At 34.6% G+C, this 72,089-nt stretch overlaps 2 protein-coding genes, 1 non-coding gene and 1 pseudogene across 4 annotated transcripts; 3 read left to right on the top strand and 1 right to left on the bottom strand.

Moving 5' to 3' along the window:
- Positions 1–35,074: 35,074 nt before the first annotated feature.
- LOC131073159 (beta-glucuronosyltransferase GlcAT14A) lies at positions 35,075–43,443 on the top strand. 2 transcript variants are annotated; one of them, XM_058009555.2, is made up of 5 exons: positions 35,075–35,210; positions 35,533–36,731; positions 37,657–37,732; positions 37,856–37,971; positions 42,470–43,443. In XM_058009555.2, exons 2-5 carry the CDS (start codon positions 36,143–36,145, stop codon positions 42,976–42,978), a joined length of 1,290 nt encoding a protein of 429 aa, XP_057865538.2. In that variant the 5' UTR covers positions 35,075–35,210; positions 35,533–36,142; the 3' UTR covers positions 42,979–43,443. The 2 variants fall into 2 exon arrangements, with proteins under 2 accessions (XP_057865538.2, XP_057865537.2); XM_058009554.2 differs by lacking the exon at positions 35,075–35,210 and having other exon boundaries at positions 35,217–36,731.
- Positions 43,444–45,378: 1,935 nt separating this feature from the next.
- TRNAT-UGU (transfer RNA threonine (anticodon UGU)) lies at positions 45,379–45,451 on the bottom strand. Its single transcript has one exon. It is a non-coding gene; the product is annotated as a tRNA-Thr (tRNA).
- A 2,447-nt stretch (positions 45,452–47,898) lies between these two features.
- Positions 47,899–49,242, top strand: LOC131874481 (DNA-directed RNA polymerase subunit beta'-like; annotated as a pseudogene).
- Positions 49,242–49,964, top strand: LOC131857396 (DNA-directed RNA polymerase subunit beta''-like). The gene has a single exon (XM_059209923.1). It carries the CDS (start codon positions 49,329–49,331, stop codon positions 49,962–49,964), a length of 636 nt encoding a protein of 211 aa, XP_059065906.1. The 5' UTR covers positions 49,242–49,328.
- The last annotated feature ends 22,125 nt before the right edge of the window (positions 49,965–72,089 follow it).

Here is a 72,089-nt window from a genome sequence, read left to right as displayed (position 1 = left end):
CCCTTCTGCAAAATACCCCACACCTCTTCGTTTTGTTTCCACTCTTTGCAGCTACTTGGCTCATATCGTCTCCTATTTCCGCCCATGATGTCGCTTCTCACAGCCAAATTTTGAAACTTGCAAAGCTAGTTAAACAAAGAGCTTTTCAGAGCTAAAATAATTACCCAGCAAGCATGGGAGTTGATGGCATTGATGTTATAATGAGTGATTTTCTCATTATAGAAATAACTCAAAGTGCTCACATCAGTACTTTTCATTATTACCCTATCAATCAAGAGTCTTTGGGGTACTTCTATATCGCTCATCACTTATGATTTGTCTGACATCTTCGGGGAGTCCGCTCTCACTCATCCATGTGGTAATTGTCTCACTTTTAACCGCCACATTGGCAGCTCAATCAGCAGAATAGTTGGCCTCCCGATAGATATGGGAGATATGGCATTTTTTAAAGGTTCTAATAATATCAATAGCAGAAGTGATAATGTTGTGAATGGACCATGAAGGTTTTGAGGTCCCATTGAGGCACTTTATTATATTATTTGAGTCCCCTTCTATCCATAGATAGGGGCAATTCCATTTTTTGGCTAGGATTATGCCTTGAAGAGATGCCATAGCTTCAGCTTTATGGTTAGTTTGGGTTCCAATAGGGACAGGAATCATCTCTCTGCAAATTCCTCTATGATCTCTAATAATAGCTCCACAACCTGAAGGACCTAGGTTACCTTTGGCTGCACCATCAAAATTGATTTTGAGCCAGCCTTGGGGAGGGGTTTGCCAATTAGCTTCAAGCCTTTTATTGTAGCTGAGATTAGGACCATTGGTGATCTTCATATTCCAAGCCCTTAAGATATTTGACTCCAGGGAGTTATTTGAGTAACAAGGACCCTCCATGATTCCCATATTTTCCTGGATAGCCCTTTGAATTTTCTAGAATATAGTATCTTGATTTAGGGAAACATCCCTGAAGATTCGGTTGTTTCTTTCTTTCCAAAGACCCCACAAGATGTGAGGAAGAGAGAGCTGCCACATACATCTCAAAAAAGAGTTAGTCCATTGAATATTCCAGGAGGAGAACAAATCTCTGATGTTACTCGGAAACACCCAAGCTAAACTAAAGCTCTTGAGGAAATTTTCCCAAACTGAGGTTGAGAAGGAACAGTGGAGGGCAAGGTGGTCCACAGACTCTTCCTCTTGAAAGCACAACACACACTTGTTAGGAAGGGCAAAACCTCTGCCTTTTAGGTTGTCAACGGTAAGGATCTTGTTTTGGAGGATAGTCCAGAAGAAAAAATTGATTTTGGGGGTGAGACCTTTTATCCATGCTTTAGACTAGAAAGGATTTATAAGAGGGGGGGGGGGAGGACACAGTTAAAGTACCTTTGGGATCATGTTTCCAATTCAGGGAGTCCTCTTCATTATTCAACCATATAGTAGACAGATGGGTCTTAAGTTTAGAAAGGCTAGGGTGGATACAATCAATGTTCTGCCAATTGTTCCCATCCCAGTATTCTACCACTAAGGAGCCAAAAGAGCCAATACAGGAAGGGGCATGGGAGGCCCATTCATGGAAGTCCATTAGGGGTTTATCAAAAAGCCAGGGATCCTCCCAGAATCTAACTTTTTTGCCATTTCCAAGTTTCCATATCACTCCTTTAGCAATCACATCTTTACATTTAGAAACATGGTTCCAAATATGGGATCCATCTATACTGAGATCCGAATTAAGAAAAGAAGAAAGAGAAGAAGACAGAAGAGAGTACTTACTTCTCCAAATTTTGCACCATTCAGAATTAGAATGAAACCATCTTCAAGCTTGTTTGGACAAGAGAGCTTCATTTAAAGTACGAATCCTCCTAAGACCCAGACCACCTTTGCTTTTCAGCCTACAGACCTGGTCCCAAGCCACCAAGGACATTCTTTTCTTTTCCTCAACCCTAGACCATAGGAATCTTCTTTGAATTTTCTCAATTGCTTCAGCATACTTGACTGGAATTCTGAAGAGACTAAGAGCATAAATAGGAATACTTTGAAGAGTAGCCTTAAGGAGTTGGAGCTTACCAACTTGACTTAAGAGGGCCCCTTTCCAACCAGCAAGTTTCTTATGAAATTTGTCAACTAGAGAACTCCAAAAGGAGTCAGGAGGGGCAATCCCCTTGGGGAGTCCAAGGTAGGTAGCCGGAAGGTCAGCAATCTTACACTCCAGAATTCTGTTGATCCTCTGTTGTCTTCTCTCTGGAGTATTAATGAAAAAGACTTCACTTTTAGCCCAGTTGATAAGCTGCCCCGTAGCAGAGGCAAATTTACACAGGGTACTCGTCAATACTTTAGCTTCTGAGATACTTGATTCCCCCATAATAATAGTGTCATCAACAAACTGCTGGTGGGAACAAATAAGGTCAGTAGAAGAAGGTTGGAGGCCCTTAAAGGATCCTTGTTGCACCAATTTTTCCATGGTCCGACCAAAGCATTCTGCCAAAATTATGAAAAGGATGGGGGAGATAGGATCTCCTTGCCTAAGACCTCTCGAGGCTTGGAAAAAAGTAGAAGGAGAACCATTGACAAGAACAACAAAAGACGCAGAGGTAGTTAGTTGGGAGAAAAGATCCACAACTCTAGAGGAAAACCCAAAAGAAGTGAGAACTTTCTGAAGAAGAGACCAGTCAACCCTTTCATAGGCTTTGGAGAGGTCAAGCTTAAGGATGAAACCCTACTTCTTAGCTCTAACAAGAGAGTGAATGTTCTCATGAACTGTAATAATGGAGTCAAGAATTTGTCTTCCAAGAACAAACCCATTTTGTTGGTGTTTAATTAAGGCGGGAAGGATAGACAAAACTCTAGTAGTAAGGACCTTAGAAATAATCTTCTAAAAGGAGTTGCAGAGGCTAATAGGTCTGAATTTGTCCAAAGAGTCAGCTCCTTGAGTCTTGGGGATAAGAGCAATAAAAGTACCATTGATTTCTTTCAAGAGTTTTCTAGCCCCAAAGAATTCCTTAACCCCATTGGCAACATCAGTACCAATAATATCCCAAAAATCTTGAAAAAAGAACATTGGGAATCCATCAAGTCCAGGTGCTTTGTTACCATCAAAGGAGAAAACAACATTTTTAATTTCTGAGATAGTGGGAATGGAAGAGAGGGAGGCATTATTATGAGCATCAATGAGACAAGGAATGTTCTGAAGAAAAGAGGATTGGGCTTTAGCATCCAGACTGTAATCCCTCTTTAGGAGGTCCAGGAAATACCTCTTAGCTTCATTCCTTATTTCATCCTCCTTGACCAACTCCCCACTTTCCACAACTAGCTTGTTCATTCTATTGACTGCTTTATGCTTGATAGTTGACATATGGAAGAATCTTGTATTCCTGTCCCCTTCCTTGAGCCAAATGCATCTCGATCTCTGCTTCCAGAACATTTCGTCTTTGGCAATAATATCATGGTATTTTTTAAGGATCTCGTTTTCATCAGCAATAGACACAATACTGAAACCATCCTTCTGGATCTGGTCCTGTATTTCTTTAAGGTTTTCCTGAATTTTACTCTTAGCCTCAAATATATTCCCAAAACTGGTTTTATTCCAGAGTCGAATGTTGTCCTTCACACTTTTGAGCTTCTTAACAACTTTGAACATAGTCGTTCCCTCAACTTGGATACTCCACCATTTCTAAATATTTCTTTTGATGTCGGGGTGAAGGGTCCACATTTTTTCAAATCTAAAGGGAAAGTTTCTCCTTCTATTGATCAAGTCAGCAATGAAGGTGATAGGAAAACGATCGGATCCAACCTGAATGTGGGCAGACAGAGAACAAAAGTATTGACTATACCAGTCATCAGAAATGAGAGTTCTGTCAAGACGCACTTGGATAAGGTCATTACTAGTTCATCTATTGGTCCAAGTGTAATTGTAACCCTGTATCTCCAAGTCATTAAGAGCTTGGAAGTAAATGTTATATCAAGATAAATGAGGATATAGGAAAGTTTGATACAAGATGTGATGAATGAATCTTCTTGGGATATTCGACTAAGAGAAAGGCTACCGGTTCTTTAATAAGAGACTGAAGAAGATAGTTGAGAGTGCAAATGTAAAGGTAGATGAATGTCTTGGAAAGAAGATTAGAGAATGCATATATGATTTTGATGATGAAGATATTCCTAAGCCTGTGTAGACTGAGATCTTGAAGCAGATTGATCCAGTGGAGTCAGGTAATCAGGATCTTGTTGTTGTCGGTGAAGAAGTACAAGAGCCTGAAAATCAGAATAATCAAAAGACTCTAAGGTATGTGAGGTTGAATCATTCAGAAAATCATATTATTGTTGATAAGAATAAAGGTGTGATTACTGGGAGGAGGATTGTTGTTGAAGAGATATGCTTGATTCTGAAGATTGAACCTAAAGATATTGCAGAAGCATGTAAGGATGAAATTTGGTTAAAAGCAATGGAAGAGGAGCTGAATCAGATTGAGAATAATGACACTTGGGAGCTTGTTCTGAGATCTAAAGACAATAGTGTGATTGGTACTAAATGGGTGTTCCAGAATAAATTGAATGAAGTTGGTGAAGTGGTCAGAAATAAAGCAAGATTGGTATGTAAAGGGTGTTCTCAGATGGAAGGTATTGACTATGAAGAAACTTTTGCTCCTATAGCTAGAATTGAAGATGTTAGATTGTTGCTTGCATATGTTGCTTACGAAAACTTTAAGGTGTATCAGATGGATGTCAAGTCAGCCTTTTTGAATGGTGATCCTAAAGAGGAAGTCTACATTGAGCAAACAGATGGATTTTAAATATCAGATGAAGGAGGCATGGTATGCAAATTGAAGAAAGCTTTGTCTGGACTGAAGCAAGCCCCTAGAGTGTGGTATGTAAGATTGGATAAGTATTTGTTGAGGTTGGGATTTTGTAAAGGTACCACTAATAGTAATTTGTACTTCAAAGTTGAGAATGATAACATTTTGATTGTTGAAGTTTTTGTTCATAGTATCATTTTTGGCGGTGATGATGATTTGAGTATAAAGTTTGCTGATGATATGCAAAAGGAAATTGAGATGTATATGATAGGTGAGATGAAAATATTCTTAGGATTGCAAATTACTCATACCGGTAAAGGTATTTTCATTTCTCAATCTAAGTATGTGAAAGAATTGTTGAAGAATTTTTAATTAACCGATTCTAAGCCCGTCATAATTTCTATGGTGACTGAATGCAAGTTGTCTAAGAATAATGAATCTCGGAAAGTTAATCAAACTTTGTATAGATCTATGGTTGGTGGATTATTGTACTTAACTCGGACTAGACCAGATATTATGCATGTTGTTTGTCTTTGTACTAGATTTCAATCAAATCCTAAAGAGACTCATGTTACTGCTATGAAGGGGATTTTCGGATACTTGAAGGGGACTGTTGACTATGGTTTATGTATCCAAAGAATGATGATTTATTGCTATGTGCCTACACTGATGTTGACTGGGCTGGTGATGTTGATGACCGAAAGAGAACTATTGGTGGAGCATTGTTTTTGGGAAAGAATTTGATTTCATGGTCCAATAAGAAACAAGACGTTATATCCTTGTCTACTGTTGAAGTTGAATACATTGTTGTTGCTAGAAATTATACTTAGGTAGTTTGGATGATGCAAATGTTGAAGGATATTAGGGTGATTTATGATGAGCCTACTTTTATATATTGTGACAATTCAAGTGCTATCAATGTTTCAAAGAATCTGGTGCTGCATTCTAAAACAAAGCATGTGTTTATAAAATATAATTTCTTGAGGGAGAAGGTTAGTGATGAGGAAGTCAGATTGGAATATGTATCTACAAAGGATCATATTGCAGATATTTTCACTAAACCTTTGCCTGCAAATAAATTTGTCTATTTGAGAGACAAGTTAGGGGTCTTTTCCCCTCCTATTGAGAACTAGATGCATGGAGTTGCATCAATCTGATGGATTTCAGAGCCTTATCTTTTTATCTGAGTTGATGAGTTGGTGTTGCTACTCAGCTGGAGTAGTCAGTGTGTGATTTTGATGTTCAGTTGTGGGTTTATCCTAATGGGGAGATTTTCCTTCTTAGAAGATGAGTTTTGGGAGAGAGAGAGCATAATTTGTATTCTATTTTTGGCATTGTTGTCAAAGGGGGAGAGAGTCACGTGAAAAACTACTTTATCTTTGGAGATTTGTGTGCATGATCTTAGGGGGAGTTTGTTGTAGATTGTTGGTATTTATTTATTTCCTTTGCAATGGTTGTTTTTCACATTCATATGTTGCCATCAACTCTAAAGGGGGAGATTGTTGGATATTATGCTACTAGGATATGTTGTTGTCATTGATGTCAATGTATTCTTGTGTTGTTGTGAGTTGTTTGGTGTTTTGGTGATTACATTGAGCTGATATGGATGTTTTATCTGTTTGGAATGTTGGAATAATTAATTTCTTATTGGTTTCGATGATCTAGAAGATTGCTTGATCATATTATTTCATCTAGTTTATAGTTCAGTCTTTATGTTTTGTGGCTGGTAGAGTTTGGTCTTTGATCTAGTGAGCTCTGATATGATCATATCTTTGGTTGCGGATTTGGGAGAATGTTTTGGATGTTCATGTGTATCTTTAGTTTAGATGGTTCGTGATTTGGTGCTTCACAAGCTATCTTTATAGTCTGAATTATTGTTGTTGAGTGTTCCTATGAGTTAGGATGTTGATCGATGAAGATTTGCATAAGTGGTGTTGGTGCAGCTATTACGAATGGTTCTAATGTGCTTGTTGGTGTTTCCTGATCATGTCCTATTTGTCTTGGTGGTCCACATTGATTCTTGTGCGCGTTCTTGGTGATTTTGTTGATCCGGTGATATTCTTCGTGGTATGCAGTGTTCTTGGTGGTGTAGCGTGTTGTTGTTGATCTTGGCAAGATTTTCAATGGTGATGCATGTTTGGAGATTTTATTTAGGTCCATGTTATGTCATTTATATCATTATATTGGTCTGATGGTTCGCATATGTATCACGTGATGTAATTTTGTAATTGTGAGTTGAGGGTTTGCTCGACCTTGTAGTCAAGGTTGATGAATTGTATAAATAGGTGGTATAGTCATGTAATTTGGGTGTTGATGTTGTGTTTGCATTATCAGAGAGTGGTATATGTGGTGCATAAGTGAATTTATCATTCAATGTTGTGTATTGAGGAAAGATTATTATAGGGCAGACAAATGTGCTTAAGTGGAACTGTCATCAAGCATAAGGAGATGCTATATTTCTAGTTCATGTAATCCAAATTGTAGTTTGAATCTTATTGTAAGGTAGTGAGCCTTCCCTAAGGGTTGGAGCCTTCTAGGTCATCTTATTTTGAGTAGTGAGCTCTAGGTAGTGTGCCTGAATGCATGTGCATTCCCCATTGTAATATTTACACATACTACTACAAAGTATCATCTTATTGTGGGTAGGTTCCCACTGTGGTTTTTTCCTTAACCAGGTTTTCCATGTCAAATATTGGTGTTATGTTTGTTGCTTCTATTGTGTTTATCTTTATTATTGTTGTAGTTATTTAAATTTGATATTGTGCTTAAATTGTTGCACCTGGTGAACAATGATTCACCCCCCTGTTTAAATTGTTTTCCTTCTTGATTGTTGCTAACAAGTTGCAAAATTAAGGTAAAACAATGGGTAATTGAAGTAAATTGATGAAAGTAGAATGCTACGATATCCAATAGAGCTACCAACAAGAATATAGGAAAAAGAAGAGAATTTGAAACTATTGTAAAAAGTTCAGGCTGATTTTTCGAGACTGGGCAATACAGATTCACCCTAGTCCTCTGAATTTCACTACATCAAAAGCTAAACCTATTCATCATTATCAACTTTGTTGAAATCCATGATTACAACTTATGAGTCAATTCCCCACACATAGAAAGAGAGGAGAAATATTGTGGATAGGGGTTTTCCTTAGGTCAAACCTTGGTTTAGGAATTAAACTTGAATTGAATAATGTAAATACTGAAATAAATGCTAGGAGATATACCTTAGATTTGCAATAGGCTATAGGAGGATTGATGATGCAATGCTCTTTAAATGTAATAAAAAATGTTTAATTTAATGGCATGGCAAACAAATGAACATAAAAAACCTAATCAAATACACATTCTTGCATCAAGATTGATGTAACTTTTCTCCATAATGCTTGAAGGATAAAATGTTGCCTTGAATCTATGAAAATGCTTGATGATGAATTCTTGGATGTGCAAGTGCTAGGGTATGGAGTCTTAGATCTAAAATGAATTGATAGGATGCCTTTATATAGCGTTCCCTAGGTAAATTTACAATTAGGCTGACCTCAAATGGTGAAGTGTAGCCACGGGGACCAAATTCCATCGGGTAGGGGGAGTGCCTATCCAATTTCAAATTGGGTCACCTAGGTAAATTTACAATTAGGCTGACCTCCAATGGTCAAGTGTAGCCACGGGGACCAAATTGCATTGGGGAGGGGGAGTGCCTATCCAATTTCAGATTGGGTCCACTTTAAGGGGGAGGAATGCATTTTGGGGTGCCTTGGTCTAGGACAAAATATCTCCACACCCTAGTCCTCCAAAAATAGGACCAAGAGATGGGAAATCAGGAACATGCAACCTCACGATGGGAGACCACCTAACAATGTCAACAGGTGACATCAAGGTTGGATCAAAATGGAGCCAAAATAGGCCTAGGGGGAATAAAAATGGGACACACTAAAGTAGGAACACAAACATGAGGCAGCGATTACAATTTATGATACTACAATCATTATCTACCCACATACATAAAATCAAAACAACAAATATCATATAATAAAACATTGTAACTATTGTACAATTACAATTACGATTATCATAACAATTATGTCAACAATTAAAAAAATAAAAAATAAAATTATTATTACTAGATACCACAACAAAAAAAATTATAATAAGTTTAGCCCCAATCTTTTCATATCTTATTCATTTGATTTTTTATTTCAAATCCTATTCCCAATATTTTTACCACAAATGCAACTTCAGCTACACTTAGAACCATCTACCTATCAAACTTATAATCAATTAATCAATCAAATAGACAAAATCATCACAATTCTCAATTTGACAAACTCAAATTTGATTGCACCTCTACATGATTCACTATTAAATTTAAAATAAGCTACTCAGTGAATGCTTTTTTTAACGATAATCTCAACTTCAATTCTACCTAGTATAAATCAAAATTGGCAAAACATGTCAATGCTAACTATTATAATCTTCACCGACCAATTACAATTAAATAAATTTCAATTATATTAGTATATTACTCTCAAAGTATTACTCTCCTACCTCTAAATAACGATGTCATGCTAGTTCTTCTATCAATTAGACAACTACATCTTTACCTACCTTTGTATCAACAACAACTACTTTCATTTAAATATTATAAAGACAAGTACTTCTAACACTTGTCAATAATTATATTCAATAAAAAACATAAATTAATATTTTTTCAAGAAAAATTAATTTTTTAATAAAATAAACTTGCAAATATTATAATTACACATATTTTTGAAGTAAATTGCCATCAATTTAATGGACTTAAAATTATAAAAATTTGAATATTGATTACATCTGTAATGCAAATCATAAAAAAATTGACCTCACTTTCATAAAAATTTCAATTGTTTTATAGCTATTATTTTATATCTTTCATGTTATGGGAATCAAATACGACAAGGAGCATGCATGTGCTCTAGCAAATTTCTAATTCAAGCCCTCTATGGGTTAAATTTTTTATTTCATCTTGGGCACATTAAAACCCTTATTCACTTTAATATTTTCTCTTTTTTAATTTTTAAGAAGTGCTTCCATTGGACCTATCTAGTAACATTGATTTAATTTTAATTTTATATTTTAAAAGAATATATTTTTAGGAAAATTATGGGCAAGGGGTCCACTCCCATATAATTATAATCCAAAAATAATATAACTTACATGACCCAAATAGGTGTCCATTAGAAATAAATATTCTTCATACTCCCCTTTTCTTTGATGATCTTAGCGTCATTTGCATTGCTTTTAATGGAGTTTTCTTTCTTTTTACCTTTGTTCATTCCTACTCAATCCTAGAAGAGGAAGCCATTTCAAAACTTTATTCCCTTTTCAACATTTCATCACAACCAATGGCAATAGGAGATCCAATGGGCACTATAGAGGAGACAAGATTGCATGATTGTATGTTTGTATTCTTCTTTGAAATTTGAGTTATACTTTTGTTACCTTCATCAGATTCTTTCTTTGGCTCAAGCTTTGGAACTTGTGGGCCATGTGGAGGGGGCGCGTTGCTATCATGAAGTGCATTTGGATCAAAAACAAGTTTCAAATTGAAAGGGACTTGACATAGCTGTGGGATTCAAGCCCATTCCACCAAGTAGGTTGTGCCCGAACATGAGAATGCTTCTTGCTACAATGTTCTATTGAGAAACAGATGTGCTATGATCCTTCAAATTTTTCATCGTCAAAAGTTAAACCTATTCATCTCTGTGAACTTTATCGATCCTCTCAAGTATAGCTCCACACTTGTTTCCTACACATAAAAAAAAAGGGAAAGATGTTGAGAATAGGGGTTCTCCTAAATCAAACCCTAGTTTAGGAATTAACCTTGAATGAAATAATGCAAATACTGAAATAAATGTTGAATAGGTATACCTCAAATATACAATTGTTGATGACAATGCAGTGCTCTTTGAATGTAATCACAAATGTTGTATGTAATGGCATGAAAAACACATGAACATGATAACGCCTAATCTCACACACATTCTTGCACAAGGTTGATATAATTTTTCTCCACAATTCTTGAATGATGAATATACAACCTTGAAGATCTCTAAAAAATGCTTAATGATGAATACTTCATAGATGCATGAATGCTCTCATTGATGTTCTTCTACTGCTTCTAGGTTAAAATGATTTGATATGATGTCTTTATACATGGTTCCCTTGGTAATTGACCAATGAGGCTGACCTCGAACAATCATGTGTAGCCATGGGGATCAATTTACGATGAGGAGATATAACACTTGCCCCAATTTAAATTTGGGCCCCATTGAGAGGGACCATGGCATTTTAGGGTTCCATGATATAGACTAGGGAATTCCACACCCTGGTCCCTTTGTTGAATGGTTGAATGGTTCGAAATATTGAGAGGGGGGTGTATTAGTATTCCCACAACAATAAAATAACTTTCCATGGATTTTAATCTTATCAGTTAATCTCATCAATGTGAATCAGCAAATGCAGAATAAATGAAAAAACATAATCATGAGATAGACACCAAAGCTTTATACGTGGAAAAACCAAATGGGAAAAACCATAGAGAGGGTTAACTCTCAAGATAATATAACTAGTTATATGGTATTTACAAAAGGGTGGCTCACTGCCTAATTACAACACAACTTACTATCAGAATTCTCATTGCAATAGAAATAAGAGAACTAAGGAATATTGTATCTCTAAATAAATAAGGCCAGTTCCAACATAGGCTCAGATATCAAACAACAACAACTTACAACAGATCCGGTGAGGGATCACTGCAACACTTTCTCCAACCTGACACCACAACTGCTTACAATAGATTTGGTAAGGGATTATTGCAACAATGTCCTCAATATGTCAAACCAACTGCGTGCAAAAGATTCAGTGAGGGATTATTGCAACTCTATAACTGCACTCGCGCTTTCCACACTTTTCTCTTACACACAAATCCCACATCATACTCTATTACTCACATACATTCACTCTCTTCTCTTGTAATACTCACACACACACTTCATATGTACATCCACATACATACATACATACATACATACATACATACATACATACATAATATATATATATATACATATACATATACATATACAGGTTGACCAAGAAAAAAAGTTTAAACAATAATGCATTTCTTGAATTAGCACGCTACTCAAACATGCCTTGACCAAAACACGGTAACCAAGTCATCCTTCATAGATCTTCTACACGCTTTCACTTCAATTAAAGCAACACACACTTCAATTACCAGAGCAAAACAAAGGTCTGGCGGACCCATAGACAAAAAATCCAAGCATAACGATTCCCATCTTCAAGATACAAATGCCATAGATTTTGAAGCATAGGATACATAGATCATATTGCAATATAAATATCCAGATAGAAATTTAACTGTCACAAACACCTAATACAAAAAGAGAAACTCAACCATTACTAGAAAAACCATAGGTTCCAGAGGAAGGGGTATTCCAAAAATTCCTCCTGTAAACCATACATGCCTCACTTCTCAATATCACATACATACCTATCTTCCATTGTTGCTCAACATTACATACATACCTATCTTCCACTACTACTCAACATGCTACATCTAGTACTAGCTGGATCACGGGATTTGACATCAATGACACCATTCACACAAATCTAACAATCTCCCCCTTTGTCATTGATGGCAAAACATCAAAAAAAAAAAAAAAAGATCTAAAAAAGAAAAACATGTCCACATATATATTTGCATATATCTCCCTCTTACTCATATCACTCATATTTCTCCATTTCTTCATTTCTCCTCCTTTGACATCAAGGATAAAGAGTGCCTTCAATCAACAAAAAATTAAATTAAAACCGTGTCTCAACAAAAAGGAATTCTTAACTTCTCTTCTTTTGAAAAATCTGCTCGTATTTCTCTTTGAGTTCTAGAAGGCGAACCTTCTAGGAATGCACTGCCAGTTTGATACTCACAGATAAGCTTGTGGTTTCAACTAACAGATCAATGGCATGAGATAAGTTGCCTAGAATGGACAAATTATATTCATATTCAACTGCATCTTTAAGAAGTCTTGAAAAATGTTCCAATTTAGCCTCAACAATTTCTTTCACCTTCCAGAAGATACTCACAATGTCTTCTTTCTGTCTTTGGAGTGATAACAACTCAACTTGCAAAGAATCTACTACCATCTTTATCACTCAAAAAATCAAATGTTTTCCTAATAGAATTTAATTCAGATTCAATTGATTCAACTTTCTCCTTGAAATTTTCCATAGCAGCCACCCATTGGAGACAATACCTATATACTCTGATGGCACTATCAATATAGTCCTTCATTTCACGCATGCATATCTTGACAAAGTTCTTTGAGCATCATTGCATCTTTCCAACATATTATGTATATTATCTGCTTTTGTCTCTGAAACATCTTCTCCTTGCTTTGCAATAGTCAACTTTTCTTCAACCATAGGAGATTCTTGATCATCTAATTCAATAACATCCTTCTATTTTTGGTCTGTCTCCTTCTTCTCAGCTTCCAGAGAACCAAAAAATACAGTATCCTTCTTCTCTTTTTGAAGGAAATACTCTCCTTAGTAGAACCGATAAAAAGGGATATTGGGTTAATACACCAAACCTCCTGAAATGTCTTAAAGTAACTCTCACACGCTTCATCTTTCTTTTCTAGACAATTCAAATATCAATAAATTTGCTTAGCAATTGGAACTTGTGATTTCCACAACACATTTTCCTTCAACGATAGAGATCTCAGAAGATACATTGCTAATCATATAAGCAAAGATCCAAACCAAAAGGGGTAGCCTTCATTCTTTATCATTTTAATATTCTCTAGCAATTGACTCCTTAGTAATTCACACAAATTGAAAACTGCATCTTCCATAAAAAGCTTATGTGCAACAAATACAACAATAGCTGAGGTAGAACCTTCCCTATTTCTAAAGTAGGTTTTGTAAAAGTTTTCGTACACAACATAACTTTCCATAGGATTCATAATTATGTCAATCAACAACACTCTTTGATCTCCCGTCACTCTGGTTAGGGTTTCAACTTCCTTGTTCTTCATAGTCTTCTTTATCGAAATAATTCATTTGTCGCATAAGACAATAATTACTGAAATGATGTCTTTAGAGATTAGATAGGGTTTTTCCAACATGATGCAATCATTTTATACTCAACTCGGGACAAGCTTGATCAAGCCTTCATTATCAAACCAGGTAAATTCACTCCAAAGATCCAATCCTTTCTACCCTAACTCTTTAACTTTTTGTAATTCTACATCATTCAAATTGCTTTCCATCTTCCTAATCTTTTCACTATCAAATTCATCCAATTGTAACTTTTCAAGATATTGAAATTCTTCACTATTTGATCCCTCGATGATCATATTGGATTTCATGATGTGAACTCTTGCTCTGCTTCTACTCTTCAACTGCTTTTCCACTCCTTAGACTCTTTTCTTCACATAATATAAAAAGTAATCTCAAAGTTCTATATTTATCTTACCAATTACTTCCAGGGTTTACCTGCCAAAATGAGTGTCTTGTTAATGACATCAACATCTTCATCAAATTACTGGATTGCATATCCAACATAGTCATGCCGAACCCACAACATAAACTACTTCAAAGAGGGGGACCAAAAGATTTTCCTTGAGAGCTCTCCCTGAGCTAAAGCAACAAGATCAGTTACCAGAGGAAGAGGTGCTTGCACCAGATTCCGGTACACTAGGTTTGCTTGCATATTCACCTCCTTCTTTCTCCATACCATGACTTCCTTTTTCTTCGATTCACAAGTCTTGACCACATTCTTCTCCATAGATTTCTCCATAGCAACCATATTTTTGCACTTACTAGCATAATGTCTGGATTGTTTGCACTTATAGAATTTGATGTTCCTTTGTACTTAATTCATTGAATGTATTCTAGATCTACACTAGTTAGCTTTATGACCATAACTGTTGTATACAAGAGAATAGCCCTAAAAATTCGTATTCATCTTATTTATTCCAACCGGATAAAGATTTTGACTCATAACATGATTTCTATAGTAGTTTGCTTTATGACCAAACTTCTTGCAATTGTAACATTGAGTATTTAGCTTCTTCATGCCTCTACATTTTGTAGCCTTATGACCAAAATTATTGCATTGAAAAAAATAACCATTAAATGATGGGTACCTTTGTGCATTCAGTTGATGAATTAGTGATCTTCTTGTAGTAGATCTTTGATTTCGGATTTTTCTTGCATCTTCAGGTTTCTTCTCTACTTCTACCTTAACTTCCTTGCCTTCGTCTTTGTTTTTTCTGATTTGAGCATTCACTAGACTAAAATCCTATTCCACTCTTCTCTTCATGAGGTTTTTGCATGTTAATCATGTCATCCAGAAGTTTGCTGCTTTCTTGAACTTTAGTTGCTGCCTTCAACTTCTTTACTTCTTGTTCTATCTTCTCACATTCTTCAGTGTTTAACTTAATTTAATCTTTCAAAGTTTCTTCCACTTTATTATTTTCCTCAATTTTCAGCATCAAATCTTTAACAATTTCATTCATCTGCTTTAACTGATTATTAACTGCTTTATGTCTCAACTTGAACTTTCAGATCTATTCATAAAGTTTCACTACACATTCATTCACTACCTTCTCATTTTCTTTCAATTCTTCATTATCTGATTCCACACTTTTTCAAAATTTCAAGGGTTGTCTTCAATTCTTCATCTAGATGACATTCTTTGATCACACTCATCGGTGTCATGCTTCAACCAACAAGGATCTCCCTCAAGTGGTTAAGCTAGCAAACAAGGGACCAAGCTCTGATACCAATTGTTGAATTGTTGAATGGTCTGAAATACTGAGAGGGGGGGTGAATCAGTATTCCCACAACAATAAAAAAAACTTTCCACAAATTTTAACCTTAGCAATTAATCTCATCAATATGCTTTCATGTAGTATTTCATTACTTATATTAAATGTGATTTTATGGATTACTGACATGGATTGACACATTTACTTTATATGTGCGATGCGTTATTTGTATGTTTTGTGTTTGCAAGTGTATAGGATGCGAGGGGATGATTTTACTTCACTCACTCTGGTGAGACAGGGAACATCACGATTCTCCTTCATTGGTGTGTGTGACGTGTCTGGTTATATATTTGTCTATATGCACGTGTGGTTCGTTGATGCAGGACATTGTAGGTACAAGTACCAGGTAGGTACGTGGTATCAATTCCACCTGGTTTCACAGGTCTGGGCATGCCTTATTTGTCTGATGGGAGTGGAGGAGATAGTTGTTGGACCTTAATTTGATCTGCAGTTACACTCATGTGAGTGTTGTCAGTCGGTTGTCTTTCTCGGTTGACCGGTATGCGAGTCATAGTGCTTTGGTATTTTCGTTTTGTGAGTTGTCATTTGATCATTCCTCATTTTGTGTGCTTTTGATTATTTGAATAGTTATTAAAATTGAGTGAATGATGTTATTTGTGTTGGCATAATTAGTTATTTAATATGCCCTTGAGTTTATTGATTTAATTAAATAAATGGAGTTGCTAAATTTAAATGGTTAAATTGCATGTTAAATTGTGAATATAGTTGTATTAATTTATTGGAAAAAGAAATAAGTAAATGTTTTGCTATTTAAATTTTAAATGCTAATGTTGAGTTAAAGTCTCATGGGAAAAGAAAATGAAAATAAAAATAAAAGCATGTCCATTTACCTTTTTATTTAACTTTTAGATTTTATTTTGTTTGAAAAGGGATTGTGGCATGGAAAAGGGAATTAGATTTCTTTTACTTTTTAAAATAGTTTATTCTTATTGGTTGGAAAAACTTTTTAACCTAAAAGTTTAGGTTGAAATATTTTTGGCTATATTGCCTGGGAGTTCACGGGAAGAGGGGAGACTTTTTTTTAATACAAAAATTTGGAAATCCACTTGGGATGAAGAATCTGGATTTGAAATTGGTATGAAGGGTTGAAGCTCTTCCACAAATTTGCTTCCTAGATTACTTTGCAGGTTGGGTAGTTTTCTTCTTGTATTGCAATAAAAATTAGAATGTTTGAGTTTTCCCTGTGTGTTTGGTTAAAATTGTTAAATCTTGTTGGAGATTCTTGTTGAAAGTTTGATTTGGAAAAATAGAGTAGTTGCTATTTAATTTAATTGAATTCCAAATCAATATGTTGTATGTTGAAAATAATTGTTCCAAATCTTGTTGGTTGTGTACTTCTGTGTGTTTCTAGTTCTTTGTATTAATTAGTTTTGATTATTTTCTCTATTTGTGTGAATAAGGAATAGAGTTTGTTTTCTGAGTGTTTGCAAGTTTTCTGAGTGTTTGCAAGTTTTTAATTGTTCGAAATTAGGGGGTTATGTTGGCAAAATTTTATCAATTTTGCCCTCTTTGTATGATGCAAAAATTCTTCTTGTGTGTGAAGAAATGTAGGAATTGATTTAATCCCCTCTATTTCTGTTTATTTCTCATTAAATTTGCCCAAGATATTTGATTTGGGTCTTGTTTACTTCTTTTAGTTTTCAGAAAATCTTGTTTGGGGGAAAAATTTTAAAAGAAAAGAAAATATGTTGTTCTCTATTTTAGTTGCAGAGATTTAAAAAAAAATAATCTATTTTATTAAAGTTTAAAAATAAAATATTTTTAAGGGATGCGTGGCGGGGAGCTTGGCTCGACCCAACCACGCACCCCAACAGCGGTGGGCCCTGTGGACCCACCATAGGTTTATTTTTTATTTTTTATTATTATTATTAAGTTTTTATTTTTTTAAAAAAAATTTATTATTAAAATAATAATAATAATATAATATTTGTTAATTATTAATTGTTAATAATAATTATTATATATATTTATATATATTAATTTTTATTAATATATTAATAGTTTAATGATATGGTTTAATTTATAAATTAAATGATGCCTTTAGAGTAAATGTATTATTTATTTTGGGGTGTTTGTTCATTTAATTATTATGACTTTTGTTGGTTCAAATTTAAAAGAGGTAAATTAATTATTTATGATTAGTTAGATTTCTAGTCATATTAGTTCAATGATGACTTGAATTTCTCGTAATCTTCATGGTGATGTTTTATTTAATTTAATCGATGAAATTGTAAGTGTTTATGATGTTGATATTCTCAAAGATTGTCTGAGTTGAGACTTAGTGAATTTAACTTTTCTTGCAAGGGGATTATTTTGTTGTTATTTCTCGTATATGTTTAGTCATCCTGTTGTGGCATATTTTATACCTCTTGATCAGGTGATGTATTATGACCTTGTTGTCTTAACAATGTTGTGCCTATTCCTTAAGGTTAACCAAGGGTTAGTAAGTCCATGTTTTTAGTCACCTGTATTTTGATAGTGGTGTTATGGCTATCCATTTCGCCATAGGGTCCTTGTAGAGTGACCATGTTTGTTTAGTGTCCTATGAGAGAGTGGCTTTCGAGTGGGGGCCGCACCAAAGTGGTTGGCAGGATAATCCCTTAAAAGTCAGATAATAAGTGATAACCTGATAATTGATTAAGGGGTGGGTAGTTTATAACATTAAATAAGATATTGTACCCCATGCATGGTTGAGTGCTTGTATAGACTTAAGATGTAGTGGGAAGGCCTGGAATGGCAAACCGACCACCTTATCTTCACGAAGGGTTGGTAGGGTTCACATGAGACTTAGATGGAACCGGGGGTTCGGGAAAGGTTACTAGGATAACCCAGGATGGGGGTTGGGACCTATGGAGGCCTACCTAGGGTAACCATCATAAGCTATGTGATGACACTCTCTCTTTAGGGTCACTTGTGTATTGTGATGTCAAGTTCACCTGGAGTATTGTGGAGTCATATTGTACTATCGTCCATGTCTTGATTATGCTTGCTTGAGGGTCTTCTGCTATCTCCTAGTACGGTGGGGTGATTCCGTTTTGGGATCACATAGTCGGGTGGTAGTGCCACTTCCCATCAGATGTTCTTGATCATGCCTTCATGCGAGGATTGGCTTCATAGGTGTTCCCGTGGTTCATGATTCATGCATCATCTCATTTTGGAGATTATTGTACTTTTGAGACCTATGTGGTCATTTGTATCTATGAATTTATGTAACCTTGTAATTGGTAATGATGTAAGTTGTTCATGTATTATTGGGAGCCATGTATTTTATGAACAATGTAATCTTAAGTTTTGGATGTTATTTATCAGTTATCCTTATGATTTGTGCAAATGCTAAGAGAAAATCATATTGTAATTCTTTAAATCTTTTAATGATGAAATCTGTTATTTGTATATGGTTTATTATGTTCAATGAGTAATTGATGGTTAATTGGATTAATCTTAATTATGGAATTTAACCTTTCATTTAATTCTTCGTTGGTAAACATTTAGGAATTCTTGTGTTAGTCTTCCACTTGTGTTATTATGTGCAATGTAGTAATTAAAGCACTTAATGTGATTATACTTTAAAAAAAAAAAATTATTTCACCCTTAGTTGCTTAGTTGTTTGGTTTTCCTTTGGGGTTCCTGGCGAGGCATTACATTTTTATACGTTGAAAAACCAAATGGGAAAAAATATGGAGAGGGTTAATTCTCAAGATAATATAACTAGTTATATGGTGTTTACAAAAGGGTGGCTCACTATTGGATTATAACACAATTTATTGTCAAAATACTCACTGCAATAGAAATAAATGATATAGGAAAATTGCATCTCCAACTGCACAAGGCTAGTTCCAATATAAGCTCATATATCAAAACAACAACAACTTACAATAAATTCAATGAGGGATCACTTCTCTGTCAATCCAACTGCTTCCAAGTAGATTGGGTAAGGGATTACTACAACTCTGTAACTTCACTCACACTTTCCACACTTCACTCTTTCACACACATCCCACATCACACTCTATTACTCACATGCATTCGCTCTCTTTTCTTGTACTACTCACACACACACTTCATACACACATCCACACACACACAAATAAATATATATATATATATATATATGTATGCATGTATGTATATATACATATATATATACATGCATGTATATATGTACATACATATACATGTATACATACATACATATACATACACATATGTATGTATGTATATATGTATATATATATGTGTGTGTGAGTGTGTGTGTGTGTGCGCGTGTGCGTATATTATACACATATATACACATATACATAGATATATATACATATATATGTGTGTGTATATATACATGTATATATGTATATATACATGTATATGTATATATATGTGTGTGTGTGTGTGTGTGTGTGTGTATGTATATATATGTATATATGTGTGTGTGTGTGTATATGTATATATATGTATATATATATATGTGTGTGTGTGTGTGTGTGTGTGTGTGTGTGTGTGTGTGTGTGGATATGTATATATATGTGTATATATGTGTGTGTGTGTACCGGTAAGAACATATAACCACATAATATGTTAGCCAAGTACAAAAAGTTTATACAATAATGCATTGCTTGAATCAACATGCTACTCAAACATGCCTCAACCAAAACACGATAACCAAGTCAGCCTTCACAAATCTTCTACATGCTTTCACTTTAATTATCAGAACACATGCTTTAATTACTGAAGCAAAACAAAGGTCTCCCGGACCCAGAGACACAAACCCCAAGCATAATGAATCCCATCTTAAAGATATGAATGCCACATATTCTAGGGCATATGATTCATAGATCATATTGCAATACAAACATCTGGATAACAATTCAATTGTCATAACTAATATCAACACTTGATATAAAATGAGAAACTCAACCATGACTAGAAAAACCATAGATTCTAGAGGAAGGGGTCTTCCAAAAATTGCTCTTGTAAACCATACATGTCTCGCTGCTCAATATCACATACATACCTATCTTCCATTGCTTCTCAAAATCACCTACATACGTATCTTCCACTGCTTCTCAACATGCTACATATGGTCCTAGCCGGATCACAGGGTTTGACGTTAATGGCAACATTCACACAAATCTAACAATCTCTCCCTTTGTCATTGATGAAAAAACATCAAAAAGAAAAAAAATATTAAAAACAAAAACATTTCTGCATATATCCCCCCCTTACTCATATCACTCATATTTCTCCATTTCTCCATTTCTTCATTTCTCCTCCTTTGACATCAAGGACAAAGGATGCCTTCAATCAACAAAAAAAATATAGAAACCGTGTATCAACCAAAAGGAATTCTTAAATGTTCTTCTTCTAAAAAATCCACTTGTATTTCTCTTTGAGTTCCAGAAGGAGAACCTTTTGCTAGTTTGATATTCACAGATAAGCTTCTGGTTTCAACTAATAGATCAATGGCATGAGATAAGTTTTCTGGAATGAACAATTTCTATTCATATTCAACTACGTATTTAAGAAGTCTTGAAAAATGTTACAATTTAGCCTCAACAATTTCTTTCACCTTCCAGAAGATACTCACAATGTCTTCTTTTTATCTTTGGAGTGATAAAAACTTGGCTTGCAAAGAGTCTACTACCATCTGTATCACTCAGAAAATCAAATGTTTTTCCAATAGAATTTAATTCGGATTTAATTGATTCAATTTTCTCCTTGAAATTTTCCATAGAAGCCAACCATTGGAGATAATACCTGTATACTTTGCTGGTACTATCAATACACTCCTTCATTTCACGTATGCATTCTGACAAAGTTCTCTGAGTATCATTGCATCTTTCCAACATATTTTGTATATTATCTACTTCTATCTCTGAAACATCTTCTCCTTGCTTTGCAACATTCAACTTTTCTTCAGCCATAGGAGATTCTTGATCATCTAATTCAATAACATGCTTTTGTTTTTGGTCTTTCTTCCTCTTCTCAGGTTCCAGAAAACTAGAAAACACATTATCCTTCAGCTTTCTCTTTCCGGAGGCGAGACTCTCCTTAGCATAACTAGTAACAATGGATATTGGGCTAATTGACCAAACCTCCTTAAATGTCTTAAATTAACTCTCACATGCTTCATCTTTCTTTTCCAGACAATTCAAATATCAATATTTGATTAGCAACCAGAATTTGTGATTTCCACAACACGTTTTCCTTCAACAATAGAGATCTCAGAAAATACATTGCTAAACATATAAGCAAAGATCCAAACTAGAAGGGGTACCCTTCATTCTTTGTCACTTTAATATTCTCTAACAACTGAATCCTTAGTAATTTACACAAATCGAAAACTGCATCTTCCATAACAAGCTTATGTGCAACAAATAAAGCAATAGTTGAGGTAGAACCTTCCCTATTTCTGAAGTAGATTTTGTAAGATATTATGTGCGCAACATACCTTACCATAGGATTAACAATTGTGTCAATCAACAACACTCTTTGATCTCTGATCACTCTAGTTAAGGTTTCAACTTCCTTGTTCTTCACAGTCTTCTTTACTAGAACAATTCCTTTGTCACATAAGCGAGTAATTACTGAAATGGTGTCTTTAGAGATCATATAGGGTTTGTCCAACATGATGCAATCATTCTGTACTCGACTTAGGACAAGCTTGATCAATCCTTCATTATCAAACTAGGGAAATTCACTCCAAAGATCCAGTCCTTTCTGCCCTAACTCTTTAACTTTTTGTAATTCTACATCATTCAAATTGCTTTCCATCTTCTTAATCTTTTCACTATCAAATTCATCCAATTGTACCTTTTCCAAATATTGAAATTCTTTGTTGTTCGATTGCTCAATGATGACCTTGGATTCCATGATGTGAACTCATCCTCTGCTTCTACTCTTCAACTACTTTTTCGCTCCTCTCTTTTCTTCGCATAATGTAGAAAATGATATCAAAGTTCTATATTTATCTTGCCAATTACTTCTAGGGTTTACCTGCCAAAAATAGCATCTCATTAATGACACCAACATTTGGTATCATAATGCATATCCAACATAGTCATGTTGAACCCACAACATGAACTACTTTGGAGAGAGGGACCAAAATATTTTCCTTGAGAGATCCCCTTGAGCCAAAGCAACAAGCTCTGTTACCAGAGGAAGAGGTGCCTACATTGGATTCTAGTACATCAAGTTTGTGTGCATTATTCACGTCCTTCTTTCTCCATATCATGAATTCCTTTTTCTTTGATTCACAAGTCTTGACCACATTCTTCTCCATAGACTTCTCCATAACAACCACATAATGTCTGGATTGTTTGCACTTATAGTGTTTGATGTTCCGTTGCACTAAATTCATTGAATGTATTCTAGATATGCACTAATTAGCTTTATGACCATAACCGTTGCATAGATGAGAACAACCATGAAAATTCATATGCATCTTATTCATTCCAATCGGATAAAGATTCTAACTCATAACATGATTTCTACAGTAGTTTGATTTATGACCAAACTTCTTGCAATTGTAACATTGAGTATTTTATTTCTTCACGCCTCTACATTTTGTAGCCTTATAACAAAAAATATTGCATTAAAAACAATAACCATTAAATGATGGGTACCTTTGTGCATTCGATTGAAGAATCGACGGTCTTCTTACAGTAGATCTCTGATTCTGGAATTTGCTTGCATCTTCAGGTTTCTTCTCTACTTCTACCTTAACTTCCTTGCCTTTGTCTTTGTTTTCTGAATTTTGAGCATTCACCGATCTAAAATCCTAGTCCAGTCTTCTCTTCATGAGGTTTCAACATGCTAATAAAGTCATCCAGAAGTTTGTTGCTTTCATGAACTTTCGATTCTACCTTCAACTTCTTCACTTCTTGTTCCAACTTCTCACATTCTTTAGTCTTTACCTTGATTGAATATTTCAAAGTTTCTTCCACTTTGTTATTTTCCTCAATTTTTAGCATCAGATCTTTAATCATCTACTTTAACTAATTATTAATTTATTTATGTCTCAACTTGAACTTTTAGATCTGTTCACACAGTTTCACTACACATTCATTTGCTACCTTCACAATTTCTTTCAATTCTTCATTCTTTGATTTCACACTTTCCAGATCTTCAAGAGTTGTCTTCAATTATTCATCCAGATGATATTTTTTAGTCATACTCATTGGTGCCATGATTCAACCAACAAGGATCTCCCTCAAGCGGTTAACCTAGCAAACAAGGGACCAAGCTCCGATACCAATTGTTGAATGGTTGAATGGTCCAAAATACTAAGAGGGGGGTGAATCAGTATTCCCACAACAATGAAAAAACTTTCCACAAATTTTAACCTTATAAATTAATCTCATCAACATGAATCAACAAATTTAAAATAAATGGAAAAATATAATCACAAGATATACACTAGATTTTTATACATGGAAAACCCAAATGGGAAAAACCAAGGAGAGGGTTAACTCGCAAGATAATATAGATAGTTATATGATGTTTACAAATGGGTGGCTCACTGTCGGTTGGCTCACTGCCTAATTACAACATGACTTACTATCGGAATACTCACTGCAATACAAATAAGTGAACTTAGGAAAATTGCATCTCCAAATGCATGAGGCCAGCTCCAAGATAAGCTTAGATATCAAAACAACAACAACTTATATCAGATCCGGTGAGGGATCACTACAACACTTTATCCAACCTATCAACACAACTGCTTGTAGTCGATCCTGTGAGGGATTACTATAACATTGTCCTCAATCTGTCAAACCAACTGCTTGCAACAGATTCAGTAAGGGATTACAACAACTCTGTAGCAACACTCACACTTTCCACACTTCGCTCTTACACTCACATCCCACATCACACTCTATTACTCACATACATTAACTCTCTTCTCTTGTACTACACACACACACACACATATTGGTAAGCACATAATATGTCAACCAAGCACAAAACGTTTATACAATAGTGCATTGCTCAAATCAACATGCTACTCAAACATGCCTTGACCAAAACACGGTAACCAAGTTAGCCTTCACAGATCTTCTACATGCTTTCACTTTAATTACCTGAAATACACACTTCAATTATCAAAGCAAAAGAAAGGTATGTTGGACCGATAAACAGACATGAATTCCAAACATAGTGACTCCCATCTTCAAGATACAAATGCCAAAGATTTTAGAGCATAGGATTCAAAGATCATATTGCAATACAAACATCTGAATAACAATTCAACTGCCACAAATAATATCAACATTTGATACAAAAAGAGAAACCCAACCATGACTAGCAAAACACTAGATTCTAGAGGAAGGGGTCTTTTGGAAATTGCTGGAATTTAAACCATACATGCCTCACTGCTCAATATCACATACATACCTATCTTCCACTATTGCCCAACATCACATACATACCTATCTTCCACTGCTTCTCAACATGCTACATCTAGTCCTAGTTGGATTATAGGGTTTGACATTAATGACAACATTCACTCTGATGGGAAATAAAATCGGTGGCTCTATGTGACCATTGGAGGTTGGCCTAATCGGTAAATTAACCTAGGATCTCATATATAAAGACATTTGATCAACCTAACTTCATCCTAGCAAATCCATTTCAAGCAATCAAGCATTCAAGCATTGAAATGTTCATCATCAAGCATTTCTAGAGATCTTCAAGGCTACAATTCCTTCATTCAACGATTGTGGAGAAAATTACATCATTCATATGCAAGAATGTGTGTGTGATTAGGGTTTTCTCATGTTCATTCCATTTCATACAATATATGTGATTATATTCAAGAAACAAAACATCATTATCAATCATTGTAGATTTGAGGTATATCTTTCCATTATTTATTTCAATATTTGCAATATTTCATTCAAGGTTAATTCCTAAATTAGGGCTAACTTAGGCAAACCCCTATTCCCAACCTATTTCCCTTCTCTAGTATGGTAGGAATAGGTACAAAGCTACGATATTTAGAATTGGTTTTATTCATAGTGACGAGCCAATCCCTCATTGGAGTCTGAAAAGTGCGGAGGACCAGAGCGACCACCGTTTTGATCTTGACAAATTAGTAGCTCCTTCTGGGAACAAATCCAAATACATTTGCATTCCTCAAATTCAGGTGTGTGGCTCAATCTAACGACTGTAGCTCACTGTTCATGCATTTTTTACATCAATCCCAACACATTTACCCTAATTTCAACATTTTCACAATTCGATTTAAAAGAGGGCAATCAATTCAAATCTAGTAAATCCATTTGAATTCTCAGCCCTTATTCTTGTTGATTTATTGCTAGATCCATTGGGTTTACCCCTCTTTAATGTAATTGGTCCCTAAGTAAAAATTAGCGGTTTTCATATATCTAATTGTGGAAACCCTATTTTTTCACCATTATAGAGATATAAAAGGGAGAGAAGAGAACTTCATTTGGGGCAAAAAGAGGAAAAAGGGAAGAAAGAAGGGAGCAAAGGAATTAAGCAAGATTAATGGGAAGAAGATAAGGAAGTGACTCTTTCAAAGGGGCAGCAATGATGGAAGTTTGTGACCCTTTTGAAGGGTGGTAATTGCGAGAGGTTGTGACCATTAAGAATAGGTGCGACTCTCCACATTGAAGGATATAAAGTGGAGAAATTTTCATTTGAGAAACAAGGATCCATTGAATAGAACAAAATATTTGAAGCACTAAAAGAAGATTTAGGAGTAGAACTAAATAAAAATTATAAGAAAATATGGGAGAATGATATGAACATTTATCAAAGAGATAAAAACATAAATATAAATCTACAAATAATAATAAAGCAAACATCAAAGGAAAAGAAGAGGAAACAATAAATCAATAACCAAAGAATTAGACCCAATGGAATAGAAAGGATTTTCACACACACACAGATATATATATATATATATATATATATATATATATATATATATATATATATATATATATATATATATATATATATATATATATATATATATATATATATATATATATATATATATATATATATATATATATAACAGGGAAACACCATCAAATTGAATCACCACAACATACTAAAAATACATATCTTGCAATAATTCTACAAGTATATTGAGCAAGATTTAGTGTCCTCCCAAAATGGGACATTACAATAGTCTTCCATGGTACACATCATGAGACTTTTCATTCCATCTCCTTGCATGGAGTTATTTTATCCTTGACCTCTTGATTTGTTTCTTCCTAAGGGAAGGAACATGGTTTGTCATTCTTGGATCTTCATCAACATATGTTATCGAGCCTTCATCTTCGACATTTGAGCTTCTCTCTTATCGGGGGATACATCATCTCTTCTTCTCTCTCTCTTATGGGGGAATATTCGTTGTAAGTACTTTTGTGACCGACTTTATACTTGGGGAGCCACTTGGAGTCCTTCATCTTAGTCACATGTAGTACCTTTTTAATTTCATTGCATCTCACTTTTGGAGAGGGGTTTTTTCCCATGTGGTTTTTCTTCTTTTCTCCATTTAGAGATGCCTCATTGGTGTGAGTTGCATTGCTTTGCACATGAGCACCTAATCAGGTCTTATTGTCGAGACTCATTCATGCATGCATTTTGCATTCAACATTAGATCTTTAGCTTATCCCTAAGTTATTCTTAAGGGGGGGGCGGGGAGGGGTGTTGGATTAATTTTAGGACAATTATCTAATTATTTGTTAATTAGGTTCTTTAATTTCTTTTTCACTTAAGCTAAACTTAGGTGCCTTTTGGTCATGTAGAGTTTGGTTTCTAGATGTAGTAGAGCTTAATTTAGCTCCTACTTTGCATTTCTTTAGTTCTCCTAATTTTAGCATTAGGGCTTGCACCTAGGGTTTCATTCATCCTTTATAAGGATTGATTCATTCATTGTAATTGTACCTCCAATATTGTGTTGTGTAATAATATAGAATTCTTTGGTTGTTATAGAGCATACATTTTTCGCTTGATCTCTTTGTGTGATAGGTGTTTTGCTTGTAGCTGAATCTTGACTTCTTTGGTTGATTATCAAATCCTACAATATGAATTTAGAAACCTAGTAAATTTAAGATTTTTGCATATATCACTAATTTATCAACACACACACACACACACACACACACACACACACACACACTTACACACACATAAAAATTAATATTTTTCTTAAATGTCAAATGAAAGACATTGAAATGACCAAACTCTCATACAATTTTCTTATGCCAAATAAGGGTTCTCATCAAATTCCAAGCAAAAATATAGTAGAGTGAAACATTTCGTAAAAGTTTTTTTTTATTTAATACATATTAATTACGTTTAGGTGTATTAAATTCACATATGGATGTCAAAACATTTAATTTAAAATGCTTGTGAGTGTCAATGGAATTAAAGAATAACTAAAATTAAATTAAATTAAATGATGGTCATTTAAACTCGATTGCTATAATAAATTAAATAACAAAAATTAAGTGCAATTGCTAGTCATTTAAACTTGATTTCTATGATAAACTCTTACTTTGAAGAAACCCTTTCTAAAAAATGGAAACCATAACATAATAAATTTTAAGATAATTAAAATTTAATAATTGTTTAAGAATTATAAAATAAAATAAAATAACTTAAATTAAATTAAATTAAAAATAAGTGAACTAAAATTAAATTGCCTAATTATGGTCAAAATGCTGGTTAATAAAAACTAAATACATTTAATTTGACATCCTTGTGAATATCAATGAAATTAAATTAAATAACAAAAATAATAGAATTTTAACTTAAATTAAGTGTTGGTCATTTAAACTCGACCCATAATAAATTGAATTCATAATCTCAAAATCACTCAAAGATCCGTTATGTAAACAAAAGACATCTTCTAAACTCTTACTTTAGAGAGACCATTTTTACATTAAATTAAATAAATTAACTTAAATAATTAAAATTAAATTAAAGATCCGTTAGCTTGTACCTATAGTCCAATCAATTTGCAGTTCTTCTCTATGCATTCAAATAATTGTTATTAGAGTTTTGAGTTGAAGGTTTTTTTTTTCCCTCTTGATTTGTGCTTATTTCGATTTGAGGCAAGAGGGGAAGTGAAGAAGCCACATAGATAACGTTCTAAAAATGTAGCCTTGCATATGTGGTTTTATTTTGTTCTCTTTTTAAAGTTTTTCTTTAGAGAGTTTAGTAGGTTAGGGTTTTGTTGGCAATGGTTTCTTTTTTTATTTGGGGTGTGGGCTTTGAGGAGCCAGTGCTAATTTAATTTCTCTATTTTAGTTGGATTTTAGTGAAATTTGCTAGTATCAAAAGACTATCAAGCTTCTCATCTAGTATTAAAAGGCTAGGCTAGCAAATTATGAAAATGTCTTATAAGAATTTTGAAACAAGTTCAACATTGTGATTCAAAAGAATATAAATAATGCAATGTATTTCAAATATTGTGCTTTCTAAGATGACTTATTGTATAGAGCAACATGATAAGGAGGATGTTTCAATTTGAGATCTTTTGTTATCAATCAGAGTAACATTCTCAAATGGCTAAGTTAGAAATTTTGTTTTTCTTTGTTGGAGTAAATAATTTATATATTAATTATTCACTGAATTGCATTAATTCACTAAATAATCGATGCCTTAGTTAGTAATTAATTATTGGAATTTATTAGTTAGTTAATTAATTAATTATGAATAATTAATTAATATTTATCTCCATGCATAAGGCAAACTAGGAAAAACAAACTATGCTTAGAATTTCGAGAGTTTCATGCATTAATTAGTCTATTATGCTTTTTGTGAATACATGACTGATTCATGCATTCTTTTTTAACTCCCAGTCTATCTTGTAGACTCCACCATTTAGGGTTTCTATCTTTAGAGTTAGATTTCTTTATAAGGATGTCATATCCTTCATTGTAATTAAGCAATTTCAAAGCAATACATTCAATTATTGTTAATTGTCTTCAATTATTCTTTGTTGTTCAATTCTCTCTTTATGTGTGACAGGGATTCTTGCAGAATTGGGCTTGTGGGATTCTCATTTCATGAATTCTAACATGGTATCAGAGCACCAGAATTGAAGATTCTTGTTCGCTTTTTTTGGAGATTATTTGCATGCACAACAAATTGTTCATCTTGGGTTAATTTGGATCACACAATTAGTTCTAGAAGGCTTGAGAAAGTTAGGATCGCCTTTCGTTTCGCTGAAATCCAATATATAGAGTCCATTTTGCAAGGGTTCGAAGTTAGAGGGTTTTCTCTGTTGCAGAGAGTACCTAAAAATTTGGAGCCTTTTGGGCCCAAAAGGACCTCACGGTTGGATTCAGATGGCCGATTCCATGAATTTTGATATATAATTTGCCTATTTTTGGTGAAAGGGACATCTGGGGCATGATTTTTTTTTGGCACATTTTTCGAGGTACAAAAAATCTATACGACTGTACCTGCACCTGCGTCAGAAATTTTTCCAAAAAAAAATCAACTGGCTAGTATAAAAAAATTTGATTGTTGGGTTTTTTAATTTTTTTTTTAAACAAACAAAAAAAAAATCAATTAGGTGCATGTTATTTCAAAAAGGTTAATTTTTTAGTCAATTGAAATAAAGGAAGTCAAAGTCAACAACTTTTCCAGCCACTGACGTTATGCTGATGTCAGCGGTACGGACCCACTAAATTTGGAGCTCTTTTAAATTTAGTTGATTTTCTCTATTTTAGCCCTTCAGAGTTCAAAAAAAGCAGCGGTTGGTATTTTGCTCATAACTTGAGCATACGGAGTCGAAATCGCGAAAACCAAGCTCTTTCCGAGACAAATTGATTTATGTAGGTATTTTTTTTTTCTGTTTTTTTCATTTAGTAGGCTTTTTTGCTAGTTGAAGTCAGAAGTTGCAGTTTGCACTCTCAAGGGCATATCTTGTGCATCCAGACTCCGTTTTCGTAAACGAAATATCACCAAAAAGCTGATTCAGAGCTCCATCTAGATCTCAAATCCTTATTTGTAGGTTTTTTACCAAATTTCTATTTCTTCCTTATGAAGTCAACAGTGCATGTTCTAGTCCTATTCTGCCTCCGTGTAATTTGAGCTCTGCAATACTACTTGTTAGAGGTATTAAGTTCTGATTTTTGGGATCTATTACTGTATTTTTCTTATCTTAGATCTGTACTTTTTCCAGCATCATGGAAAAAAGCAATATGCCTCTTCTTACCACTTCTAGTTTTCTCAAGTGGAAGCCTCACATTGAGATCACTCTGAAGAAGTTGGGGTTGTATCAAGTCACCAAGGGTACAAAACTCGAACCTACAGGTGCTGCAGAAAATAGGAAATGGTTCAACATATATGTGATGAGGCCTTTGACACTCTTTGCATGAGTATCTCTTCTAATCTCTTGTTTCATGTTGAGTCTTGCAATACACCGCAATAAGTTTGGGCACAACTTGAGCTTCTATTTGGTAAGCATGACACACTCAGGAGTTATCAGTTGGAGAATGAGTTGATATGTCTAAATCCTTTTGATTTTGACACGATCCAATACCTCTTCACAAAGATTAAGTCCTTGAGGCTTCAGTTAAAGCAGTCAGGCATTGAGAAGAAAGATGAACCAGTTGATCCTTTCTATTCTTGCAAAGCTTGGTCTGAATTATTCTGTCTTTGTTTCTACCTTCTATGCTATAAAGGATGCTTTGGGCTCCAACTACACCATGCCTTCTCTTGATGAGTTTTCCATTCAACTCATGTGAGAATAGTCCAAGTTGATTCATATGGGTACATTGAAGCCTTCAAAATCTTCAACGCTTGTTACTACTCCACCTTAGACAAACACAAAGGCTTCATCTAGCAAAGGAAAGAAATAGAATCCAAAGACCACAGGGAAAGGAAAGGATTCCACTTCACAAAACACCTCTGGTTCACCTTCTCCTAAGGGAGAATCATCGAAGAGAGAAAGACCTATTTGTGCTTATTGTAAAAATCAAGGGCATAATGAGTCATATTGTCATCAGAAGGAGTTTGATGGATATGAGAAACAAATTTCAGATTTGACTACTCTTCTTGCAAAGAGCAATATTTCTTCTTCGTCTTTTGATAGGTCTTCTTCTTCTCCTTCATTCTAGACAGATGGACAGTCCAATGGAAAGGGTCATGCTTATGTGCAACCACTAGTTCACCCTCTTCTCGATGGCTACTGGATTCGGGTGCTTCACACCATATGGCATCTTCTTAGGATATTTTCTCATCTTTTTAGGCTTCTCATACACCACACATCTTGATGGGAAACAACACTGTTATGACAGTATGTGGGAAGGGTTATATCGACATTGATGACAATACTTTCAATGATGTACTTTGTGTCCCATCTTTGTCTATTAACCTTCTCTCTATTTATCAGATTGCTCATAGTGGGACAAGGAAGGCAATTGAGTTTACATGAGATTTAGTGCACATCAAAGACAGTGAGACTAGAGACATTGTTGCTACAAGGACAATTGATCATTCTTCCCGCTTGTACTCCTTTTCTCATTTTGGTCCATCTTCTCCATTGTCTGAGAATTCCTCTCTTTTTTGAAGAGAGCATGTTGAGGTGAAGTAAGGTCACTTGAACTTATGTGTTGTTCCTGAGACCAGTGTTGTGACTTCTGCACCTCATCCTCATGTTGAGTTTGCATCTATTCAACATGATTCCTCTTCACCACTGCCTGACATTATAGCTCCATGCATTGAGCCCACTACTACAATTGTTGACATATCAGAGGACGTTCATTCCCTCTCAGATGACAGATTCAACACATCTATTATCCCACCATCATTGGAGATTCCTTTTTAGGATCATCATGTGTTCTCCTTTGATCAACATCTAGGCCTTCTAGTTTTGCCTTACATATAGGTTTTTCCTCTTCTTTGTCCGTTGACTTTGTTTCCTCCACATTGGAGCCACATTGGTTTGATCATTGGCACAAGGGTTCTATCATTCTGGGGGGGCTTTGAAGCTTCAATCCTCTCTCATTGGGGGGGGGGGGGGGTTAGTAGTACATATGTTATTGAGAGAGTCTCTTGAGACATTGGTTTTGTACTTTCTTTTTTGTTTCTCTTTCGGAGAGAAGTTTTGTTCCCACTGGGTTTCTCCTTTGCTCCGTTTCTAAGAAACTTGCATGTTTGTTTATGGGTACCTAATTAGGCTTTAGGCCGAGACTCATCTTGCATACATCTTTGCATGCTTTTTCCTATATCTTTGCCTCTCTCCTAGTTATGCATTCAGGTGGGGTGTTGGAGTAAATAATTTATATATTAATTATTCACTTAATTGCATTTATTTGCTAAATAATCGATGCCTTACTTAGTAATTAATTATTGGCATTTATTAGTTAGTTAATTAATTAATTATGAATAATTAATTAATATTTATCTCCATGCATAATGTAAACTAGGAAAAGCAAACTATGTTTATAATTTCAAGAGTTTCATGCATTAATTAGTCTATTATGCTTTTTGTGAATACATGACTGATTCATGCATTCTTTTTTAACTCCCAGTCTATCTTGTAGACTCCACCATTTAGGGTTTCTATCTTTAGAGTTAGATTTCTTTATAAGGATGTCACATCCTTCATTATAATTAAACAATTTCAAAGCAATACATTCAATTATTTTTAATTGTCTTCAATTATTCTTTGTTGTTCAATTCTCTCTTTATGTGTGATAGGTATTCTTGCAGAAGACAACTGGGATTGTGAGATTCACATTCACGAATTCTAACATTCTTTACATAAATAATTCAATATTTACAAGTTGTTTAATGAAAACCTTAATTAGTGGTAAGCATTGCTCGATGGCTATATGACATTCTTTTTAATATTAAAAATGTTTTGATATATGTAGGGTAATCTCTTTTTGCTCAAGCTTTGAAATGGAGTTTGGAGCCAATATAATAACAAAAGAGCAAAGTTGAACACAATGACTCATGAATCTCTTGGAGTAGGGAACTGGATAAATATGTATATGTTGTTAGCCTACCATTAGTGTTAACCATGCAAAATTGGTAATAGTAGTTGCTTGGCATTTCCTAATGTTTCAACAAAAACACATTAGTTAAACCAAAATTTGACATGTTCACCATAGCAATTTTATTTAGATGTTAATGTTCTTTCATATTTGCCACAACAATTTTTAAGTAGAATAATGAACAAATATGATATCTTTCTCATACTTTACCTATATTCCTTATATGTATGCTAGTATTTATATCATTAAAAACTATTCAATTTTAAAAAAATGATATAAATAATTTTGAAATTTAAAATAATTAAAATAATAATAAAATAACTTTTAGTTAAATAAAAAATATCAAGAAATAATTCTTAAATAAAAAATATAAATAAAATAAATATTTGAATAATTTTAAATTAAAATAAAATAATTCTAAGTAAACAAAATGATTTTAATAAATAAAATAACTTTTAGCTCTCCAAAATTAAAATAACTTAATAATAATAATATAATTAATATATTAATATTATTATAAAAATAATATTTGTATTAAATTATTGACACTTTCTCTTTATGTATAAACATTATTTATGTTATAGTTATCTTGATATAATTATAATAAACAATATAAATAAAAAAATAATTATTACATAATTTTATTCTAATTAAAAAATTCAATTTTAAATACACCTATTATAAATTATATTTGGAACGAATTTAATCACTAACAATTATAATATTCATGAATCTAACAACATTGAGATAGATTTAATTTACAAGAATATGATATCAAACATCAAACTAACATTGAGATATATTTAATTTACAAAAATATAATATCAAACATCAAACTATTATTGGCCTACTTCTAAATCATCAACAATAAATACCTTTATATGATATCAAATATCAAACTATTATTGACCTACTTCTAAATCAACAATAAATACTTTTATACAATATCATAAACATGATAAATAAAAATAATTTACTAAAATTGTAAATTAAAAATATCTTAAATATATTTATAGTAAACATAAAAATAAAAAAAATTGCTGTAACAAGCCCCGCTATTCCGTGGGATGGGATTTAAGCCCACGATCAGCGCAAAAGAGGAATAACCTAGAAATTTTCAACGATCATGTTACATATTTCCCTCTGATTTCTCACAAGATCCGAACTAAATCGTTGGCTCCAGCTACTCCTCATATCTTGAGGCGCAATCCAGAGCACATGAAAAAGGCATTTTCATAAACGTAAACCCCATGTCGGACGAAATACCAGTTTCATTCCATTTCATTACTTCAATCCCACACTCCCAAACCAAAATCCATTGTCTATTAGGAGTTAGGTAATGCCCAACTACCAAATGCCCCTGGAATCACACAAACATAACATTTTACTTAAATGCAGTTTTAGTTTAGAATCTCAATTCTCCCTCTGCACAAATTTTTTTCCTGTGGTGGGTGACATCCAAAACTTCAAAAAGAAAAGAATCCAAAGGATACCTGCTGTGTTTCATATAATAGTAGAATCAGGTAAATAGTTCTCTTTATATTCCCTTGTTTACTTGGTATTAACGGGCACCTAGCAATCAAAAAAATTTCCTGCAATTTATGGTGACTTAGAAATTTCTTGAAAAAATTGTGTGCTCTTCAAAATTGTGGATGAGTCGTGGTTCAGATCTGTAAGGCATTTTTCGGGGGCATGTTCGATTTTAAAGTGAAGAACTTAATCTGTGTAGCATATCTACTTTTCTTGGTATATTCAGTTTTGAGATGAGGTGGATGGTTGGGTTATATATCCATTTTTTTGTTGTTTATTTTTAGGTGTTGATGACTTGTGGGTATGCCCTAATAGGCCTTGATATGGAGACACGTGCAGATAAATCGTCTGGTTTGTAGATATAACAGAAAACACTTTTGCCCAAATGCTGGCATATAAACATTGTCTATATATTCTGCACAGTTGCTTCTGCAACCACCCTCAGGCCTTATGATGGTTTGATATAAAGGCAATAATCTGGAAGGACAATATGCATCAACAAGAAGTGCAACTTTATTTAAAACATGTCATGGAAATTGCCCTCTGTTGGTATGTGTGATGACCGACTGCTATGTTGTTTGTGCATGTGATCCTCATGATCTGCGATGGGTTGTCTTGGTGTGCTTTATCTTTGAAAACTATTATGTAATTGAGGTGGAAAACAAATTATTTTGAAGCTTAGAGAGGATGGTTGGGTTCAAATTCTGCCAGGAGCATCAGTAATTCAAGGGCGCTGCCAGAACGTGATTTCCAGCTCCTTGATCAAGAAGGCATAACTACTCTAGCAGTCACATCAATTCCTATGTTACTACATCAATACTTGAGCCCTGAATGCATTAACAGAAGGTGTTCTGCTTTGGGGCTCTAACAAGCATTCGGAGATAGGATTTTGTTCTAAAAGGAAGGAAGGTCTGGATGTGTAGTGATGCGAAAGACTTATTATCACTTTGGCTTTGGATCCATGGAAAGAAAATGGCTTCTTCCACTGATAGCCAGTTCTGTGGTATCATTAACTATTTTTGTTTTGGCAACAGTCCACTTTGGATCATCTGGGATGGAGCCCAGTTCATCATCTTATGAAAGACGTCATCTCAAAATTGCATATGATTCTGATGGTAAAATTTTGGAGTCTGATATAGTTCAGCTTCCCCTTAGTGAACTACCCGAGCCTCCAAGAATTGCATACCTTATTTCTGGAACTAAAGGAGATGGTCAGAGGATGAGGAGGACTTTACAGGCTCTTTATCATCCTCGAAATCATTATTTGTTGCATTTAGACCTTGAGGCCCCTCCAAGGGAAAGGATTGAACTAGCAAAATATGTAAAAGCAGAGCCTACGTTTATGGAAGCAAGCAATGTTCATGTTGTAGGTAAGGCCAATCTCGTCACATATAAAGGGCCGACTATGATAGCTTCTACACTGCATGCTGTGGCAATTCTGCTAAAACAAAGTAAAGAATGGGATTGGTTTATCAACCTCAGTGCATCTGATTATCCACTGGTTACACAAGATGGTAGGCTATCTTCCCACAATTTTGTTTTTGCGCACCTTTATTTTCACTAAGAATTGGTTTTGTAAATGTTCCAAGGAACGATCTATTTTGCTATGTCCGAATACTGGTTGTCAAAGCTTGTATGTGCCACAAAGGTACTGAACTTATTTATCATTGAGACACACAAACATATTATTAAATGGAAATTCTTGAACTTGGAGGATCCAGGGCAGATAGAGAAAACATATGTAGGTTACATGCTTGGAAAGTGCAATAGGCATTACCTGGTTGTTTTGTCATTGGTTTTACACATTACATTACACAATCGTGTTAAACTTGGGAAAATAATTTTGAATTCACAGTTTTTATTTTGAACATCATTTCCTTATAAAATGTGTCCGCCTTTCTTTTATTGAAGGTTCTTCATGTGACTGCTGGATTAGCTGGGTTGGAATTAGCGGACTGATATGTAGCAAGTCCCTGTATTCATTTTAAAGAATATAGTACTTAATAAAAGTGCTCTGCAATTGAACATAGACTGGTTTTCACTTTTGTTATTTTGTGACTTTTGCTTAAATGAAGCTAGGAAAGTTAAAGTCTTGCATTTGCCTGACAGAAAAGAAGTTTAAGCTTTTATTTTTGTTGAAACTTGAAAGTTCTTTATAAGATTGTTCTATCACGTGAGTTCGAGTCAGTGGATGGACAAGAAATGAGTTGCTACGTTCATTTCAAATAATATTATATTGAATGATTAGAAGTTCATCATATTACAAGAGCTACATGATTGGACATAGACTACTTTCATCATAATACAAGTACTACAGAATTGGACAGAGACCTCAAATCACTATAAACATTTTTGTGACTATTGCATATAGTAAACTAAGAAAGTTGAAATGTTGCATTTACTTGCAGAAAGGAAGTTGACTCCCTGATTGTCATGCAGATTTACTTCATGTCTTCTCTTACTTGCCTAAGGACCTAAATTTCATTGAGCACACAAGCGACATTGGATGGAAATTGTAAGGATCTTAAGTTCAATATCTTAATATTCCATTTGCATCATTTGTTTGTAAATGTTCAATCTTGAAATTTACTTTCTATGATATATATTTTCATTCTTGTTCAGTTTTTCGGTTGTGCAGGTATCAAAGAGCTAAACCTGTCATTGTCGACCCAGGGTTGTACCAATCAAAAAAATCTGACATATTTTGGGTTACGCAGCACCGAACCATTCCAACCGCATTCAAATTGTTTACAGGTAGTCCCTGATTCTTGCATGTCTAAGGAGCTGGACTCTTTTTTCTTCCTTAATTTTGTTGGCAGAAAGAAAATTGAATTTTCTGGCCAAGGGAGCTAAGAATTTGTCAGGCAGTGACAAATATATGTAATGATTAGGATGGTCTATGATTCATAGATATCTGTTGATATTCAAACACTCAAATCATCCAAATTATGTCGTTGCTGCTTATAAAGTTGAATAGTGGAGCAACTGTCGTGACCTTTCTTCCACATTATTGAGAGTCAAGTGTTCAAATAACAAAAGGAAACATTAGGTAAAACATGCAAAATATTGAGGTCTCAGTTTTTCGCTGGTTATCATTTATAATGCACATTCATCTTCTCCAAGCGTCTAAAGATGAAGCCTATGCCAAATTGTCAACCCAAAATGCTGTCATAAGACATGATCCTTGGATGACGTTGAATATTCTGTGCACATTTTAGTTAAATCCTATGTTTTATTAGAGTGAAAAAGTTTCTAAGTGCAGTGGAAGTATTGTTGCAAGATGTTATAATAGAGGGAGCTTTTCTTGGAATTCTATTCTGTGAATGCTTTCTAAATAGATCCAAACTATGTGATGCAGTTTTTGCTTTTTGTGCACAAACAGGAAGATGCAGAATAGAATTTTGATGGCTTGGATTTCTTAAATTAATTTACTTAAGAAAAAATACTTTGGCTCTGGGCATGTTTTTTCATAAATAGATCTGGGTATACATGGGTCATTCTGAAAAGTTGCAGAAATTGCGAGTATTTGCAAGTTGCAGAGGACTGTGAGTAACTTGCCCATGCACTTGTGGGTGAGTTTCAGCAAGTTGAAGGCCAGAACTTGTGATGAGTACTCGGTGAATACATGCTGGAAACTTGCCCAATACTGAGTTTTGCCAAGTTTTACTAAGTTTTTGGTGAGTCACTGAGTCCAAGTGAAAATTGGGTCTTCTGAGATTTGCCGAGTTGTGATTTTTAAACAATGTTGGTGACTGTATATTTTACAGTTTGCAACCTTTCATTGTTTCAGACATATATCAAATACACTTAATTCCCTGTTACACAAGTTACATAATAATTGTTTGCAAGAAAACAAAAGGCATGTTAAAAGATCAAAACTATCGTCCAAAATGGTTTTATGTAATGGATAAAGCCATTGCTTCCACATTGGCTCCAAGAGTTTATTTCTCTTGGGACATAAATATCATCTAATTGTTAAAGGTCTCTTCTTTTATATGGGTTGGCAGAGATCCTGCTGTGAACTAGTGGAAATGACTAAAGAAAAAAATGATTACGGCAAAAGGATTGGAAAGCAAAAATGAAATTATTATTATTTTGTTTCAACACTGAAATCTGAAACCTTAAGAAAAAACAGGCCTAACTTGATTCAAACTGAAACAGGGTTTTATTTGTTTCTGTAACCTATTTTGAAAGTGGTAGAGCGCTGCACTTGGCCATGAACAATCCTCTTGGATATTTTCCCAAAAACACATTTTCACTTTTAGCCTAATGGGCATTTTTAGAACTGCTTCATACGCTCTTTGTCACCTGTGACATATTCCTCATGATGACTACTTAACCAATGTGTAACTATCTTCATAAGTAATGGTTAAATGAAATATTTATTATTAACTGATGAATACTTGACAACTACGTCAAGATATAGCAGACATAATCCTGCAAACCCATCTTATTTCTACATAGTTGATTTATTCCTGAATAGCCAACATATTCATACACTTGACATATTATTCCATAATCAATATATTTCTGCATAAATGATTTACGCTTGCTATATTATGTAGTAACATTCATAATGCCAGGGTACTTCCTTCAGGTTTTGTACCAGCTCCCTTTTCTTGAATTACTTTGCTCGGAAAACAATTGTAGATCGAGATGCTGGAGAATTTCCTAGCCTTTTAAAATACTCATTGAAACTTATTCTTTTGCCAAGCATTGCATCTTTGGACAAATGGCCAGCTTTAACTATCTTAGATAGAGATGTTGCTTTCTTAATTATACATGCATCTAATTCACCATTAAGTTGGCACATTCTGGAAGGAAACCTGGTTGACCTTATATTAATTAATGGCCGATGGTGTTTCAGCAAATGCCATTTATGGAAGACAATGTAAAGGTTCAATTCGTTTGACTTTTGTGTGTTATGGCAATTCTTTCTACTGCTTTCATTGAAATGATGAAGGACCTCCACACCTACTATTTACTTTCGAGGCAAACCTGGCAAAAATGCTTTAAAACCATGATTTCTCAGCTAAATACAACACCCGCATTTTCTGTCTATTTCATCTACATATGGTTCTAGAATAGCTGCACTAGTGGCGTGTATTGAAAGGTTGCTCACAACTTTTTCCCTTTTCTTTGGTGGAAGTTTTACTTCAAGGGGATTTCAATTTAACAGCCACAAAAGGATGTTGATCACAATAATTGGATAAGACTTCAGCCACTACTTCATTCTCAGTCCTTTTGCTTGTAAGGAGTAAGGACTATCATCAAGGCCTTGAACATTTCCAACAATTTCATGGATTTAAACTTTTTCCTTTTTTCCTTGTAGTTTCTGTTTTAGAGCCGTAAAGTTCCACAAGGGAGCATTTTAAAGTTTAGGTCTCCTTTGAAAATCTCAAACATGTACTGTTAAACAAGGGTCTTAAGGAAATTCTTCATTATAAGTTTCCATTCTGGATTTTGATTGATGAGGAGTAGGACTAATACTCCATTTCTTTGAAAAAATCTTCTTTGTTAAGGTGTCTTCCAAAAGGCCCAGAAAGTAGTTCTCCTACTATTATAAATCATATCTGGTACTGATGAAATCTGAAAAATGCGTAGAACAAAAAGATTGAAAGTTTTGGAAAGGAGATCTGTAGTTATTCTTTTATACTTTTATAAACTAAAATCTGAAATATCTAGAAAGAGTACACCCAACCTCAAACAAGCCAGAACCGAACTGTAGTGTTATTCTCCAAAACAATTTCAGGCAGTACATGAAGTACTGAATTTTATTCAGAGAAGATTTTAGTACCAACTCACAACCAATCCAAGATATTTCTTTCATATGTTTGCAAGCTTGGAGATAATTGAAATTCTTACATACAGGTTGCTAGAAATGTGTTCACAAAATTGCCTTTCAAGTTTAAATTTTGGATTGGTGTCAACAATGATCGACCTCTGTTTTTGTTGGCAAGCAGCATTCTCAGCCTGCACAATCTGTTCACTTTGTGCTCAACTATGTTGTCCTCATTATCTTTTTCTACCTCAATGTTCTGTTTAACTATTGTATGCATAGCATATTGCACAAATGATATGCTACTTGAATATGCCATGTTGGTGTATTTTTTGGCATAAAAAAATCTTATAACTTATTTATCAACTTTTTGGATTCTGAGTTTTTCCTTACTTTTGGAAGTTTTCTCAAGCATATTGATTATATTTTCATTCAATGGGATGAGCAAATTCTCCACCCTCTTGCACTAAATTTGGCATAGAAGGCTACACACAACTGCAGAGGTTTAGCATACAGAAATAGAAAATACGGTTGGCAACCAAGTAAATGTTTATGTCAATTGTTTACCAAAATGAATGTCAATTAAAATGAATGGAATACAACCTTGAAGCCACGAAGCTTGTGGATGCCGTTGGTGAATGGTAAGAGATGAGTCCTGGAGAAAACCCTTTTTGTTTTGGGACAACCTCCTATGCTCATCAAATGCATCATATCTTGCTCTTAGGGATTGGAAAATGCGTCAATTACATGGGTGCAGATGTGACTCTTTCTGACAATCAGTGATATGCATCCTAAACCCAGCACATAGTACTTGACATTGAAGTCATCAAATTCAAACATAAAGGCCAAATGATGGTGATATATGTTGTAGGCTGTTAGCCCTATATGCAAACATTTGTAGCAGCTTTACCTAATTTAAAAAAATAAAATTAAGCAGAATAAGGTGGATAGGAGAATGATGCTAAGTCTATTTGTTTAGTTATGAATATAAACGCTCTTCTTAGACTTACAATTTGATGGGTGAATAGCAACACAGTATGGATCCATCCCTTTATGTCTGCAAATGTCATTTCTTCCACAAGGAACTCACACAATTCTATGAAGGAATGAGATTGTTACACAGAGTCAGCTTTGTGCATTTTGTCACTATGGTTGTAGTTTTTTGCTTATTTTTAGTTTTAAATAAGGAGGAAGCTTTTTGCAATTTCTTCTCTGGAGACTTGGAGGGTATCGCATCTTATCATCATTTGTGAAGTTGGAAATGCCTTTTATGATTGACTTTTTTTCTTTTTCTTTGTTTTTACATATTGTCTGATAACTTTAGAAATTGTACCATCTGGTTCACTGTTCAGCCAAACAGAAAAGAGTGTTATTTTTGATGTAAAAGGCTTTAAGTGTCTTTGGAAGGATGTTATTCTACACTCTGAAGGAAATTGTAGTAAAACTGATCACATAATTTTTTTGTTATGGCAGGTTCAGCATGGGTGGTTTTGACACGTTCTTTTTTGGAGTTCTGTATATGGGGTTGGGACAATCTCCCTCGAACGGTTCTAATGTATTATACAAACTTTATCTCATCACCAGAAGGCTATTTTCACACTGTTGCTTGCAATTCTCAGGAGTTTCAGAATACAACTATCAATCATGATTTGCACTTCATAAAGTGGGATACTCCACCCAAGCAACATCCGATAGTCCTATCCTCAGAACATTTTGATGAAATGGTGCAAAGTGGTGCTCCATTTGCTCGGAAATTTCCAAAGGATGATCCAGTTCTAGATAGAATAGACAAAGAGCTTTTGGGTCATTCTGATGGCCAATACACACCCGGGGGATGGTGTATAGGGACAGACAACAGGGATCCATGTCATGTGAGAGGCGATTCAACAACTCTAAGACCTGGGCCTGGTTCCAAAAGACTAGAAGGCTTACTGTTGAAACTGCTTGCACATGAAAATTTTCGTGATAAGCAATGCAAGTAACCCATTTACTAAAAGGGGTTGCAAGGGTTATATGATTATCATGCTGGAAAGTCTCCTAATTCTGAAGAAACACAATTCTAATATTTGCTTCTTAAAAGTTTTCCCAGCATATATCAATGCAAAGAGAAAGTTATGATTTTGTTCAAAGTTGAAAATACATTTGAGTGTTGATGGCAACGATTTATTCCTACAGTTGTAGCAGCTGGGATTACAATTAAATGCTCAATTTTGGCTTCTACGAAAGAGAGATCAATTATGCTCTGTAGTTGTGGAACTTGACTTCGTGACTGTAATCAGAGAAGAGGTTGTATATTTCAGAACTCTTTTATCAACTGTTTTTATCCCAACCCTTTCAATGTTGCAGACAGTTGTTATACCAAACAATCATAATCTCTTTGAATTCATGTATTAAAAGAAATACAGTCGATTTAAAGCAACATAAATCATCACTAGTAATTTTCAGTACTTATTTAGCATTAACTAGTGGCAGACTACTATTTTTGGCGTTTGAAGTTTTCCTTCACTGTCAAGCATCAGGGAAGTCAAAAGATGTAAATTAGCATAGAACATTCAATTTAGTGATTTTCTTCTTGCAAATGAATGTTAAAAACAATCTTCAAATATATACATACAAGATGTTGGCAAACAAAAGTGACCAAGTTCAGGAGAGGGAAGATGGTGGCCTTAATTTGTAACATTACCTGGAATCTATAATTGTTTATCTGCTCTCGTTTGTGTCTTTTACAAATGTTAATTACAGCGGTGAAGAAAATAGTCCAGTTGTATAGTAGAAAAGTATCTATATCTTTATCCTTGTAGTGAGTATTGATACAATTCTTTTATACCAAACAAACCCATTGTCTTTAATCATTTTGAAGACACCCATCTTTCAATTAACTGTTTAATTTGTCAAAATGCATAAAAGTTGACCTTTTTAACCAAATGTGGTGTGAAACATTTTGCTAGTTCTTTGTTTAACTGAGGTTTTTGTATCACCAGTTTTAATGAAAGCTCTAGTTTATCTAAATTAGAATTAAAATTTACACTAATTCTTTTTCCTTGTGTTTTTCGCCTACAAGATAAATGACTCATTGAGGTGTCTGTCTTACAATTGTTGTTATATTTAAGTCACATATGGAACAAATATGATGGAAATATGATTCTTAAACTCTGTTAGGCCCGTTAAGGTTTCATATTTGTGGATCAACTTCTAATTTGTTGTACTATAGTAGGATACCAATATTAGCTCGCCTCAGCTTATAGCTAATTTGTTCTTTTTGTGTGTTTGTGGCTGTCAAAAACTCATATTGTAGACTGAATACTAGAATATATTTTTGTAAAAGAAAATAATTTTTTCTTATGTATAGAATAGGGCATTCAATTGAAAACAATAAGCACTGCTAAAAATTGAACATAGAGATTTGTTTTAGTTGAGAGGAGATGAGAGGATGTTGGCTGCAAAAGTATGTCTATGTCCATACATACAAGGGCATAAGTGAATGGGTGGGAGTTAGGCAAATCTGCACTTGAATTTTGAAAAGTTAGGGGTTGAATCTGTATATTTAAGGGCCATCCTCGCACTTGCAAATATAACCCATAGTGGCATAATAGTAAAATTTGTGCACAAAAGGAATGTGATTATGGCACGTGCAATAATGTTGTCTATATGGAGAGATGTACAAGAATGGATGATGTGGACAAATGTAGAGGAATTTATTTGGAGATAGGTAAAAGTCAAATGGTTGATCTCAACTTTGTACAAGATTCCACCATTTGTTGATAAATAATTGTATTAAGACATTCTCCCAAGATAGGTGCAAAATTAAGTGGGGAGCTGCATAAGTATGCAAATTTTATTGTTGTATTTGGTGCCCACTTTGAGGTGCATATAAATCTTGTAATGATCATGTATCTCAAAGTATGTAGCACTCACTATCACGGATGAAAGTAAATATTGAAGACAAAATGATATCTTAGGAGTCCATGTAATGGACTGTGTTGAATTTTATTGTGTGTCCTTTCGTTAGAATGCATTCTCCATGAGAACCTACAAAACATAGGAAAAGTATAATTAGTAACTTATGTCTAATAAGTAAAACGTAGGTACAAAACATGAGCTTGCCTAATTCTCTAGGCAATGGGAAAATTAGAAAACAAGTTGGGGAATTTTATTTCTTTGGAAAATGATGTAGCTTTTCCTTGCTTGGTGGTCATGGCATGACAAGGCGTATGGGTTTCTATTGTAGAGAGAAAAAAAGATATGTTTCAATCATTCATTTCTAGTTGAAACAGATTATGCCAGGGCAGACCTGGCGGACTGGCGATCAGAAATGGAAGAGTCTTTTCCTTATTTCATAGATTTCAACGTTGATAATGGAAGAAATGAAAAGAATAAAAACGAGCCAGCTATCGGGATCGAACCGATGACCATCACATTACAAGTGTGACGCTCTAACCTCTGAGCTGAGCAGGCTCATATGCATGCAGTATGTAGTCACATACTTATTGGCTGAAATGAAAAAATCTCTTCGAAATCGCTAGAATTATAGTGAATCGAATTAGAATAATGCAATTCAGATTAAAATGAAACATTGCGTCAATTGATATTAATTTATTAAAATAAAGCAACAATGGGGCGTGGCCAAGCGGTAAACCAGAAGAATTAACATTAAATGATGATTTTCAATTGAAAAAATTTGTTCTTAAAATAACGGATCAATTTACTCTATCAATAACTAAGCCTAATCAGGGTTACTATAATGAAATTGTCCTAGATGTGGATTATCGCATGAATGAATTATATGAACTTAACAAGAATATATTATTGAACAAGATCTTCAATTACAGAGATAAATTAAAGCATCATTCTTTCTTTATGCTACTCAATATTCTTGATAAAGATAATGAATATACAAATCAAATAGCAAAGGATGATAACATCGAAATTTTCATTCAACTAATATTGAATAAATACAAGATTCAAATTGACGAGCATTTTGAAAAAATGTTTAAGAGATTCCATTTGTTGAAGAACGTCTTTTTATCAAAAGTATTTAATGAATACTCTAAGTATTCTTTAAAATCAGATTCTGTATTGGACGATTTAGAATCTGAAACTGCATTGGACGATTTAGAATCTGAAACTGCATTGGACGATTTAGAATCTGAAACTGTACTGGATGAGTATGCTTTTTCAAAATCGTTCCAGAAGTATTATTTGGAATGGAAAAAAGTATTGAAAAGATTCTATATTGAATTCGTAAAAACATTCATAGATATTCTTTTCAATTGACAAAAGTATGGAATAAATACTATTTGAAATTACAAAAAGTATGGAATAAATACTATTTGGAATTACAAAAAGTATGGAATAAATACTATTTGGAATTCAATTTTGAATTACGAAAAATATTAAATAGAATCTATTTAATCAAAACATTAAGTCGCAATTTAAAAGATCCAGTTCGAACAAATTGGATAAAATTGAATAATGTAACGCAAGATACAATTACCCAGCATTCATCAAGTTGGAGAAAATGTCAGAAAGAATGGTTCAATCGCTCTATTTTTCGAACTGTTGAAAATCAAAATCGGAATTTGAACGCTTTTGTATTGTCCATTCAGATCGAAATATTTCAAAACAGATTAGAATATGTTTTGTCCATTTCCAAACAAAACAATTTAAAAATAAGAGTGTTCGATCCAATTGAATTATGGACTACTCAACATTGGGGTTGGTTTGGAAATCCCAATAAAATTTTTAATAATAAAATTTATAAGATTATCTTGGACGAGATTAATACCAATCTGATTGAAAATGAAAAAAAATCTAAATCAATTCCTAATCTTGAATCCTTGATCGATGAACAAACAATATCACCATTAGGTTTGAATGAGAAACCGATAATTGAATCGATTATTGATGTATTCGATAATGGAAAAAATTACATGGAATTATTGAATAACGCGGGTCTTTCTGCAATATTCGATGATCGAGACAATTGGTTGAATCCTTTAAAACTCTCCAATCAAAATTCATTGAGAGCTTCTTTTTACAAAGCAAATACATTTGAATTTTTAGATTATTTACACCGTCCTCGTTTAAATTATAAAAAAAGTTTAGCTTCTTACATGGAGAGGATTCATATAAAAAATAAGAATGTAACATATGGACAATTATTAAATTTAGTTCCCAATTTAGTTCCGATTCATAACAATCTGTTTTCTTTGTGTATTGGTGAGATGAGAGCTGTGTACTCAGAGAAAGAAACTATCTCACTCATAAAGTCACAAGTAAATCGATTATTGGATCAATATTTACGTGACCAAGCGCTAATCCATGATTTGCATAAATCGTCTAATTTACTTAATAAATTAAACTCTATTATTCATAGTAATATAGATTTTTTATCGATTGAAGATATTTATAAAACTCCTTTAATAAGCCCACAAATTGTCAATTTTGACAAAAACTCTTGCTATCCTTTTTTAAATAGTTCAGATTCAGAAGAAAACACCTGTAACCAATATTTTAAAAACAATTTTAGTTCCAACATAGATCTTATTCAAACTTCTTACCAAGATGATCTACTGTCCGAAATATCTTCAGTTGATCTAATATATGTGATGTATATGTCATTCCAAATTGATTTACGAATCTTCTAATAAGGTGCTTATTATCTCTCTTGGGATTTTGGGCTAGTTCAAGAGCGAGAAATTGCCACTGGAGGAAAAGCTATCAGAGAACAATTAGCTGGTCTAGATCTGCAAATGATTATAGATCGTTCATATATAGAATGGAAGGAAATAGATGAGGTAATATCTATATTATTTTCGGAGCCAGAGAATTAATTTAGTAATAGAAAAATATATGCTCAATTTAAGGAGCAAAAACTTCAAAAACTTCGAAGAAGAAAGGATCTTTTGGTTAGACGGATGAGATTTTCTAAATATTTTCTTTGAACAAATGTAGAACCACAATGGATGGTTCTATGCCTATTACCAGTTCTTCCTCCTGACCTGAGGCCAATGTTTCAATTAAATGAAGGTGGAGTGATTACTTCGGATCTTAATGAACTTTATCAAACGGTTATCCGTCGAAATAATAATGTTTTACAATTCATAGAAACCACTAGTGCATTTCTAATACCGGATTTATTGCCTGACCAAAAGAAATTAGTCCAACAAGCCATAGATGCACTTCTTGATAACAATATAGGCACACAACCGGTGAGAGATAGTCACGATAGACCTTATAAATCGTTCTCAGATTTCATCCAAGGTAAAGAAGGAAGATTCCATGAAAATTTACTTGGAAAACGGGTCGATTATTCAGGTCGTTCTGTTATTGTGGTAGGTCCCCTTCTCTCATTGTATCAATGTGGATTGCCCCGAGAAATCGCAATAGAGCTTTTTCAAGCATTTTTAATTCGTGATCTGGTTGAACGACAGATTGCTCCCAATCTAAGAGCTGCTAAATTTTTAATTCGAGATAGGGGACCTATTATATGGAACGTACTTAAACAGATTATGCAAAAACATCCCATATTGTTAAATCGAGCACCCGCCTTACACAGATTAGGAATACAAGCGTTTATACCTGTTTTAATAAACGAACGTGCCATTTGGTTACACCCATTGGTTTGTGCAGGATTTAATGCGGACTTTGACGGAGATCAGATGGCTGTCCACGTACCTTTATCTATGGAAGCTCAAGTAGAAGCTCGTTTACTTATGTTTTCTCATCTCAATCTTATCTCTCCAACCATAGGAGATCCTATTTGTGTACCGACTCAAGATATGCTTCTAGGACTTTATAGATCAACTCTTCAAAAAAACCAGGGTATTTATGAAAATAGGTACCATCCAAATAGCTCAAAAAAGAAGATTGTCTCACCTTCGTTTTATAGCTATGATGATGCGCTTAAAGCTTATGAACAAAAACAAATTGATTTAGACAGTCCTTTATGGCTCCGATGGGGGAGAGAGATAGATACCTCTATTATTAATTCAGTAAACCGAGAACTTCCTATCGAAGTTCAATATGAATGTTTAGGTACCTTCTACGAAATCTATGATCATTTTCGAATAAGAAAAGGTAGAGTGGGGGAAATACTTAATAAATACATTCGAACAACCGTTGGTCGCATTCGTTTTAATCGAGAAATAGAAGAAGCTATAAAAGGCTTGTGGACTTATGATATCCGACAAGAAATGTTACTATTTAGAATTTAATGTTATTAATCTTACGCTTATCTCATTGATGCAGAGATAAAGATCAAGGGAGCCTCCCAGCTTAAACCCATTGCTTAATTCTGCTCCCCAAAATAAAATGGGGATATCTTATTCTTATGACACAAAATCCCGTCAAATTTGTCCATCCCTTTCCCTTTGAAGTGCCCTTTTTTAATAAAGGGATGGATAAATTTGTTATGAAGCACCTTATTAGAAGATTCGTAAATCAATTTGGAATGACATATACATCACATATATTAGATCAACTGAAGATTTTAGGTTTCCAGCAAGCTACTGACGCAGCTATTTCATTAGGAATTGATGATCTTTTAACAACACCATCTAAAGCATGGCTTATCCAAGATGTGCAACAACGAGGGTTTGCTTCAGAAAGACATCATGATTATGGGAATGTACATGCAGTAGAAAAATTACGTCAATTGATTGAGGTATGGCATGCTACCAGTGAATATTTGAAACGAGAAATGAATCCGAATTTTAGGATGACTGATCCTCTTAATCCAGTACATATGATGTCCTTTTTAGGAGCTAGAGGAAGTACATCCCAGGTTCACCAATTAGTAGGTATGAGAGGATTAATGTCAGATCCTCGAGGAAAATTTGTTGATCTACCCATTCAAGGGAATTTCCGCGAAGGACTTTCTTTAACGGAATATATTATTTCATGTTACGGTGCTCGTAAAGGAGTTGTGGATACTTCTGTATGTAAGAGAGGGAAAAGTGACACATGAAATATAAATTTAATCTTAGTTCAAGTGTGTTGATAGTCTTGAAAATGACTGTGCAAAAAATCTTCATGCCTTAGTCAAAATATTGGTCATTTTAAATTTATTTGGCTCTCTGTCCTGTGTTTCATGCTTAAGGTTTAGGGTTTTATGCATTTTGATTAGGTCTTGGTTAAAACCCCTAAAACTGTTCTAATTCGATGTTACCTTTTTCCACTTAAAACTAAGGGTCATGTCATCGTTGGCGAGGCCATTTTATCTCCTAAAGTTATGTCTACCTTTATTATCCTAGGCAGGACCCTTTTAATATTTTAGCCAGCGCTTTATTATTTTCCTTAAGTCTAAGCCTTTTATTTTTACTGATGTCTTCCGTTAAAGACCGAGCTACTAAAGGTTCATCAATTTGCACGTGCATCAAACGGGCGGTAATGTTTTAATCATAGTAAAAAAGGTGTTCCGTTTCTTCGCTCACACGAGCAGTAATGGCGAATGAGACGGTGACGCTTGGTTTCGAAATGATAATAAAAGCATTTTCAGAGCCATATTCGACTCACAAAGCGATTCAAAGGTGATTAGAAGGTGATTCTTGAGATGGAGAAGATTGGAATGAGTTCTTGCAATGCAGAATTAAGGTTCAACTGGTGCATACAAAGCCGTAAGTTGCTTAATCTTTCTTTTGTGTTTTTCAGTTGTTGAAAGTGTGGATTGTGTGAAATTGTAGGGAAAAGATTGTGTATTGCTCTAGGGTTTAGAATTTGGTATATAGGAGTGAGACTTCACACTTTTCTGTGTTGAAATTAATATTCCCTTGTTAAACCCTAGTTTTCTTCTTCCTTTTGTGGGTAATTGTCAAAAACCCTAGACTGGTAAGATGGCTCCCTTGCGAAACCACTCAGGACAAAAATAATATTTGAAGAGAAACCTTTTTGATGATTTTCTCGATCAATTAAAGCCCTCAACCAATGATAGATATCAAGGGCATAGACTTGTAAATGGCAAAACCCTAGGAGAAGGGTTGACTGATAAAGCATACAACATCGCAGATGCTAGGGTATCGATGATTGGGGTAGAAATGTTCAAATTGTGGTATGGACAAAGAAATTTGCAATCCCCACTTTCAAGTGCTTGGCAATATGATTTGGGCAAGTTGGTAGTATGGGATGTATTCATGGATGTCGACCTTCTCAAAGCAGTTGCAGATAGGTATGACCCTATTTTGAGGGTTATAAGGGGAAATGAGGGAGAGATTTTGTTGACAATCAGGGGGGAGGAATTCCAAGATATTTTCAATTTATATGAACCTTCTGCTACCCTGGTACAGGTAGATTTGAATGAGTTAAAGGAAGAATATTATAGGATGAAGGGTTTCATTAGAGTTAGCCTCCTTCCAGCTCATTTGGCAAAAGCAGGAGAGATAACTTGCCATATTGACCCTAGTTCAAAAGAGCCTTTTCCCATTGGTGCTTTCCCAAAATATTTTTCAGGCCACCTTCTTCTCTTTATGCCAGATTTTAGGATTCAATCCTATTACAATCATGCCACCTGATTTTATGTATATGGTTGTACAAATTTAGCATCTAGATTTTATAGTGATCTTTGACTTTGCCCCATACCTTGAGGAGAAGATTCATGAGGGTTTGCAAGATGTCAAGAATGGTGTATTTCGTACTCATTTCTACTGGCATTCTTTGCTAATGCACATGTTCCTATATATAAATGCATATTACTTTGAGGGCACCATAAATCTTAGAAGAACAATTGACAACAATAAGGTATCGATGCAACTTTGGAGCATGGATATGTCTTGGGACAGGTAGGAGGCCAACTTTGTGAGGTTTGACAATAATTTTTCTTCTAAATTGAGGCAAAGATTAACAATGAATCCACCAAGGATTCCCACACAACTGCATGACTTTATAAGACCTAAAGACACACTGCCACTTTTGAGGATTGAACACAATTGGGGGGACATTATCCCTTATCCTATCAGTATAGTAATAAGAGTTTATGGCTTCCTTGGTAAGCCACATGCATTACCATTTAATGTTCCTTTAAGATTAGGTTTTGCTGAAGTGATATGGCAAATAAGATGCATACATGAAAAGGAGTTGAAAGGGAGAGGCAAAGGGACTATTTTCAATGATTATACTGTTATTCCATATTTTTTAATATTAAAGGGGGATATGTGCATTTGGACAAGTTTTTTGCACCATATCATTTATGGGTTAGCACAACCAAACATAGTGACCCTGAAGGGTTTTATGATATGTCCAGGGCAAGAATTAAAGGAGGTCTAGTGCCCTATGAGCATAACTTCCTTGAAGATATAATAAAGAATGAGTTTGATTTCACGACTCAAATTTGGAGGAAGGAGAAATGGATAGCTTTTGGGAAGCTATGGGCTATAGTGCAGAAAATGGATCCAAGCTATGATCCATTGAGAGAGTTCACTCCATTTTATGCCAAAGTTGATTGTGTGATGAACAATTTTGATGACTTAATTCTTGCATTAAAGGAAAAGAGAACCAGACTTGAGGAAGTCCACAGTCAACAGGTTGAGAGAAGAAATGTACAACAACCTACACCCATAACACTAGAAGAGGCATACTTGATTCAACAAATGAGAATGAAACCACCAGGACCACAACCTCCTCCACCTCAAAGAACAGATGGGCGAGAAGAAGGTAGACCTAATTATGAGCCTTCTCCAAAGAGGGTAAGAGAAGAAACAAGTAGTGAAGAGGATAGTAGCGGTGACAGTGAAGAGTTGGTGAGGAGAAAAGGAAAGAAAATAATGAGGACAAAACCACCCCCAAAAGTACAAGTAATTTTTTTTAAGGGGGTCAAGATAATTGATCTTGAAGAATCAAACAGGAGTCCCTCACCACCACATGTGCCTTTTTCACCTCCAAGCTAGGATGAAGAACCAGTAGTGGAACAACACATGGAAGAACAACAAAAGGAGGATACTATTGTAGTAACATATGCAAAGATGCAAATTGGTATCCCTCCTATGCCACCCACATTAGAATTGGACCTCACTCCTTTGGATATTTAAGGTAGAGCCTTCAGAGATGCAAGAAAGGAGGCATGCAATAAAATTCTTGAGGATGAGGCTTTTGTGAGAAGCCCAACCTTCTTGCAATTTATATGGGAAATGAAAATAGAGGAATACCAAAGGATAAGCCCTGAGAGAAAGGCCCAAAGGCTAGAAAGGTCTGATCAAGAAAACCAAGAAGAAGTCAAGAATGAAATGATGGAAGAATTCAAAAGAATCACTATAGATGAAGGCAAGATCATTATAAATCAGGTCGGTCTTAATTTTACCAGAGTGGGATATAGAAGATGTAATGGATTTTGATGCCATTAGGAAATCAAAAGAGCAACAATTCAGTTCAGAGGTAGAAGCAAGGTTAGCATTGAAAGGATCATAATTTGTAGATGATTATGCAACCTTGGCAATATGGGCATTAGAGCAGGGGCCTAGAAGGCCTGATATTAATGATATAAATCCAAACTTGAGGGGAAGCCTCCTCATAAAAGGAGCCTCTGATACATCAAATGTTGAGGCCTCAAAGTTAGTTGTTAATGTGGCCAAATTGGCCCATGAAACTTCTAAGAGGGAGGCCATGGAAAAAGAGGAGCTTATGAAGAAGTTTGAAAAGATTTTCAATGATTATAATGCAGTTCAAAAGAGATGTGTGGAGCTGCAAACTAGAGTCCAATTTCTTGATGTAACAACACCATCAACATCTAGGTCTCCATCTGTCACCCATGTAGATGCAACAGTTCAATTTGACAATGAGAATGATGTCCCAAGCACATCATTAGTGTCATATGTTGATGATGAAGAACCTACTAGATCAATTGATCCAACAAGAGCCCAACTTTTGGAGAAGGTCACTGAGTTGGAGAATAAGCTAAAGGAGTCAGAGGATCAGTCTGCATTCAAGCAAAGAGAGATAGTTAGCTCAGTGCTAACTCATTTAAATAAGGTGGATAGTAGGTTAAATAACATTCATTTTTTATATTCTTTATTATTTAATGCTATTCAAAGTTTTGACAGAGACAAGGAAGTGGCAATCCCTTTGTTTACAAAATGGTTACAAAGGAGAAATGAAACTTAGAATAATGTCAATGACTTCCAAATACCATGCTGAGAGGCCACCTATACTTCACCCAACTCATTTGTTGGTGAAATCAATGCAAGAAGCCCAAATTCGGCCAGAAAGTATATAAATAAAGATAAGGGAGTTGATGGGTAATTTCAGTGAGCTGAATGAAACACTTCTGCTAGGTATTGTGGATGAAAATGGGACAATTAAGCCTTTACAACTGTGGAAAGAAGAGGCAGAAAGAGTCATCAACATCCAAGTAGAACTAATTTGTGAGGAGCTGGATACTGGCACGCTGGAGGACAAAATGGACAAAATAATATGTACAAGGACATTTTTTGAGTCTTTTGAAAGAGAGGCAAATTAGGTAGCAGTCAAATATACTCCATATAGAGAAAAGGCTGATGAGGTCATGAATTTCAAATGGCCAATTGATGAAGAATATGGAAAATGGAGTAATACTTACTTGAAGAAGGAGTAAGGACTGAAAACAATTAGCTAACTTTTTGATGTGACAGTCTGGCAGGCAGTTTTGTCTTCTAGCAATGGTTATCTTTTTGAACGTGAACAACAACAAAATGGGCGTGCATCAGAATCTTTTTGGCAACAATAAGGAAAACAAAATGTAGGAAATGTTATGGTGAAGCAGTTATTTTGGTCTTGGTTGTGACATTTCTCAAAATGAATATTTTGTAATAGAATCATAGGTATCCAACCATTTTGATGACAAGTGTCTCCTCTGACCTGTAGCATGTTTACTCCCTTATTTCTATAAAAGAGAATTCAAGGTCAAGAGACAGGGTTCCGTTTTTGATCTCTGTACTTAGTTTTCCTAAATTAGAGTCACAAGTCCCAGTTAGCACGTTTAGGTGGAATGAGCAAATTGTAAAGATTTTTGTATAGCAATAGATAAGAGTCTTGTGTCAAGTTTTTTGCAGGTTCTTGAAGGAGTTATATGTAAAATGTTTCATGACAAAAATAGAAAATTTATTTCATAGAAATACAATTCTGATCTATTTCTCTCCATTGTACAATTCTATCATCTTTTGAATGAAATATAATCAAAGATTTCTTTCATTCAGTGCATTGTTGTGATGTATATAATTCGTGTTTATACTTTGATCCAAGGGATCAATTAAATGCTAAAATAGGATTGCAGAATGGTAGGGCTTGTTTAGGGATTTGATAAGTAGTCTGGGTTGGGATTGCATATAAGAAATATTGTAAGACAATATTATCTTAGATCTGAATGCTATTAGATAGAATTTTGTTATAATTGTAATACCCTAAAAATGGCCACCTAAACTATGGGTCCCTAATCTCGACAACATCACCAAGGTCCTAACCAAAGGCAATTAAATCAACCTTGAGCACCTAATTAATTAATTCTTCAATCATTAATGTTATATGACAAGTTAATCACTCTATATTAATTAATATTTATTTAATTAATTAAACCATTCTAAGTAAATCATTTTGATCAATTATCCCAATTATTTAATTAAATATCCTAGCATATTTAATTAATAAATAAATTTACCATTTAATAACAAAAAGAGGAATTAATTTACAAAAAGAGATTAATCACAAAAATAGGAATTAATTTACAAAGAGAGATTAATCACAAAAAGAGGAATTAAGCTGCAAAAGAAAGAGTTAAATTGAAAACAAAAGAAAATAATTAAATTGAGAGAAGAAATCAAACTTAAGATATTTATTTTTCTAAAATTGAGATAACTTGAGAAATCAGAAAAACAATTCAATTGAATTAATCATTTTCTTTAAAAATAAAACTTAAAGCTTTTCTTGAGGAAAGAGGTTCAGTTATATTGAAAAGGCTTTTTCCTAAATAAAAATCCTGAGCAAATTAAAGAAAAGTGCATGGAATCACCTATTTTTATCTCAAGTGCATGGAATCACCCATTTTTATCTCAAGTGCATGGAATCAACTAAATTTATCTCCAATGCAAACTCAGACTTATAATCTGAATGCATTCAATCAAGCTATAATTGTAATCTATCTCAAGATTAACTTAATTTGATCTCTCAATTATTTTTATTACCCTGAAATGTGTTTTTTCTTGAGGAATCTCAACCGCTCATTGTTAATCAATCTTGACCGTTGGTCTCTCTTTTGAGTCTATAAATTCAGTCTTCATCTCTCATTCAAAACACCATAGAGATTTATTGTTATTGTGCAGTTTTTGCTCTAGAGCCATTGAAAATATTATGATTTGAGATTATTGCATCTTAGTTTAGCTTTTTGCATATTTAGTTTAATCATGATTGTTTGAATTCATTTAGCTTAATATTCATTCATCTAGCTTAATCTTGCATCCATTTAGCTTATTCTTGTGCTCATATAAATTAAATCCTTCATCTTAGTGTAGTCTAGTCACTGGTATTGCTTAGACAAATCTGAGAGCAAGTCTATACTCGCATCTTTTAGAAGGCAATAGGTCGATTCGTTATGGTTTTTTATATTCATAATTATATCTGTCTAACCATGCATGCAATGACTTAATTGAATTGTTGCATCTTATAGCTTGCAAATACCTACCAACTTTTCACACACACATTTTTAGCACCCACTATGGGGCACGAGACTACACCTTTCGGCCTCGTAGATTAGCTTACTTTTATTTTTTAGATTTTTTCTATACAGTTTCTGCAAAAACTTGTACAAGTTTTCATAGAGGCCCAAATGACAAACTGCAGGTATTGTACGGTCTTTCGCAAATTATTTTACCACTCAATGAAAATACTCATATGGTATTCTGGATTTTGGTATTGAAACAGATTGCATTTGTTAGGATTTTTTTTATTTGTTGAATTTTTATGGTACTAATGCTGACCCTGGCTTGTTGTTTGTCTTCCTGAGAGATTTTGACAACCTAACCAATTTTTGCAGAATGCTTGTTGAAGAACATGCTGTCGCACAAAAACAATATGACTATTGATTTGTTGTTTTTGCAGGTTGCCTGAGGAGATTCAACTGAACATCGTGTATTCTTTAAATTCATTTTTAGGCACTTAAATTGCTATCTGGTTAATGAACAAATCTATCTTTTGTGTTTTAAGAAAAATCTAAGAGGTAGGAGAGTATGCTCTTGTCTGCACAGACAATCAGAAATCTAGACCCTTGAAGCTTTTTCTAAGTTTGAGATTTGTGTACCTTTAGCGGGCCTGCCACAGTGGGAAGAAGTAATCACCCTATGAGAATGACCCAAGTGAGTACAGCTGGACCCAAGCATTCCAACTCACTATAATAAATAGGCCTCTAGTGATTAAAGTCTCAGAGGACGGGACTTTGAGTTTTCTCTTTGAGATCTCTCATATCGAACATTTTGTAGGGCCTCGTGGTCTCAATCACGTTTACGTGAGTATAGCTTGTTTCAGTACCTTGTCGGACTATAGGCCTCAATCATGCTTGCGTGGCTTCAAGGGGTAATTTCAAACGAAATTCTTGAATAAGAACTATAAGATAGAGACTACCTAATTCACCTCCGAAAGGAGGATAATCTTTGTGCAAGAGAGATAGTAACTCTCCCAAGATACTTACCCACTTTTCACACACACATTTCTTGTCTACCTTTAGCGTTCCTGTCACAGTGGGAAAAAGTAATTACCCTGTGAGAATGACCCAAGTGAGTACAACTAGACCTAAGCATTCCAACTCACTATAATAAATAGGCCTCTGCTGATTAAAGTCTCAAAGGATGAGATTATTTGAGTTTTCTCTTTGAGATCTCTCATATCGAACATTTTGTAGGGCCTCGTGGTCTCAATCACGTTTATGTGACTACAACTTGTTTCAGTACCTTGTCGGGCTATAGGCCTCAATCATGCTTGCGTGACTTCAAGGGGTAATTTCAAACGAAATTCCTGACTAAGAACTATAAGATAGAGGCTACCTGATTCATCTCTGAAAGGGGGACAAGAGAGATAGTAACTCTCCCAAGATACTTTCCATTTCGTGCCCCCATTAGCATTTGGATTCGACTAATACGACGTTGAGAATCCATTGCGTGAGGCTCAACGATCGTATTCTGATTAGCTATTGGGTGTGTACCTGAGTCTACAAGCAAATGTTTTCTTCTCTAAGACAAATTTCATAGGGTTAGCGTGTTTTTCTTGAATTCATTATACATCTTATGTGTTTTCTGTGTTTTCATCCTTCAAACTAAAACTGGAGAAAACAATCAAACAACGTCAAAAACTCAGTCATCAAAACTTTGTCTGTGTCAAAAACTAGTCTCTGTTAGCCATCATAACTCTGTTCGTGTCAGAATCTCATCTTTGTCTAGTCTACTATCATACGAGTCTACTGAATTATCGTCTGGCTATATACCTGTTGTTGTACGAGTCTTAATTGGTCCTGTTAGTTTATCGTCTGGTCCTGTCAGAATTGTCATCTTGGTCTTTAGAATTGTCATCTGACCTTATAAAAATTGGTGCGCTTAATTATTATCCTCATCAAATTGTCGTTTGGAGAACCTTAAACTATCGTACGAGCATAGGCAACAACTCATATGAGAAACTGCCTATATCGTGTGAAACCTGCTAAATTGTCATTTGGGTCAGAATACTATGTCGTACAAATTTCAGATTTTGTCAGTCCAGAACTTGTCTATTTGCATACTTTTCTAGAATTGTCATACTTTCCTAATCGGTCTACAATGAACGTATATTTGGTCTTTTTTTCATCCTGAGTATAAATAACCTTGATAGTGTACCCTTGCCGTTGTGTTGCACGACTTTGTCGATTATCTCCTAGCTAGTCCAAATCAATCGATTATCAAACTTATCAAATTGCTTATCAATCGCTTATCAAACTTTATCAACCTAGGTTGCTTAGATTAGGTCTTATACAAGATACATCATTCCTGAAACCAAACTAGGTCTTAGTCACCTCTCTCAATCACTACGTTAAAACGTGTAACTAGCTTTGATTTAATCTTGACATCTGCATCACATCTCGCCATCGGTCACGTCAGTTATAAATGCCTATTCAAACCAGAAGCTCTTCTAAAAATTCTAGCAAAAGTAAGAAGCCCATGTCTACCTTGGCCCAACAAATTCAATATCTTATGACATTCAAGACCAACAAAAAGATTCAATGACCCCTCTTGAGATAAAATTTCATGATATTAAGAACACTAGACTTCAAGAAATGCTAAAACAATTACATAAGGTGGAACAAAAAGTAATTGAAAATCAAAAGCCAAATCTCATACAAGATCACAAGACACCTTCACCAAGACAAAAAGACATCTATCCCCTAGATAGATAGTTTACACCTTTGGGGCAATCTATTGATTCAACTTTGGAAGAGCTTCTTAAGCACAATCTTATCATATTTCCTAAAAAGACCACATTGGGATGTGAAATTTTGAGTAATTACTGTGCATAACATAGGCATAACAAACATAAGACTTCAATGTGTATGAAATTAAAACATAAAATTCAAGACCTCCTTGATGATGGTGTTATTGAAATTGAAATTCTAAAAATTCACCTAGGGAGAAACTAGATGTCATTACCAAGCATGATCAAAATTATGAACCTGTGTATAGCAATAGCTCACATGTCTCCTCCATCTCTTCCATGATGCCTACATCTCCTAAGGCTTCTCAACAACAATCCATATCATATCCCTCAAATAATGAACCTAATGATGAAACTTTTCATGTTGACCCTCAAGGGCTATCTCAAGGGCCATCCCATCCAATGGTTGAAAAGGAAATTACCTCCCTATAATCCCATGATGATCCCATTATACCTTTCCATTTCTTCCAAGATGATCCCCTTCCATCTCAAGAGAAAAACATCTTTCCTAAGCAAGATCATGATTCCTCTTCCACCTTTTCAAACGGTCCTATTCAAAATGAAGAGTCAAACACCCTTCCTACTCTATCCAATGGTCCTCTTCCATGTCAAGATAAAAGTATACCTTCATCTCCTTGTCATAATCCTCCACGTTCACCTCAAGGATCTGTCATGCCTACAAAGCCCTCTCATGATCCTACAAGTCAAAATATTTATAAACGCAAAGGGGTAGACCTTCACAAGAAAGAACCTCTCCATATTAAAGAAAATATTAAGGGTCATGGTCTCAGTGACATTCCTCAAGATGTTGGTATCCCTATTAAACCAAAATCCAAATACACGCCTTTCCCTTCACCTCTTCCATCCATTTTAGGACTCTATATTCCTCCATCCCTTGTGCAAGATCAACAAAGGCACACATCTTCATGTACCTTTCATCCATCTAGAAGGACACAAAGGCTCACTGAGCGAAATAAAGAAAAATCAAAAGCTATATCGGTTCCTCAGGCACTTGTAGAAGCAATGCGTTCCAAGAAACTGCAAAAAGCATGAAAAATAAAAAACCATGTGGATCCCTAAGTGTCTCCTTGAAGCACAACAATCTAAAGAAAATTCCAAATCAACAGCCCAGATTGTTGTTCCTCCATCCAAAACTTCCAAATCTATTTCTCCATCACCTCTTTCATCCATTTTGGATCCTTATGTCCCAAAATCCCTGGTTGTTCCTCCATCCAAATCTCAAAATTTGAGATCCACTTTTCCTCCATCAATCCACCATCCCTCAAGATGTGTGCCAATGGTGATCCCACAAATGTTTCCATTCGATCATGCACCAAACTTTCAATATCTGATCCATTATCCAACACATCTTTTTCATCTTCCCATACCCCTTATCCGATCCTTTGCATAAGACTTTACCCTAGTTTCATCACCAAATCCAAAAACTAAGGAAATCAACATTGGAGATGCTGGACATGTACACTTAGCTGAGTCCTTCTTGGAAATACATATTTATGTTGGACCAATGAAATACCTACACAAAACTCCCTGACCCTATGAACAACATGCACCTTAAATGATACTATATCTAAGGGCTGGGTTAGTTCAGGTTTTGCTTTTGCATTGCATATCATTTTATTCAAAGCATTGCATCACATTCACAAAATTTTTGTATTTGCATATAGTAGCATTAATAAAACAAGACAACTATCCATGTTTATCATTTGTTTGCATTTAAGACAAACAAGGGTCGTCTCCTTTCTTAGATATTCAGACATGAAGTCTTTGAGGTCCTAAGGTCATTCATTTTCAACATTACCCCGTAATGACACTTTACTTATGGTTGGGTAGTGATTTTACTATTTGAGACTTGTTAACCCAAAATCTATCAATTGCTATATCTCAAACACATTAATAAAATCTCTAATTCATTCTAGACACCTAGTTGATCATATGACTAGTGAAAAATCTAAAATTCTACTTTAGCGCCGCTGTAATTGTCACACCCAAGTAGGTTTCATTACTTACAAGTCAAGGCAAAAAAAAAAACAAAAAAAGCAAAAAAGTGCTATGCCAAATATCCATCTCAAGGCAAAAGAGAAATGATATATAACTGAAATATCACGCATACAAAGTGCGACAAAAAGATTGACTATGGGAACATGTGAGTAACTCCATTAGGGCCATGAATGCCTGCTGGCAATGGAGCAATATTTGAGAAATTACAGTCTATAACTTCGTCGGAGCTCTAAAATCTTGCTGGCAGTGAGGCTCTATTCAGGATGCTTTTGAAGTTAGGATAATCCACGTAGCTAGTCATATAGGATGCTAAGGATCTTTATTGAACACAAGAGCGAGAATTAACTCGTTTGCACTCACATGGACAAAAGAAGATCAAAGTTTCAATAATCTATGGGGAAGTTTTCCGCATCTCCATTTGTAAATCCTAGTCACTAAGTGTGTTAATTTGGATGTTCCAAGGGACATTATGGATCGATTGACCGCTTATCTATGAATTTTTTTGTACCTCCAATTCAATTGGTGTATTACAAAATGATGAACAAACACAATCATCCTTGTTCGAATAGGAAATGCATCTTCATCATGCATATTGCATTAACAAAAGTCATATTGAAAATTCATTGTCTCCACATGCATTCTGCAGATCATCATGTCATATAGGTCTGCATACTGGGGGCATAGCTGAAAAAATCATAAAAATCATAAAATGTCTTGAAAAAAAACCCCCAAAATTATAAAAAAGTCCTGAACAAAATCCTAAAAATAAAAAAACTCACAAAATAAAAAAAACTAAAAAATCAAAGCAAGAAAGCGTAGACCATCCTTCAAGCCAAATCAATCACAGACAAACTCTCAAAGTCTGCAATCATACTTATCACATGTCTTGTTAATAAATCTATCAAACATCAACATGTCTTATACAAGGAAGGGTACACTCAAAACCAAACAAATCGGTCTTGTACGGGGTACTTACTCTTTGAAACCAAACATTCATATCAATGATCAAATCAAAACAATGACATAGATCAGTATGGTTGCTGGATTTCATCCAGGTTAGTCTTATCTCTTGTACTCAAGCACTCCATCTATCAACGTAAATTTGGCATTTCCTGTTTTCATTCTCGCTTTTCTGCATCTTTGCTTTAGCTCGTACATATCTTTTAGTTGATTTTTTGACATCCTGGTTCTTTTGGAACCCTCATGGCTTGAAACCGATCAATGTCCTAGTTTTAGGGTAATCGACTGATCAATCTAAATGTCCTAAGTAGTTCAACCAAGTCATCTTTCTGTCAGTAGTACCAAGTCATCCACTTCAAGTCAGTCACCTGTCTCCAAACTACTAAAGAGTTTTATCACTGAGTAAACAAGAAAAAAAAGACTACTAAAAACAATCACTAAACTATTTGAGATATGATTGAAATTTTCTTTGTGTGCTGTCTTTAACATTGGTTTTCGACTGTTATTCCCTCTAAGTAACTCGAGGAAGTCTATCTTGACTAAGAGGAGAAAGGATTGGGGGCATACTACTTTTCTTTGTTTTCTGCTAGTAGGAATGATTCTGATGATGTGGAAACATCTAATCAGCTGGGTGTTTGTGATAAGTGCCTTCACATTAAGGTGAAATCGCCACACATACCTCGACTCCACTTATTTGTATGCTACAGGGAGGTTGAAGTCATTTCTTTGTCTATTTGAGGGAATTTCTTTAATGTGCAATCCAGATGCATGCATAATCTGTCCAAGGATATGAACGATAAAAGGGTCATTCCAAACAAGATAATTAATATTGCATATGAAAAGAAAGGAACTCTATTTTGCCTGTTGTATTTGTAAAAAGCTCAGTGATGAAAATTAAGCATACCAAATCCAGTGACTAAGTTTAGGTTGCATTCATTCTAAATTTTATGCATTTCAAGTGATTTCAGCACGATAACAATGATCTCTTTATCTTTTGAATGAGAGTCTGAAGCAATCATCGTTTCTCAGCTAAGTGATCTCTTTTTCATCATCGTTTCTCCGATTGAGTACTTGTGTATTGAGATGTTAGCTGCATATGTAAACATCTTATATAGATCCATACATTTCATTATATATTTATTTGCATTCACATTATTGCATGAAAAATAAACATTTGCATTACTAGTTACTCATTTTCATCATTTATTTGCATATGAAAAAGAAACAAAAAAACAAACATCCATATTCATCTCCATTACATTCATCCATACTGAAAAGATATGCTAACATATAGAATCAAGCATATAGAAAGACATCTGATAATCAATCAACACATGTACGATGAAATCAAATCAAGAGCTCGTATATCTCATCATAATCTCAATGTCTAAGAGTACAAATGATATCAACTATCAAATACAATGTCTCATTGGAGCAAGAATTGTATAAGCTATAAAAATGGGGTATATAACAAAATCTAGGAGATAAAGAAAATCTAGCTCTCTGCCTCTCCCTCATCGCTGGGTGGAGGAGGTGATGCCTGCCGACCGACATCTTGTCTAGGTTCCCTAGCTCCCTCAGATCGAGCTATATATTGAGAATACATAACAACATGCTGTGCTACTGGGACCGCTACATTATAAGCTGCAACATAATAAGTTGCACAACTCATCTGATGCAAAACCTCTCACTGAAGAGCATCTCGCTTTGCTCTCACCTCTGCAAGATGTTGGTCTCGCTCTGCAAGCTGCGTCTGTGCCACTATCAACTGTGGCTGCAAACCTGTCAACTTCACCCTCAAAGACCATACTACATCTGGTACTACTTGCTCTCTCCCAACAAACCCCTCTCCACCTCCCTGCTCATCCCTCCGCTGCCTAACCTGCCTAGGAGCCACTCTCTCCTCCTCACCTCCAACCTTTGCTACCCTAGAACCACCGGCCTCAACCCCAACAGCTCCTAAGGATCCACCCTCCCCTCTCTGTCACTGTCTACCTCCTGCTACTGCCGTGCTAATACTAGCACTAGGATCACCTCTTGTATGCCTAGGTACATCCACTCTCTATCCCTGTACCTGCTCTCATCCCTGTACCTGACCTGGTATCTGTAGCTGTGCTTGTGCATCATCCTCAACCTCCTCTATAAGAGGTGCATGCTCTTCGAGATCTGTAAACCAAGGAAAATGATATCTCTAAAACCAATCTCTATACTGGGGCAATGCCCCCGCGTCTGCTACATCCTCTAGATAATCCCATCTCTGCAACTGTAAACCTGCTAATTCCTTCATGCTCAACACATATGAGTCTCAGTGCCCATCCACATCTCTCCTCCTCCCCATATCGAGCATAGTTTGTGAACTCCTGGGATATACTCTGCGGTTTCCCATACTGTCTCATCACCCCAGATACTACAAATTGCTCAATAATAGACACCAATCTGCCAATGAGAGGTCGAGTCATAAACATATCCTTCCTCTGTTCTCTCCAACCATCACATAGCTCTAGACCCCTATACTGTCTCCATACTACAACAATCAAATCATCCAATTGCCTCCTCCAATAATCAGTCTTGCCCAAGTGGGACTGAGTAACACAACTTGAATACCAACATACAATAGGCTAGTGCGCCTATCTAGAATCATCTACAATAGGTTTGCATACTGGGATATGCTCCCATGCCCATATATGTAAAACTAAAACACTTGCTGCCATGCTCTTCCCCTCCCGATACACAATTGAGCAAGTAAGCATGATCCCCACCCTAATCTCACTGGATGAGTCAATAACCTCTCAATAATCTTGCCCAAACCACATAGAAATCCCTACTGTCCTCTATCAGGAATCACAAAACAACCGATCATACCATCCAAAATGCAAGCCAGAGGGTACTCTGCAACATACCTTCTCATCAAATCATCCCAAGTGATAGCACGATCAAGGATAGTCTCATCATGGAATATGCATATCAATGCCAAAATACCCAGTCGAGGAGTAGCATCATAATCAACCTTATCTCTAGCAAATGGAATCCTCAATATCTTGTATATATCCTCCGGTGTTATGGTCATCTCTCCAATTGATAAATGAAAGGTGTTATGCTCCAAATAAAGATGCTCGACTAAAGTAGTCAACATATCGTGATTCACATGGATATCAGGCATCTGTAATAGGTATCCAAATCCACACAAACCAATATGACCTCTCTCTATGTCTGATAACTCATGAACCAACCTCATCGTCGACGAAAATGTACACTGAAACTGAATATCTAGAAACTGAATCTGCAAAATTGAGCATACCAATCGTCAGTACGCGACCCAATTTGCGTTAATAATGTGATAAACATACTATAGAATCCAACTATACACCATTCAAAATAAAAAAATATTGTTTACACTCTCAAAAATACTTATTTTTGATACGAGTTTTCACAGACAAGTAGAAACTCGTACGAGCAAACATTACAAGCTGAACGACTAAACACTATCATACGAAAAATAATAATATGTCACACAACAAAATGGTCTATCAAGAACATTTTAGTACGAAGCAAGGGTATACATCAGATGACAAACCCTACTTGCTCAAATGACAAAACACAAAAGGACAGATACTCGTACAAGTAACAATATAACACCGCATGATAAAATGATAAACATGACTTCAAAACAGATTTTAAAATCCAAAATTCACAAAAAAATTCAAAAATTAAGAAATGCAAAGCTTAAAGATTGATCACTTACTGCTAGGGTGTAGTTGCGCGATTGATTATGATGTCTTTGGTGCTCGAATCGATGCTCCTGAATTGGAATTGCCATTTTTCTTCACAGAAGGTTTTTCAAATTTTAAACTTTGAGAGGTGAAAATGAATTGACAACGACACATTGAACCCCTTATATAGCCCAGACCCTAATTTTTAAACTTGCTCCGATGGACATAAAACTTGTACCCCAAGCTAAATCGACTATCCTGAGTCCATTTGCGGGATCAAAATCAAAATATGATGTCAGTTTTCTAGTCAAAATTTCACGACGTTGACCACTTAGCACTTTCATCCTCAAGTCAATTTTTGAATCATTTTACGCTCACTTAAAAAATAAATCTCAATTTAATTCTCAAATCAACTCTGATTTTAATCTTCAACATCAATATTCATGCTCAAATAATTATCATTGCTAAAAATTGCCTAAAATAATTGTACCCTCGCTAAATTTTGATTTCACTCTTGAGGGGGCATACTCATTATCATTATTCAGAAGTCGAGAAAATTTTCAAATCCTCTTCACAAAGTGGAGCGAAAATATTTTCAAACAAAGAAAATCAATTAAACCTTGTTACTAGGGGCATCTTAACTCAATCACATTGTATTAATTTGAGATTCTTCGATGTCAAATAAAGCAATCTCTAGGGGCATAATAATTTTTGTCCTTATTTGAATCAATCTTCAAATCGATGTTCAGTTTTATTACATCAAATCAAGCTGGACATTTTCTCTTGCTAATCGATTCTTGTTCAATCAAGTTTGGAATCGGTTCGCTTTGCTCAGTCGATTCTTGTTCAATCAAGTTCGGAATCGGTTTTATCTCTCGCTTAGTCGGTTCTTGTTCAATCAAGTTCAGAATCGGTTGTGTCTCTCACTCAATCTAGTTCAACCAAGATCTAGATCGATGCTTGTTTCTTGATCCATCAAGTTCAAGAATGGTATCTCTCTCTTTGTCGGTCCTAGTTCAATCAAGTTTAGGATCGATATCACTTTAATCAAATTTGTTCAGTTTCATCACTTCAAATCAAGCTGAACATCTCGCTCTTCATTGGTTTGTGATCCATCAAGTTCAAAATTGATATCTATTTGACATCAACTATTCTTTGAGCCAACGTGCTGGTCGCACATTAATTCAAAGAGGGGCAAATGTAATACCCTAAAAGTGGTCAGCTAAACCATGGGTCCCTAATCTCGACAACATCGCCAAGGTCCTAACCAAAGGCAATTAAATCAACCTTGAGCACCTAATTGATTAATTCTTCAATCATTAATGTTATATGGCAAGTTAATCACTCTATATTAATTAAATATTTATTTAATTAATTAAATCATTCTAAGTAAATCATTTTGATCAATTATCCTATTTATTTAATTAAATATCCTAACATATTTAATTAATAAATAAATTTGCCATTTAATCACAAAAAGAAGAATTAATTTACAAAAAGAGATTAATCACAAAAAGAGGAATTAATTTACAAAGAGAGATTAATCACAAAAAGAGGAATTAATCTGCAAAAGAAAGAGTTAAATTGAAAACAAAAGAAAATAATTAAAGTGAGAGAAGAAATCAAACTTAAGATATTTCTTTTTCTAAAATTGAGATAACTTGAGAAATCAGAAAAGCAATTCATTTGAATTAATCATTTTCTCTAAAAACAAAACTTAAAGCTTTTCTTGAGGAAAGCAGTTTAGTTATATTGAAAAGGCTTTTTTCTAAATAAAAATCTTGAGCAAATTAAAGAAAAGTGCATGGAATCACCTATTTTTATCTCAAGTGCATGGAATCAACTAAATTTATCTCCAATGCAAACTCAGACTTATAATCTGAATGCATTCAATCAAGCTATAATTTCAATCTATCTCAAGATTAACTTAATCTGATCTCTCAATTATTTCAATTATCCTGAAATGTGCTTTTTCTTGAGGAATCTCAACCGCTCATTGTTAATCAATCTTGACCGTTGGTCTCTCTTTTGAGTCTCTATAGATTCAGTCTTCATCTCTCATTCAAAACACCTTGGAGATTTATTGTTATTGTGCTATTTTTTCTCTGGAGTCATTGAAAATATTGTGCTTTGAGATTATTGCATCTTAGTTTAGCTTTTTGCATATTTAGTTTAATCATGATTGTTTGAATTAATTTAGCTTAATATTCATTCATCTAGCTTAATCTTGCATCCATTTAGCTTATTCTTGCGCTCATATAAATTAAATCGTTCATCTTGGTGTAGTCTAGTCACTAGTATTGCTTAGACAAATCTGAGAGCAAGTCTATACTCACATCTTTTAGAAGGAAATAGGTTGATTTGTTATGGTTTTTAATACTCTTGATTATATCTGTCTAACCATGCATGCAATGACTTAATTGAAGTGTTGTGTCTTACAACTTGCAGATACTTACCCACTTTTCACACACACAATAATTCATTTTATGTCTTCCAAATTCAAGCACCCAATGGAATAAGACACTGGTTATTAGCTAGTCCTAGTCTTTACAGTCAATTTTATGCTCAATTTATCTGTATTTGTTATGAACTTGTTGATTATTAGAATTCATTTCTTTTTATGTCTGTTATTACACATTTTATCCATCTGATGATCCAATAGGTTGAGGATCACTAAAGAATTCACCATTCTTAAGCATTCTCCCTCTTTGTTGAGCTTGTATATGAGATCATCTGCTTTGTTTTGGTGTAATTTATGAGTATGACACATAAATTATAGATTCACCAAGGGATCACCCTCCCGGGTCTTGCAGAGCCCAAATTCTAGAAGGATTTGTAGAATCCTTGTCATAGTTGGTCCAAGTTCTAGAGAATATTAATAATTGGAGTTAGCTTCTCCATAGATATTTGAAGAATCAACTTGGTTTCTGCCGTTGCAATGCAAACCCTTTGGGGAACCAACATGTGTAGCTCATGTAAAGTGATATCTATTGAAGATGAGGAAATAATAGAAGACATGAATAGATAATATGAATAAAACACATACAATACCTTTATTTTACCTTTTCATATAGATTGAACAGAGGTAGATGCACCCTTCTCTACTTGATTTTCTCTTTTTGGATAAGTGTTGAATGGATGAAATGTGGTTTCTCAAACTAGGAGCATGATGTTGAGATTTAGAATAGATCAGATTGAAGATGAGACAACATGTAGTTAGGATAATAAAAGATGATCAAAATGAGAGTAAAGGTCCTCATTTATAGATATTTGATGGGGAAAATCAATGTCCAAGATGCAATGTCTAATGGATGGCTAGGATTGAATGGGAATGATGACATGAATTGAAGGATTAGCCTTGTGACAAATGTCACAAGAGGAATAAAGGTGTAAGAGTTAGGTGTACTCATACATGTGGGGAAACTCATAAATGGACAAGTGAGGAAAGTAGGGTGCCTACTTATGACATGTGCAAGTGGTAGGGTTGCTATGAGGTGACCATTGCATGCTCACACATGTGTGAGCATAAGGAGGATATAGACACTTGGTCACATGATGGAAAGGTTAGATCTTGATTTATGTAAGTGAATTCAATTGTTAAAATTAAGTAAACAAAGACTGAGGGCGAGGTGGAATGAAATATTAGGAAAAGGAAAAATGAAGATGGATCATGCCAAATAAATTAATTAACCGATCTAGTTGGAATATTTGAGGGATAAAAGGTTTGGACTTAATTAAATAAATGTAAATTTATTTCATTAAATATGAGGGATAATGATGATGGGTAAAATTGATTAAATAATTAAATTTATTTAATTAAGAGTGAGAAACAAAGGTAGAGGATGGATTAAATAAATAATAAATAATAAATATTTATTTAATTGACTAGGATGGGATGAAATCAAGTGTGGTTGGGTATGGATGAATTTAGGTGTCTCCATTTTTCCCCTTTTTGATATAGCATCATGAAGTGACGCTATATCAAAGAAGAATCAATATAGTGGGTAGAAAGGGATGAGGAAAAGTGGCATGATGTGCAAATATTTGGTAGGATGAGGAAGGATGACGAGGAGGTAGTTGTATGCCTCCTTGAGGATAGGAAAGTTCTTAGAACATGGGTGTGCTATCAAAATTCACAGGAGTACTATATTATGAAAGATAAAAGGACTTGTGAGAAGTTGGATGGAAAGAAAATAGAGATGATGGAGAGATGGAGAGAAAGAGGATAGAGAAAAATTATGTTGTGATGGTACAAACAACATAGATTTGATATCGTACTTGATGTTATGCACCAAGGTAAGAAACTAGAGTGACAATGTGCCAAGTACATGATCAAAAAGATCAAATGGAAACATATATGTCTTATGACACCATGATATGGAAAACCATGACACCTTAATAGAAATATTTTATAGAGTCCATGATAAATGTAAACAATGATAACACACACAAGCAATAAGAAAGCATGCACAACAAAGCTAAAACAAACCAATATTTCCTCTCTACTCAAGTTGAAAATTGATTGTTTGATTAATGATAGGGATAGGAATATTAATAATAATAACAATGCATACCCCAAGGATCAAGAAGGATACATCGCTATGTTATAATTGGATTGGATTTGATCAATGGATTATCAACTATTTTGGATAAAAAATGATGAATTTCTTTAGGATGATGAGCTAGCTTGCATGATTGGATTGTATGGACTAAGATCGATTTCATTGGATCAAATGTTTGGTATATTTTGATTGGATGGATGTAATAATGATGAATGGATTGGATAAGATAGAATTGCATGGAAAGTATGATGGTTAGGATAATGTAATGGATGTGAAACAATGACAAGGGAGAACTAAGTTTTAGTAAAAGATGGAAGGATGGAGGAATTTATTGGATATGAGAGAAGGGGATGGAGTGGAGGACAATAATAGAAAATGGAGGATAGAAAAATAGATGATAGGAGGATTGAGCTCCAAGGAATATGTTAAAAAGAAAAAAAATGATCCACACTATAGGTAGTGAAATTAATGTTGAAAGGATGGTGGAAAGAGATGTATGAGATAGAAGGATGATACACAAGGGATATGAATGGTAGAGAAAGTATGGTTTATATTGTCCAAATAATGCATGGATATTTTTTCCCTTATCTTGATCAAAATAAAAGGTAGGAAGGGAGGATGAAAATTACTATGGGAGGAAGGGGATAAGATGAAAAATATGCATATGATGATTAAAATCAAAGGTGGGAAAGGAGAATGAACTTAGATAGGATGATGTATAGGAGATGAAAGATTTCAAAGGATGTGGATATGATAACATAGATGAATCTTGCCCCCAAGTGTAGAGTGAAAGAGGATAGGGATTTCATATGATTTTTGTTTACCAAGTTATCATCATGGTACTTTCCCAAGGTGCGACAAAAAATGTTTTTGACCATTGAACAAATTATTTTTCTTTATTTTATTTTATTTTTTTGTGCTTTTTTATATTTTTGAAATATATGAATGGATAAGGATAAGGATAAGAATGTGTATAAGTGGATTGGAAGATAGTGGATGGGTGATAGGAAGATGGAGGAGGGACTCACACATCTATTTCCACAAATAGTAGCCCTTGATGAAGTTCTATAATAGACTAAGGAAATTGGAGATATTCTCATAGATGTCAATGGGATGATGGTAAGGTGGATGAAATGGATGGAGAGATGAAGGGGATAAGGATTTATACAAAGGATTGGATTAAAGGAATGGAAGGGTGGGGAATTAATGTGATAATGGATGGGATGTTTGAATGCTTATGGATAAATGGATGGGATGTTTGAATACTTATGGACAAGTGAATGGAGATATTGGGAAGATCAATATTGGCACAAACCTTAAGGGATGGTGGAGTTGTGGAGGAGGTGGATTTTAAATTTGATAGTTAGATACAAGAGTAGAGGTGGATTTTGAGACATAGGGGCCCAAAATGGAGGGAGGAGATGACAAAGGACTAAG

This window comes from Cryptomeria japonica, chromosome 1, assembly GCF_030272615.1.
Source record: "Cryptomeria japonica chromosome 1, Sugi_1.0, whole genome shotgun sequence".
Lineage (NCBI taxonomy): Eukaryota > Viridiplantae > Streptophyta > Pinopsida > Cupressales > Cupressaceae > Cryptomeria > Cryptomeria japonica.
The sequence above is the reverse complement of the archived record's forward strand: the minus strand, read 5'-3'. Positions and strand labels throughout refer to the sequence as shown.

Excerpts from the sequence above, each read along its gene's own strand:
- LOC131073159 (XM_058009555.2), top strand. The coding sequence starts at position 36,143 with ATGCGAAAGACTTATTATCACTTTGGCTTTGGATCCATGGAAAGAAAA. Across the intron at positions 36,732-37,656 it reads TCCACTGGTTACACAAGATG|ATTTACTTCATGTCTTCTCT; the intron begins GTAGGCTATCTT and ends ATTGTCATGCAG. Across the intron at positions 37,733-37,855 it reads AGCGACATTGGATGGAAATT|GTATCAAAGAGCTAAACCTG; the intron begins GTAAGGATCTTA and ends TCGGTTGTGCAG.
- LOC131857396 (XM_059209923.1), top strand. The coding sequence starts at position 49,329 with ATGACACAAAATCCCGTCAAATTTGTCCATCCCTTTCCCTTTGAAGTG.